Genomic DNA, 70642 nt, shown 5'->3' with positions numbered 1-70642 from the left:
CACAGATTGACTTTGTGTTTCTTAAATACCTTGAATTTTATCACTGTAGGTAGGAAGCAATTGGGAGTGTATTTTTGCAGTCAGGTTCTATGATACCAGAGGATGGTGAGTTGTGAATTCCAGAGATGGAGATTGTTTTACAAATAAGAGCACTTTGTTTCACAGGAAAATGACTTGCCCTGGGTCATATGTTCTGCCATTGGTGCCACCACAAATAGAGTGTGGATCTCTAGTTCTTGTTCTCATTGTTCTTCATTCCATGCCTTGTTGTCCTGGCATGACTGGGTTTTGCCCTAGAAGCCGCTTATTTATGTCATTCAGCCTTGGTGTGTCCATTAGTGAAAGGAGGAAGATTTATCATAACAATAAAGGTTGACATTAATTTAGTGTTTTCTATGTGTGGAGCATGGTGCTTAGTGTTTACCAGCCAGGTTCTCAAGGAGACTTTACAGATGAAGGACTTGAGGCTTAAAGAGGTCAAGTGTCTGGTCCAAGGTCGTATTGCTAGTAAGTATAACACATGTTTGCCAGAGAGCAAGACCACTGGGTGTTCTCTTTCGTTTATTTCCTCTTGGTAATCTTTTTGGATCTATTTGTTTTGTTTGACCTTGGGAATCGATATCCTGTGTACATCAGCTCTACATCAGCTCGTGTAGTATGTAATTTGGCCTCAGGAAATTATGGGAAACAGCCAAACTCACCTACTATATTTGTACATACCCCAATTAAATCAGGAATTGTAATATAATATATATATATATTTGTTTTGCTTTGTTTTTTGGTACTGGGGTTTGAACTCAGGGCTTCATGTTTGCCAGGCCGGCACTCTACCACTTGAATCACTCCATCAGCCCTTGGGTATTTTCAAGGTAGGATCTCTTGAACTATTTGTTTGGACTGGCTCCAAACCATGATCCTCCTGATCTCTGCCTCCTGAGCAGGTTGATAACAGGTGTGAGCCACTGGCGACTGGCTGAATAGAACTTAAAACATTTCGTTTTAATGTATAATATGGTTAATCCCTAATATTATTGGAAATTGCTCAAATTGAAATTAGCAACAAGTTATAATGTGTTAAGAACACATTTCTCCATTGTAGTTCCAAATCTGCTGCTACTTAAAGCCAAGTGGGCCATTTACACATGAAGGTATCTAGCACCTTTGATCACTGTCATCACATTTAAACAGAGCTATGGTTTACATCCCTATCTGACTTTGCAAAGTCCCGGGGAAAACTGAGTTATCTGGTGCCAGTTGCCAGCTGCTTTTCCAGATACTATAACCTTGATTAGATGAGTTTTGAACTTTTTATATTTAGATGTTCTTTTAATTGAAAGTTTTTCTAAAATGTCTTCCCTAAAGTTCATCTAAAGGAAGCCCACTCTAAAGGCCTGTGAAGCTTTCTGCTTTTCTTAACTCTAAGTACATTTATTTCCTTCCTTCCTTCCTTCCTTCCTTCCTTCCTTCCTTCCTTCCTTCCTTCCTTCCTTCCTTCTTTCCCTCTTTCCCTCCTTCCCTGCCTCCCTCTCCCCTCTCTCTCCGAAGACCTCCAGAGCCAGCCTAGATGGGTTTGAATCCCGGTTCCACCTAGGAGGCTCTGGACACGTTACTTAAACTTTGCTTCCTTGTCTATAAAGTGGAGATAATAAACTATACCTTGTAGGGCAGGTATGAAGACTAAATGAGTTAATTCATCTAAATATTTTAGCACAGCCTGGATCAATAGAGTTAAGCTGTGACTGTTAAACCAAGTTTCAGAAAAAGTAGGGACCCCACAGACTATCTGGTTGACAACTTTTTTTTCTTTACTTACAGATGGCCCCAAGGCCCTGGAAAGAAGTCACTTACCAGAGTGTGTAGGCCCTTTATCCAGATCTCAAGTCTTCTAGCCCTTGGGGTAGGTGCTGCATTCTAAGAATAGAATTCTGGGCATACAGTGTCCTAGAATCAGCCCTGCACTTCAGCTGAGTCACTGCCTTGTCGCTTCCAGCCTCACCTTCACTATTTAGAGGGAATTTTATATATGAATTGCTTTCTTAGGACATTTTCTCATATAATTTATTCTCTTCCCTCTAGATAATGTTTTTTAAACTAAGATGAGTTTAGTGAACACTCAGAGGACCTGAGAAACAGAAAGACACTTGTTCCTAAACCAGCTCATGTTCAGGGCAGGAGTTGGGTGGAGGGGCATCTTTTGGGAGTGGGCTCTTAGGTGCATAGACAAATGAAATGAGAGCATATGTTCCTCAGGAGCAGCACTGCCACCTCTGCTGGGGGCTGCAGAGAGCTGCCAAGGAGAGCTTTCTGCTCAGCAAGAACCAGGTCTGTCTCAGCCCTCTTCCAGCTTTTGTGCTTCCACCAGTCCCAGGGTCACTTTGTACAGGACAGTTAACCCACACTACAGAGCTTGCTCTCTCTGTTCACATGCCCAGTCTCCATCAAAGACATGTCTTCCTAAGGTGGTCTGCCCTGAAACTCCAAATTGACCTGTTTCTTTTCTCCCTCTGTCCCCAGATCAGAACTTCCAGTTTCCTGGACCTGTCCTTTCAGCTTCTGCTCAAGCCTTGTTTTGGGGGCTACACTAATCAGGAGTGAACTCACAGTTGGCCCACTATGAACTGGAAGGTGAGAATGGTTTTAAACATTTATGGCTTGGGTTTTTTTCTTTTCTCCTTTTATTAGTCAGCTTTCTGTCACTATAATGAAATACCTCTGATACTTAACTTACAGGGGACAAGGTATATTTAGCTCACAGTTCTGGAGATTCCAGTCCAAGATCAGTTGGACTCCTCCTTGCTTTGGGCCTGTGGTGGTGTGCCAGACGGAAATGCTGGGAGCCATGGTAGAACAAACTACTCACCTCAGGAGCCAGAAAGCAAAAGAGGAAGAGGAAGATACAGGTGTCCCATAATCCTCTTTGCAGGCACACCCCCAGTGACCTACGACCTCCAATAAGGCCCCTCTTTCTAAAGGTCTACAATACCTCCCAAGAGCACCACCCAGAGGACCTCTCAAACCCTTTTTCTGCCAGGTGAGATTGCAAGAAGTCTGCAGTCTGCAATCTGGAATGGACCTTTGAGGGACATTACCCATATTCAAACCATAGCACCCCTGAATGTAAAAATTGAGCATAATAGTTCTGCAGAAGTAAACTGATTAAAAAGAAAAAAAGAATACACAGAGCATAATCTTATTTAATACTTTAAGTTAAAACATGTAAGTTTACATTTATTCACTAGGCTTCTAGAGAAAGTCTTTCTTTGAATGTGCATACACTCACTACAGATCTACCTCACTTCCCTTGCAAAAGCCATGCCTTTAAATCTTCTACTATTTCACACTTTGATTTCTTTAAAGTAGATGCAATGGGTTGAATGCAAATTCACCACCCCAAATTCATATCCTAGTGTGATGGTATTTGGAGGTGATCAGGTCATGAGGGCCCCACCCTCATTGGATTAGTGCCCTTTTAAAAGGGACTCCAAAGACCTCTCAAACGCTTTTTCTGCCAGGTGAGATTGCAAGAAGTCTGCAGTCTGCAATCTGGAAGGGGACCCTCACTAGACTATGACCATGCTGTAGCCTGATCTTAGACTTCCATCTTCCAGAACTGTGAGAAGTCTGTTTATAATTTTGTTATAAAAGCCTAAATTAGGGTTGGAGGGGTGGTTCAAGCGGTGGAGCACATGCTTATAGCAAGCACGAGGCCCTGAGTTCAACCCCCCATTGAAAAAAAAGCTCAAGTTGACTAAGACAATGGATTAAGATCTTAAGAGAGACTATCTACACAAAATCTTCCCAGATTGTTATGATCCCCTCTCCTAATGTTTTATAGTTGTTCTGCACTATTACTGTTCGAACTTGAGTCTCTCAAAGCACTCACTTCAGTTTCCTTTTCTTTATGAGTCATAAGTTACCTTTTGAAGCATCAAGGTCAACTTGAACTGCACGGGGAGTACACAACTGACCCGTAGAGTGTTAGGTCTGCTGATGGGAGCACGAGTCCAAGAGCAACCAGAGAGCAGCTGGCTGCCTCTCCGCATTCGGAAGGCTGTGGGAAGCAGCAGCTCTGCAGAGGGATAGAGATCATCAGTTTAAATCCCTCAAGCTAAGAGATCAGTCACTAAAATAATACTTTATCATAGCACTTTGAAAAACATAAAATTATGTATCAAGTCACAATCCAAATATAGCTACTGTTAACAATTTTGGTCTATTCTAGTATTTTTTCCATATATATGTTATGGTATGTGCATTTTCAAATATAGGATCTTATTGTATTTTTTTCAATTGTTTATAAGCATTTTCTTATTTAGAGCATCCTATGGCCTTTTTCTTTATTCCCTCCAAGTTCTGGGGATCAAACCTAAGGCCTTACACTTGGCTAGGCAGGTGCTGTATCCCTGAACCACATCTTCAGCCCAATCTGCAGGCTTTCTATTGCAAGGAGAACTAGAAAAGTTCTCCCCTCAGCTCTGTGGTACAAGGGCACCAGGGACCTCTGCAGAAAGGCTGAGAGACTCTTCTCTAGGAAGAGCCTACTTGAGTTAAGTTGTTCTAGAAGTTTGCTTAGCATGCATTGGGAGCCAGAGCTCACAGTAGGAAGGTCAAGAAAGAAAGTGGAGGCAGTGAGCAGATGTAAGGAGGAAGAAGCTGACTGTAGTGTGGGGTGAGATTTAGGGAGGACTTTTACCTCCCGCAGTGGTAGGTCAGTAGGATTATAAGGCAGTGCTAATGGCCATGTCAGCAGGGTTGAAACATGCTTACTGCTCCAAGACAGTGCACCTCACACTTCACAGGTGACTCAGGGCATGGAGGACTAGTTACCGCAGGATTGCAGGCCCTATCCCCTCAGCTTCTGATGTAGCAGGTCTGGATGGGATGCCTAAAATTTGCATTTTTACAAGTTCCCATGTCTAAGGCAACACATAGAAAAAAAAATTGTCTCTAATTGTGGAAATCCACTTGGCAACCAGGTCAATCCTGCTTGCAACAAGAGTCCTTTCCTGTGGCAGGAACAAAATCTGCCCAGAGCTTCCCAACGGCAGGCAGACACAGCACTGTGGCCTCTAGGGAGCAGCGTCATGTTTAAAACTGACTCCTTCTTGCACTGTTAGCAAGGAGTGGCCTCAACTTGAGGAAGCTGGAGGGATTTGTAGCCCTCAGTGCGTCTTGTAGCTTCCCTTTCCAGCCCCATGGACCGTGACTGGTGGACAGTCAACGCTACCTGTGTAATAGCTAGTGTGGCCACATTATTTAAAAAGTTAACCATTCTCATTTCACAGGTATTGAAGTTTTGGTTCTAAAATGAATGTTGATCTAGTTTACCCCATAAACAGTCATTTTCCTCGCTGAAGATCTGCATGTTTTGTGAGATGAAAGGGGTTTGTTAGAAGGAAATTGGAGGAGGAAACTGGAACACAAGTGAAGCCTAGTACCCTGGAAAGGGGCAGGAAAGGGCCCCTCCCCTCCATGTTAGCCATTTAGTGCCCTTGACCTCTGCTGCCTCACTCTGCCTTCCTCTCAGTCCTGAAATCTGCGTCTTTCCCCCTCCTCTACACTATAAAAAAAAAAGTAAATACCGAAACCACTTACCTGTGTCCGTTTGTTGATGTTTCCTTTTCTCAATGAGTTTTCTAACTTCTTATTGAAATACATGTTTCTGTAACTGCCAGTTAAGTTTCGGGTTTAGTCTGCAGAGAACCACAGGCTATAATGTGTGCTCATCCACAAAGATAGGAAACCTGCAAGAGAGTGACTTGTCTGAATAGAACCCAGCGCTTCAGCCAGTCTAGAACAGCCTCATAAACATAAGGGAGGTGAGAGGCTTATGGGGCCCAGGGACGTTAGCTGTAGGTCTGCAGGAGGAGGCATGTGGCAGCCAAATCTGCTGTCTAAGTTGTTGCTGTCACCATGGTAAACTTCTGTTACAGTCCTCACTGTTGTCAGAGTGATCTTTCAAATGCATATGTTGTGTGTGGTCTTTACTGTTAAAATGATTTAGTGGTTGAAAATTAGTTATCAAGTGTTCATATTATTTTAATGAATTGCCTGTCACCCATAATATTCATTATATAATTATTATATCACAGGGCAACCTTCCTCAGATAGCCATACAAAAATGGTTAAATAATCTCTGAAGTATGGAGCCCAGTTGCCTTTGGTAAATTCAGTAGCCAGGCCATCACTGATTTGTATAATTTAATTGAGAAACTGATAGGTGGGGGAGAGCGTGATAGGTATTACCAGGTAGCATAGTGATGGAGAATCAGGCATTTGAGCAGTTGGAGCTGGGTCAAACCCTTCCACACTGACTACTGACTTTCTGCACTTAAATTTTCTTAGCTATTCAGTCAGGACTATTTGTCTACTTCTGGTGCTGCAGTGAGGAGGAAAGGGGAAAATCTATGTAAGGCTTTTAGTGCGCAGAGCATTTGTAGTACATGGCAACTGGTACTCTGTCTTGAAAAGTGAAATCTTTGTCTTAAGTCTGAATTATAAAGAATTTAGATAAAATTACAGGAGCCTATCTTTGTATAAATTCATTAATTCCATTTCATTATAAATCAGGGAGACTGGCCAAGGGGTAGAACGTCCCCTTCCAACTGTGGCCTCCCCGTTAATGAGCTGTGCGACATTGTGGGCCTCTCAACCTCAGTGAGCTTTACTTGCCTTGTCTGAAAAATGAGGTTATTTTTAAAATCCTTTCCAGCCCTCCAGTTCTGTGAGCATATTGTTCCCAGCTACAGTTTTCATAACTAGTTTCAGATCAAACTATTAGAGGGAGGTTCAAATGTGCTCTCTGTAGTAGAATCTCATTTTATTGGTATTATATATAATAAATGATGTTTGGCAATTTAACCTAGTGATTTCACTGGGATAAGTCCTACCTTATCCTCTAATAAAATGATTACTCTATAAAAGCAAATCTCTTACTTTATTTGGAAAGGAATTTTAATCACATAAAAATCCATAATTTTTCAGGCTGTACTAACCATGTTTATGAATCTAGTCTAGTATTTGCTTTGAGATACTGTTGTGATGTATAGAATTTCATAATAAAACCTACTGGTGCGGAGAGTGTTATTCCCCAGACTTCCTTTTAGCCAATAGGTTAAAACTTCTTCTAGTAGGAAATTACAGAACAATTAATAAGGAGTTAAGTTTTAATGTTTTAAATTTTACCGTGTGTTATTTTACTTTCAAGGGCTAGTGCTAATAAGTCTCTGGGAGCAAGAGGAAATCATAGTGAACTAAAGCCAGAAGCTCTAGAAGAAAGCTCTGGTCCAGCCTCACTTTCTAGGCAAAGAGGTAAAAGTTCAAACAGGTTCAGTGCTTGGCCCAGGTCACTAAGTCAATGAGTGGCAGAGCAGAGGTTTAAACCAGGCCTTCCACCAGGCTGCATTTCCTTTCACTGGCATGCTGCTGCCTCAGAAGCAGATGTCTGGGAGGCTCAGCAACTCACATGGAGTTGGTAGCTGTTCCTCTCCACGAGGTCAGGAGCAAAGGAATGATGAAAGAGCTGTCAGTGACATGGGACAGGGGCCTTCGGCCTTGTCTAAGTGTAGCTCTAGCATCTAGTCTTATGCTTGTAACATAGTACGTACTCAGTAAATATTTGTCCAATGAAGGAACATAAAAGAGCATGCCATATCACTGGTAAAATAATTAAAATATCTCTTTCTTCCTCAAGGTTCTCGAACATGTGCCTGTGCTGCTATATATCTTAGCAGCAAAAACACTGATTCTCTGCCTAGCATTTGCAGGAGTAAAAATATACCAGAGGAAGAGATTGGAAGCAAAACAGCAAAAATTGGAAGTTGAAAAGACAACACAATCAGAGAAGAAAGATAACTGAAGGGAACTTGAAGGTACTTGGGGTTTGCAGATGCAAAATACCCAGTGGGTTAGGGCAGGCCAGTCAGCGGGTGTGATCATTCAGAGAACTCCACGTGCCTTGGGCCTGACCGTGCTCTAATGTGGAGTTGCTCCCTCGAGGGCCCAGAGTGCAGAGACCGACCCTGACTGTCTGCTGCTGGGGGTCACAGAGGACTCGTTCTCTGCTCTTCGCCCGCAGTGGTCCTTGGTAGGGTGGGGTCTTAAGACCCTGGATAATGTAAGGACAGCTTTGGACCTCCCCAGAGCCCTCGTACTAAAACACCAGCCCAGTAATTGTGCATAATTGTGCTCATGTACATGGGGAAGAAGGAGGTGGGGACCAACAGGTCAGTGGAAACCCCAAGATTAAGGGGCCCTGTTATCTTCAGGGTAATGTCATACCAAAGACTCCATAATTCCTTCCCAATCTGTCCTTAACCCAACTGAACATCATGTTCCCTTCTCCTGCCTACTTGCCATGCTTCTTCAGGCTGTTCTTGGATTGTTATGTCCTGGCCTATGGGACCTTTCCCAATAACCTCCTCCCCAGGCCCAGGGGCTTGCTCATTGCTGTAGCCAGTACCTCTCATGGTACACACAGGCGGGTATGGCACGTGCTTGTGGGGTCCAAGACTTCGAGGAAATAATTGAGACCTGGTCACAGACTTTACACATAACCATCGGCAGTTCCGTGGACTCTCATCTTGATCCGGTTTCTTCACTTATTACATTGAGGGCTGTACCTCTCTAAAAGTCAGAGGATTCAAATATGGTAGGCAGGGACTCTAGATCAATGGTTCTGAAACCCAGCTAAGGATCACAATTGCCTGGAGTGCTTGTTAGAAACTGCTGCCTCCCAAGCTCCAGCCTCAGGAGAGTGGGTCACCTAGTCCTCTCAGCGGCAGGTTGCTGTGCGAACCACAGGGTAGGTGGCTGTAATGCTCTGCCCACCTGAGAGCCCATGCTTCTGAAAGGAGGTGCTCCACAGTGTTCAAGCTTGGGGAGGTTAAAGGCTCACTTATTGGTAACTGCAGCAACACAGTAGCATTGATGATGTAGCAGGGAGGAGGACCGACACAGAAACAGACAGGCTGTGTTCTGATAATGAGGCAGGAGAGGGATGGCATAGCACAGAGATAAAACTTAAAGAATTAAAACATGAAGGTCACACAGCACTGGGGGAATGAAATAGCCAATGAAGTCACATGCAGCCATATGAGGATTGAGCTTTGCTTTTTGCTTCTGTAACCTGCTTGCAAGGGTATATAAGGTGAGACCTCTTTGATCTTGGGGCTCAGCCTTTGGACACAAGTCCTCTGAGTCTGTGCTGGCCCAATAAAACGTTGCTTCCTGCTAAACTGCCTCAGTGTCCCATATCTCAGCTTAAGATTCCTGCAACAATGATTCTGTGCTGAGCATTTCATGCACAGCTGTGTCATTTAGTCCTTCTGATGATTCTGAAGGATGTCATATTGAAAGAGTGCAACACAGCACACGGTGAGGAACAGAACTAGGGACTGAATCCAGGTGAAGCACATTCAATCACTGTGCCCAAGCTGCATCACCTTCCAGAATGCATGAAAGGGAGCTTGTAGGAGAGTGCACTTCGTGTTGTCCCTCCTCCCCATCCCCCATCCTGCCACCACTCTCTGGTCTCTATAGGCTTTTGCCGGGCAAAAGAAGTTACCATCATGGAATCTTGCCTTTAAAAAGAATGTTTTATGACTAAAACTCAGGAGTAACCAGACCTAGAAATATGGGGGAGTGGTTGGTCTCATGGCTGATGGCTGCCACATGCATGTTTATTGACTGAAGTTGGGTGGAGGAAGAGGGAGCACTTACTAGTTGAGGAGGGGGGGAGGAGGAGGGAAGGCACTTTTAACTGAAATGTTGGTTGAATTTATATTCCATAGAGAGTCAGCATTGTGTGTTAAGCTGAGAAGAGGATGGAGAGATTAGGTGTGAGATTTCCTCCCACAGAAGTCACCAGAGACACAAGTCAGTGATGTAAGGATGGCTGTGTGCACAGATGAGCTTAGAACTGACTCAGGGAGCTTACCTTCCTCCTAGGCTGACAGCGTGTGAAAGATGGGAGTCTTGCTTTAAATAACAAGCATTTCAGACAGAAGGAAAACTGTGGTGTCAAAAATACATTTATTAGTAGATAAACTTCAGTGCCTTCCATTTGTTAAGACTGAATGCTAGAACATTGGGTTAACGCTGAGCAAGTAGAGCATTGGCTACTGTTTTATCAAACCTTTCCTACTTATCCCTTTGCTCTTCTTTTCTAGATTTTGCTATTTAAATGTCAGCTTGTGTGGACTCCAGCTGAGAAGAAAGACAGTAATTATTGAATGATGCATCATAGGATAAACTCCCAATTTACATGGTTAAGTTAATGTGAATTTTTGTATATTTTTAAAAGAACCAGTATTTTTGTTTATTGAAATAAAATACCTTTGTAAAAGAGGTTGTCTCTGATCTTTGGACTAAGTTTCTCTCCCCTCACCCCATCTTTCTTTGTGTTTCTCTGCTCTCTCTCTCTTGCACACACACATGCCTATGTTGTGGGAGGGGGAGTTTACAATCCCATGGTCTCCCAGCACTTCCCAGTGGTGTGGGGGGCAGGTCTTGGTGCAGTGTGCAGAGGCCTGAGCCACAGAAGTAGCAACTCTGTGGGGGATGGGACCCCAGGGAACAGAAGCCCGAGCAGCTGGCCCTCATCCCCTGCTGCCCTCTGCACACTCCTATGTGTGCAGTTTGTGTCCTTCCTGTGTTTTCACTGTTAAGGCTGTGTGACTGTCTAGGGTGCTGTCCAGGAGAATTGGCCCCTGCGCTGACCTGGGAGGGTGCTTGTGAAGAGGAACTGCAGGTGGAGAGCTGTGGGCTATAATGGACACTGAGTAGGAAGAACTACTTCATGAGTCCTATTGGGGAAAGAACAAGGAGGCACTGGGCCATGCTTTGTCCCCTCCCCCCACCTAGTTTGCTTATTGGGATGAAGGAGGGGCATCACTAGGGGAGACTTCAATTTGGGAGCTTTTTTAACTTAGCCCCTAGCACATGGAGGTCTTCATTAAAAGGTTCAAGTTCTCTCACCTCTCCTCTCCAGATAGCAGAGTGAATGGGGTGAGGAGGAAAGTTTGGTAGAAGATGACCTAAGGGTTGGACTGAACTGCTCACTGCACCCATGGCTTCTCTGTGAACAGCTTTGGAGTTTTTGTTTTCTGTTACCTTTCCTATGCACTCTTCTATCACTAGGGGGAGATAATTAGCCACTCATTGGAGTTAGTGGTGTCACTGACTGCATTTCTAAGTCGGATGCAATGGCTGGAGGTCGGTGGATAGACACGTTTCCAAAGACCACAGCCAGGACCCCATCACGATCACCGCCATCCAGTGGTTCTCCAGACTACAATGAACATGCATGTAGAAAACAGCCTAATCTGAACCCCACCCTCTCTACCCACAGGAGGTGCTCAGATCCTAGTTAATCTTATTACACACATGCCGAAAATACCCATTTGAGCTGGTGGAGTGGCTCAAGTGGTAAGAGTACTTGCCTAGCATGAGGCACTGAGTGCCACAAAAAAAAAAAACAAGAATAGCACACACTTAACGTATCTATTTTGATTTTCAAGCTTGCAACACATTAGAAGCAGAAAGGAAGAAAGGCACTGTTGGCAGCAGAGATACCTTCAAGCAAGAGAGCCAAGCAGACCAGGCCTACGAGTTCACGCAGTGTGCTGGCCAGCAACCTCAATCCGGGACACTTACATGGTAACATTAAGTCTGTAATGATGGCCTTACATAGAAGATGTTAAACTTTTATATACTCTGTTTAACGAGGCAGAGAGACATATATTATGTGTTTCAGAAACCAAATAACCTGGCCAGCCACTGTTGACTCATTCCTGTAATCCCAACTACTCATGAGGCAGAGATTGGGAGAATCTCAGTTTGTGATTGGCCTGTGCAAAAAGTTAGTGAGACCCCAACTCAACTAACAAGTCAAGTATGGTGGTAAATGACTGAAATCTCAGTTACGAGGGAGGCATCGGTAAGAGGATTGCAGTCTAAGGTCAGTCCTGGGCAAAACAAAACAAAACAAAGACCCTATCCAAAAAATAACTACAGCAAAAAATGCTAGGGATGTGACCCAAATGGTAGAGTGCTTGCCTGGCAATTGCGAGGCCCAGAGTTCAAATCCCAGTACTGCCAAAATAAATAACCTGGGGTTCTTTAGAAGGGGTTATTTCCCCAATCCCCAAGCTATCTACACGTTCTTATGTTTAGGAAACACAGGTGTCTCAAAGTCCCGAAGGTTTCCAAGTGCCTTGGCCTTCACAGCACTGAGTCTCAAGGTCACTTGATTACACCCTCACTTGTTTTTGAGCTTTGCTCAGCACACCACTCTGTGCCCGGCCCCAGGGCATAGAGACTGGAGGTGACCAGACCTGACCTTGGGAAGCCGTGCTCTGCTGCCAGAAAACACGGGAATGACTGAGGTGGGACAGGCTTTCCCCGCAGCAACAGAGACGTGCACCTCCGTGTGGTCTCTGTGTCAGAGCAAAACTGGAGCAGTGGCACTGGGACAAAATGTAGTAGAGGGGAAGGCAGGAGGTGCCTCTGGGGTGGTCCCCACCCAATGCTTCAGGGGATCTGTGGTTTCAATGTTCCCTTCTGAGATGCATCCTTCAAGTAATGGGCAGAGGGAGATGAGGCTCAGCTGAGCTGGAATGGTCTGAATGTTCTCCACAGGCTCATGTGCTGAAGGCTTGGACTCCAGCTGGTGGCACTATTGGAAGGTGGTCCAACCTTTAGGACTGAGGCCTAGTTTGAGGAAGTAGGTCATTGAGCGTGTGCCCTTGAGGGGTATCTTGGAAGCCTGGCCCTTTCCTTTTTCTCTCTTTGCTTCTGGCTGCCCTGAGGTGAGCAGCATTGCTTCCTGCCATGATATCCTGCCTTGCCACAGGCCCAGAAACAATGGAGTCATGTGACCTTGGACAAACCTCTAAAACTATGAGCCAAAATGAATCTTTCCTCCTGCACGATGATGTTCTCAGGTATTTTGTCACAGTGATGGAAAGCTGACTGACACACTGGGGAGGAGCCACCTCCCAGGGTCTGGTGAGCCCTGGCAGTGTTGGGAGCAGAGAGCCCTGCTCAGGCTCCACTCTCCCATGATTTTATCTATACCTGTCATCTCAACGTCAGCCTTATCCCCTTTATGCAAATCAGGAAACTGAGGCACAGAGAGGTTCACTGTCTTGTCTAAGGTCCCCAGCTCGTGGGAGGCAGCAATAAGCTAAGTCCTGGGAGTCTGGTTCTAGCTTGTGTGTTTCTCTGCTGTGCTATGGGGTCTGAGCCAAGTGAAAGGATGGGTAGGAGTTATTTGAAGTCTGGTTATAAAATCTTCAGCCCACCGCCTTGGTGACACTGTGTGGACCGAGGCAAGGTTGTGATGAGCTGAGGAACTGATGGGATGTGAGAAAGATACAGTGTCGACTTAGTGCAAGTTGTGAGTGTGTCTGTGTGTGCTCACACTCTCACACATCACTGTCACTGGACAATGGCAGAGCTGTGGTTGTGTTCGGAGGGTGTGGGCACAAAGAAACAGCAACAGGGAAAAAGCTGGTTGGTTAACACCAGGTAACTTCTGTGTGGGTAGTGGTGTGTGTGTGGTGGAGGCGGGGGCAAGGGGCAGCTAGACTGGTTTCCTCTTTTCAGGAGGAACTGATCAGTTTTGGTAACTTCTTGCTTCCTTAAGCTTTCAGTTTGTTAAATGTAGTATTTAGTGTAAGTGACCTGATTTTTAATTTGGTCTGCTCTGTGATGACCCAGGCCTGTAGCTGAGGCCAAAACAATGGCCTTCCATCTTTTTGATACTAAGAAAACAGTAGACTTGGTATACTTTGAATGCCTCTGCTTAACTGGCCTTCCTCTTTCCTCCTCTTCTCCCTGTGATGAAATCTCATCTTGCCCTGTCCTTGGCTCTGGCCAGGTTTACCTCTTCTGGGATCTCTGCCCAAGAAACAGGCCCTGGACTCTGAGTCCTCACGGCCCAGATATGTCACATCTCACTGACTTAGAGCAGCGTCCCCACCACAGGACTGTGGTTACCTGGGGGGTCCAGGCTTATTTCCCTTGGTACCCCTGACCGTGGCACACACTTCCAGGTATATAGAAGGTTCTGGAATGCTTGATGAATGCATAACTGGTACCACCAAAAGAAGGGGAGCAGGGAGCTCCCTGCTGAGACCACTAACTGCCTACCTCAATATGACTTCTCCCTAAGAATAATGCTGGTTTTTACCTAGCCATATTACCAGCTTCCTGTGTGACTAAGTTTGGCCAATCAGATTTAAGTGTAAGTATGTTGGGACTTCCTGAAAGGCTCCTTAAAGTGGATGTGATAAGCCCCTTTTCCTCCTATTCTCTTTCTTTTCTTTCTGGAATAGAAATGCAGTGGCTTGTTCAGTAGCCACTCTGGACTTTGAAGTAACTTGTGGCCTGAACCATGTCTAGGATAATTGAGTACAGAGATGGCACCCTGGGTCTTGATGACTAGGAGTGCATCATGTTACCTGTGAACTTTCACCTTAGCACCTCTTATTTTGGGTGCTTGAGAGGAGGTACCTTCCATTTTACTGATATCTCTGTAGACTACTCCTGGTCCAACCTAATCCTGTCATGCAGGCAAGTCTTCCTGATAGCAAAATTTAGATTCTGGTCCCTACCCTCCTATCACTAGCTGCATATGTGTCTAGGTGAGTTGGTTATGGCTCCAGTCTTCTCTTTGTAAAGTGAGCTTTTAATGTTCACTTCCCTGCCTACAGTACAGTGTGGTTGTCTGAACTAAATAAGGTCAGTTGGTATGTGGGAAAACAATCACTCATGGATGGAATGTGTGCCACCTGAGTGAGCAACTCAGCTCCAATTGGCCAGACAGAGCTCCACCCATCCAGTTGGATTTAGCCAATGGGAAGCAGGCTCCATTTGCTTAGGCTAGTCCATTTTCTAATGTACCTCCTCCTTGGGTGTCACTATGGTCCTTGGGAAGGGAGTAGGGGTGTGGTTGTTGGTGATGCAGAGGCCACAGAGGCTAGGATGATCCATCAGCCACCACTCAGGAGAACAGCACCACCAACATCATGAACTCTGTTACAGAGGACTTGTCTACAGATGTGTAGCCAACCCTGGATTGCTATGTGTCATTACCCACTGTTAATTTCAACAGTGCACTAAACTCGACTGTTCCCAAAGAGATTCTGGGCTGGACTCACCAGCCCACATGTCCTACCTCCACCAGGAGAAATCTCTTATTATTGTTAATTCCCTAATTTATTGCAGATGGTCCTAAAAGAAATGCCAGAGAACAAAGTTTCCTTTGATCAAAGTATCTTGAGATGTGTCTAGTCTTACTTCCCATTGATAAAAAGAAGCAAAAATTTTCCTCCAAGAGTAAAAAGGAAATGAGCTCAGTGACATTAGGTCTAATTGGGGACACATTTGCTTTGACTTTAGTCTGGACTGTGATGATATGGTCTTCAGCTTTTTGAGCATCATAGGTACCAGACACAATGTAGTGTCCTGGTGTGTGTGACACCATCTTAATGCCCTCAACCTATTTTGCTAATAAGTTAATTGAGCCTCAGGGAAGAAAAGCAACTTAGCCAAAGTCTCATAGCTAATAAGTTGCAAACTTGAGATTGCAAGATGTCCGTTCAAATCCCAAAGTGTACTTTCTGCTACAAGTTTCCATGCTTTGTATAAAACATTTCTTAATTACGAACAATCTTATGTAACTAAATTACATACACTAAAGGTGGCCTTTTCGATCTCTCTGGTAATATTGATGTTCTCTTTCCTCTACTTGCTTCTCTAATGACTAAACAAGATCTCAAAGGAAGAGAACTCTAAACCCATTTTATTAAATTGTTTTGGTTTTCAAAAAAAAAATAGATCCTGTTGGTTTATCTTGTTTATCTGATAACCTAAAAAACATTCAGTTATATTTTCTCACTGCAAAATAATGTACTTTAAAAAAGTAGCCTGCCTCCTCCTCAATTTTGCATTGAAGTCTGTTTTTGTTGTGGTGTCCAGCTAGAGATGGACACCTGGTGGACGCCTGATGTCTCTTCTGATTTTCTTATGCCATATAAAGAAGAAAAGGCTGGTGTTTCAATAACCAAGCTAAGCAGGGTGGCTGGGAGCATGGGCTTTGGATTCTGACAGCCCTAATGACATCCCTACTTCTGCTTCCTCATCTTTAATGCCTGCTATGGCTGCATGAGGATTGAATGAGCTGCTTATTGGTGGACAGCCATTGGGAATATTGGCTCTAATATGACCTTTGGATTTGAATCCTAGCTCCTCTGCATAGGAAGTTACATCATTTCTCTGCACCCAGGTTTCTACATCTGTGTAATATAGATAATAATGAATCCTCCATTACAGCAGTTGTGAGGACTAAATGAGTCCTCAGTTCGATGGGTAACTGACTCATAGACACACACAACTAGTGACAGGAGAGTCAGGGCCAGAATCCAAACCTTCTACCAGGAAGTCCTTGCATCCATCTCTGACTACTCCATGCACAGCTGTGGGTGTTCATTACCCCAGGACTCTGGGTAGGTGTGTACTAAGTATGACATGAGGCAAACCCACTCATATCCCAAACTCAGGCCCTCTGCACTTGGGCCTGCACAGTGGTGGTACATTGAAGAGACTAAGGAAATTTGAATGCTGTTTACTTGCTCTTAAGGAAATTAAATCCTAAAAATATGGGATGTAGAGAAAATGACCACATGAATGGAGTTGGTTCACCAGGTTAATTGCCAAGGGTTAATGCAGTATTTCAATTAGCAGAATAAGATATTCATTAGCAGCTATGACTGTTATCAGTGCCCCAACTCCTGACACAGAATGTTCTCTTGTATGGAAAAAGTCTGTATAGATGATCTGGTTAAGGACTTAGATGATTCTGGATTACCCAGGTGGGCCCTAAATACAAAGTCAAGAGTAAGAGAAAGGCAGAAGGAGATTCGACACAGATTAGGGCAGGAAGTGGTGAGGCCACAAGCCAAGGAATGCCACCAGAAGCTGGAGAAGCCAGTAAGACTCTCCCTGAGATCCTCCATCTGGAGTGCTGCCCTACCAACACCTTGGTTTTAGCTCAGTGGAATTGATTTCTGACTTATGGCCTGCTTAACTGGCAGAGAAACATTTCTGCTGTTTTCAGCTCTCAGTTTATGGTAATTTGTTACAGTAGCCACAGGAAAATGATACAGTGCCTTTGGCTGTAAAGGAGAATCTGTGAAAACTGAAACTGCTATTCTGAGTAGCTGGCTTGGGGTATCACTCATCTCCAGATAAAAGGCAGACTAGGTTTCTTGTTTTTTAATGACTACAAAAGATTGTAGGAGTCTACTACTTAGTGCTGAGAAGCACCGAATGCCTATTTTAATCTGACTAAGTCTTTCTGAATAATGCAAGGAGACTCTGGAGGAAAACAAGCAGAGAACTTGATGATCCCTGCATTTGCCTCATGACCTTCTTATGTACTTGGGTCTATTGGGAATTGGGTAGAAATTTTCATGTTATCTTTTGGATCTACTTTATTTTTTCAGAGCTGTTTTTTAGGTTTGTAGCTAAATTGAGCAAAAAGTACCAAGTTCCCATATGCTACCTTCCCGTACCCTACAGCCTTCTTCACTACCCCACATAAATTACTTTTGACAGTACTTGGGTTTGAACTCCAGGCCTTTCTCACGTGCTCTATCACTTGAACCAGACCCCAACCCTCCTTATTGCTTTAGTTATCTTTTAGATAGAATCTTGAGGGATTTTTTTGCCCAGGGTTGGCCTCAGACTGCAAACCTACCTATGCCTCCCTTGTAGCTGGGATTACAGGAGTAAGCCACCATCCTCAGTATAAAATTTTTTACACATATAAGAGTGATTACTTCGATCATAAAATTACTGTCTGGGTATACATAAACAAGAGTGAATTTTATGATCTGTTGAATAGGAATCTGTTTTTTTTCTATAAATGGTAAAAATACAACCACAAATCTTTACACCCTATATCAGCAGCAGCCCCAAACTTGAGTAGGGTGTTGTACCAGCTGCAGGGGGCTCAGCTACAGGGTCCCCAGATGAAATTCCATGGCAAAGTCATGTGACTTCTGATTGGGATTCTTGTAGTTGGATGAGAGATTTGTTGAGTACATGGATTTCACAGACCCCCCACCAATGCCACCTGTTCACCCTAGCTCCCTGTTCAATTGAACCATCAGAGCCATGGATCCCCAGATCCCTTACTGGGACTTCCAATTTGCCTCGGGTAGTCTGCTGAGGATTCACTGCTCTGATGCCTTTCACCACCCCCGACCACCTTGCTGAGGAAGAAGGACAATAGGAAGGGAAGGTCTTGCTGGGCGATGTTTCTTACTGATGACAATTGGCTTTCCTGTGGATAATTAGATGGGCTGGAACTGGTTGGCAGTTCATTTTAATCATGTGGGTGACTACACACTTGGTTTTTGGGTTTTTTTTTCTCTTTTCCTCAGACCTAAATTTTAACCACATCGCCTTTAATCCTGTTTACCCTTACTCAAACACCTCCCTCCTTTGGGCTAGGTTGGCCCTAGTCCTCCCATTGACATGGCCCTCAAAGTGACCTTTGCAAGATGAAAATCAAGACCCCTAATTTACCAACAAGCTTTAATGAAGCCTCCAGTAAACTCAGGATATTAACAACATCCTTAGGACCCTCTCAGTCCTCACAGCACTCCTATGAGGTCACAACTGGAGTATCCATGGTGACAGTGTTCCAGGATGAAGCTCAACGGAGTTGGTGGTAGAGCCCATAGGTGTGGCAGAGCCTTACTGCTTGTTGGAGGAATCGCTTGTAGAAAACGTCCCAAGATAATAATTTTCCCACCTCCGTACTTTGTTAGTTAGTGTTTTCCACTTGCTTAGGTTTATCCTTTCAATGCCTTTGTTAATTAAATCACTGAAAAGTATGTATTGATAAGAATAGACACTATCAATGGACTGCAGACAAAACTCTTTCCTGTTGTTGATGATAAACCACTTCACAGAAGACCAGGCTGAGTCTAAGGGATTTAGGTAATTATAAGGGGAAGGCAGTGACAGTAGCTCATGGCCATAGGACTTGGCCACGTCTGAACAGCACGTGATGCTTGTTAAATTAATGCTTGCTGGGACAGGAGACTGAGCCTCAGCCTCTTTGTCTTCCTTTGGCTTCATCTCATCCTGCTGCCTTCTCTCTTTGACCACGATGGCACACTTTCCATAGGCCTTCTTTGTCACATCACAGAACTCAAAGAAGAGGCCACTGTCTTGTTTGATGCATAGCTCATCTCTTAGGAACATCCGGTATTTCCAAGGCACCCATCCCTGACTGCCACCAGCATGCACAATACACCAACTTGGAGTCTGCATGAAATATCCATTACTAAAATCTGCCCCTGTTGCTAGACTTTCTGGGATATCAGTTTCCCCCAAATACACAGTCTTAAATCCATCATATTGCAGTGCTCTCAGGGCTTTCAGATATTGTAGGCATTGCTTCCTCTTGATGCTATCAAATTGACTTCTGATGATGACATTTTTTAAAAGAGGGTTTGCAAAGTGAGACATGGTGGTTTCTCAAGTGTTTTATATGTCTCCATCAGGGGAGACCTGGCAAGTGTGGGGTGATGACCTCATAAAGGGCTTTCTTACAGCTGTGCTAGTCCCATAGCTTTGCTTCAGACTCAAAGCATCATGGGACATGTACTCAAAATAGCTCCCCTTCTGGCCTATCTGCTATGGGAATGGAAAAGGCAATTTTGATATCACTACTGTAATGGGTCTAGGACAGAGATTGATGGTCTTTTTATAGTGATGGATCAACTTTCTCACTCCTATACATTTCATTAGGATGGAAAGAAATACCTACATTATTCATCCACTCCATTGCACTTACTAATGAAGCAGGCATTGTGCCATGAACCAGGAGGTAGTAATGGCAGGTTCAGGGAGGCCTGGAATGTGAGTGGGATGTGTCTGTGTATGCACAAAGCTTGTGTCAGCTGCCTGCTTGCACAATCAAGTGGCTTTTCCAAGTGGCATAAAGGATGTGTGATAAACAGCAAAAGAAACTCAGCCTGCATACCTGTCTTTTTGGGCCTGCCCATTCTTGAGCTAATTCAACACATTACCTGAAAAGCACTTTTAAATTGATATACTCAGGAAAAATGATAGTTTGCTTCCACCTCTAGTAGCCTCTTCAATTTTCTTTGTATTTTCTAGTCTCTTAAAGCTAAAGACATTTCATAAACGTGCCCAAGGGATTCCCTCAAATGAAGATATGGGCAAAATGCTTTATCCAGTCCTTTGCTCCAGATTGAATGGTGAGGATTTCCTCTTCCTGTCCCTCTACCACCAGGGTTTTCTTGGGACTCCAGTGAGACCACCATCATGGCAAAGCTGGCATGAAGCACACAGTCCCTAAATATCCTCACAGAGGCCAGGGTAGCAGGTTTGGGCTGGTAATTAGCTTCTGGTCATTTTCTCTTTGGATTTTTCTTTTAGTAGTGGAAAACACTTTGACACCAATTTGATGTAGATGTCAACTGTGTTAAAGCAGAAGTGTGGCTTCTCTGGTTGATGTGGTAATGGTGCTCCCAGAGTCCCTGCTCAGTCATCCCATATATCCTCTCCCCTATCCCAAGGGACCCTATGGCCTGGAATGTCAGTGTGGAACACTATGTAGTACAATGAAGTCATTTCTAACAACTCTTCACTTCTCATCTAATTTTCAGTTATGGATATGGGAAACTTGCTCAGAAGTATGAGAGAATATAATGTGTTGACTTTTATGTGTGTATGCATACACATATTTGCTTATATTTTCACATAGAAACAACAGAGAAATGAAGTAGACACTAATGAATGAAGTAGACACCTGTAAAGAGGAGAGAGAGAACAGGAGGGAAGAAAAAATCAAGAACTTTGGAAAATGGACACATTTTTATATTTAAGTTACAATTTAAAAACAAAAGCAAGTCACAAAAACTAAAATGAAATGGTCACTTTTTAACAAAAATAAAATAAGCATAAATAGCAAGAGAAATTACAGAAAACATATGAATGCATGAAGATTGAATAATGTACGATCAGTGGGTCATCAAAGGAATCACAGGAAACTAAAAATTCCTAGAACCAAATGAAAGTGAAAACACAATACACGGGAATCTGTAGATACAGTAAAAGTGGTTCTAAGATGGAAGTTTATACCTATAAATGCCTACATTAAAAAAATGAGAGAGCTCAAATGACCCATTGATGTACATCAAGGTCTTAGAAAAATGAAAATAAGTCAATTCTCAAATTAGTAGAAGGAAAGAAATGATAAAGATTAGAGCTGAAATTAATGAATGAAAACGAAAAGAACACTACAAGGATCAACAAAATAGAGTTAGTTCTTTAAAAAATTAACAAGATTAATAAACTCTTAGCCAAACTAACAGAGGGAAAAGGTACAAATTAATAATATTAGAGATAATTTACAACAGACACCACTGAAATCTAGAGGACAATAAGAGAATATTTTGAAAAGTTATATTCCAAGAAGTTAGAAAATCTAGATGAAATAACTTTCTAGATACATATGATCTACTGAAATTAAACCAAGAAAACTGACACAGGTTAATAAGTAATGAGACTGAAGCAGTAATAAAAAGTCTACCAACCAAAAAAAAAAGGAGAAATTCACTGAATTCTAAAGAAAAACATCAATGATTCCTAAATAATTCCACAAAATAGAAAGGGAGCAGACACTTTAAAACTTATTCTAAAAAGTCAATATGCCCTGATGCCTAAACCAGATAAGGACACACACACAAAAGAAATGCAAATTATAGTCAATTTGCTTGATGAACATAGGCACAAAAATCATCAATGAAATGCTTACAAACTGAATTCAACAGCACATTAAAAAGATCAGACATCATGATAAAGTTGGATTCATTCCAGGAATGAAGGATGTTTCAATTTATGCAAATAAATAAATGGGATACAGCACATAAAGTCAAGAACAAGCCTCTCAATAGATGCAGAAAAGGCCTTTGACAAAATTCAACATCCCTTCACAATAAAAGCTGGAGTAACTAAGAATAAAGGATCATAACTAAACATAATAAAGACTATATCTGAGACCTATAGCCAACATTAAATTAAAAGGGAAAAAACTGAAAGCGTTTCCCCTGAAATCAGAAATGAAACAAGGCTTTCTGCTATAGCAACTCTTATTCAGTATAGTGCTTGAAAATTTAGCCAGAGTAATAAGGCGAGAAAAAGAAATAAAAGGGATTTGAGTAGGACTAGAAGAAGTCAAATTCTCCCTATTTACAGATGATATGGTACTATACATAAAAGACCTGAAAGACTACTAGGAGACTCTTAGATCTGATAAATACTCTGAGCAAAGTAGAAGGAAATCAAATCAACATATAAAAATCAATAGTTTTTCAAAAACAATCATTAGATTTTCTGTACTACAACAAACAAAAAATTTGCTGAGAAAGAAATCAGGAAAACAATCCTATTCACAATAATCCAAAAAATACCTAGGAATAAACCTAACCAAAGAAGTGAAAGGCATCTTTAATGAAAATCATAAAACACTGAAGAAACTGACAAAGACATCAAAAGGTAGAGAGACAGCCCATGACCGTGGGTCAACAGAAATAATATTGTGAAAATGGCCATATTACCAAAAGCCAAATACAGATTCAATGCAATCCCTATCAAAATTACAGTGACATTCTTCAAAGAAACAGAAAAAAAAATTCCTAAAATTTACATGAAAGTACAAAAGACCCTGAATATCCAAAGTAATCCTGTGGGAGGAAAAAAAGAGGTATCACAATACTTAACTTTAAATTATACTATAGAGCTACTAACTAAAACAGCATGGTATTGGCACAAAACAGACATGTAGATCAATGCAATAGAGTAGAGGAGCCAAAAATAAACCCACACAGCTACAGCCATCCAATTTTTGACAAAGTTGCCAAAAATGTCTATTGAAAAAGACAGACTCTTTAGCAAGTAGTGTTGAGAAAACTGGTAGCTACATGCAGAAGACTGAAACTTTATTTCTACGTCTAACCCTTATCAAAATCAACTCAAAATAGATCAAAGACCTTAATCTGAAACTGCTAGGGGAAACACATCAAGATGTATAGACAATGACTTTCTGAATAGGACTCTAACAGTTCAGGAAATAAGAACAAGAATTGAGAAATGGAATCATATCAAATTAAAAAGCTTCTGAATAGCAGAGGACACAAACACCAGAGTGACAAGACAGCCTATAGAATGGGATAAAGTCTTTGCCAGTTATTCATCCAACAGGGATTAATATCCAGAAAATATAAAGAACAAAAAAATTAAACAAGAAAAGAATAAATAATCTGATCAACAAATTGCAAGTGAACTGAACAAACAGTTCTCAAAAGATGAAATACAAATGGCCAATAAATACATGAAAAAATGTCCAACATCTTAACTATCAGGGAAGTACAAATCAAAACTGTGGTCAGATTCCATCTCACCCCAGTCAGAATGGCAATCATCAGAAAACAAAAACACAACAAATGCAGGTGAGGGAAAAAGGAAATTTTATACATTGTGGTTGGGAATCAGTACCAGAGGGACCTGGACTCAAAAAAACACTGCACCCTGAGTGTCCAGATATACTCAGAGAGCCTCCCTGCCCCAACTTCCCTCTCCCTTCCCCTGCAGCCTCTGCTAAGACAGGTGGCCAGTACCTTGGGCCCCCTCCCTCCACCTGAGGCCTCCCCTTCCTCCAGCCTCTCCACGCTGAGCCTCCTTTTCCGGGATTCTTCTTTGTCACTGTAGCTGCAGGGCTGCTGAGGGCCTGAGAGAGAGAACAGAACTTCATGGGTCACCCCTGGTTTATTATCAGATTGGACCACCAGGGGAGCAGTATGGTGCGCCTCTGTAATGACCTGTGAGGGGAACACCTTGGCAGCCACCTCCCTGGCAGGGGGCAAACCTTGCTGGCACCAGAAGCCTCCCGGCTTACCATACCCAGCCTTCCCCTGGGCCCTGGAGTCACTATATCTGTCTTTCTAGATACAACTTCTTCTCCACTGCCCAGGTAATCAACATTCTGAGGTAGAACACTGTAATATTTTTAATTCACTTGAATTAATTTCATGCAATGAGCAGAACAAATTTGTTCAAAGATGGAAAAGCTTCACTTGATCTCATAGGATAGGGTGAGGGGGCTAAAATCATGTGTGAGTATTGCTGTGTTCTGTTGGACTGGTTGTCACCTGGTATAGATCATGATCTTTTCCAAAGAAAAGAGACTACTTAGTAACTATCAGTACAAAAAATGAAAACAAAAACCTCACCAACAAAAATTTCAAAGCAGTTGGTGCTATAAGTAGATGTGTATGTACCTGTGGCTGGGGTGAGTGCATTCCACAAACACACTCACATTTCTTTATTTACATGGAAACACTGGGTATTGTGCTTGGGTCTTCTTACCCCAGCTCCCAAGGCCAGAGCAGAGCAGGGGACTGAAGTCACTTCATCGTGGGCACCCTGGTCACTGTGAGCCTCTGGGGAGCTGCTCAGATCCAAGCCCTTGTGGTCCTGTCACCTAGGCACTAGAGTCTTCACTGGGAATTCAGCCCATCCAGGTCCCAAAGCCATACCTCTAAGAGGCACAGTCACCTTCAGGAGGACCAAGAATGATGAGCCAAGAACTTCTCAGGTTCCCCAACCCAAGAGGCACTGTCTGATCCTAGGCTGGGAGACAGCTGTCCTCCATTTCTCTCCCCTCAGTGACATTGTCCTTTCTCCTTCCCTCACTGGAATGAGTGGAAGGACCTCTAACTTACACAGGGGCAGGGTCTGGCCTCAAGTGTCCAGCCTGGCCTCACAACCTCCTTTAAGGTCCCAGAGGGCCTGGTGCCCACCTATGAAAGGCAAATCAGGAAGGAGGACATGCTGAGGACAAACTTAGTAGATGACCCTCTCACTCTGTGTGTGTGTGTGAACTCATATGTTGGAACTGTCTGGACTCCCAGCGATGCTTCTGGGGTGATACTTCCAGTGAAGCAGGTCTGTAAGTCATTTGAGATCATAAAGCCCCTGCTCTGTTGGTGACAGGGGAAAATCATTGTTTTTAAGCACTGAGAGCTGGGAGAGTTCCTGGGCACCTTTTCACCACCATGGCCCATAGAGTTGGCACATTCCTTACCCCATTTACCAAAGAAGGCCAGGGAGGGAGGCCTAGGGCCCCTTCCTCTCTTGCCTACCAAGAGACAAACCCTCAACTTGCCTCTTTCTCTATAGAAGTGATTTTTTAAAAGATCTTTAAAAAAAAAATTCTGAATGTACCCGATCTCATCTGATCTTGGAAGCTAAGCAGGGTTGGGCTTGGATGGGAGAAAAAACATTCTTAGGGCTGGAAGCATGGTTCAAGGTAGAGTGCCAGCCTAGCAAGTATGAAGCATTGAGTTCAACCCCGCCAGTACCTCAAAACAAAAAGAAAATTCTTTTTAAAAAGTCCTTTCTAGGACTGAGGAACAGATCACGACCAAGGGGCTCCTTACATTCTAGACTTTCCATGGAAAATGAGAAAATCAGACTTATCTGCCCTAATATTTGATGGTTCTCTTTCTTATAAGCCCATAAATGTGTGCTGGTTGACAAAAGAGAGAGAGAGAAAGAGAGGGAGAGAATAGATTGTGTATAGGTGTGTGGAAGTGTGTATGTGTGAATATGAACACATTGGAGTGTATTTGCATGTGTGTGTGCACGTGGGGATGGTGTGTGCATATATCTGTGAATGTATTTACATAGGTGTGTGTACGAGTGGGGTGTTGCATGTGTGAACGGATATACACAAGAGTGTATTTACACGTGTGAGTACATATACTTACGTGTGTGTGTACTTGGGAGTGTATTTGCACGTGTGAATGTGTGCATATGCAGGGAATGCTGTGTGTGAGTGTGGATGTGGGGAGTATATTTACACATGCATGTGTGTATTGCAAGGCTGTGTGTGAATTTGAGCTTGTGTGTTGATGGGGGTGTGTGCACAAACATGAGAAAGCATGTCTATATACATGTCTGCATGTGTGTAATAATAACATGTGGCCTATGTTATTAGTTAATGAGCGAGTGTGCACGCAGCTGTGTACTGTGAACACCTGCACCTGTCAGTGCACACCCAACTCCGGATGTGCTTCCTGTTTTCAGAAGGGAGAATGTGGTGCTGGGCCTGGCAGCCTCCCACAGCCCTCTCCCACGGTGTCCCCAGATACCAAGCTGGGATGGAACTGGCATCATTAGGACAGTGACCAAATCCTTTCCAACCTCCTCAGCTCCTCCCTTGGTTGAAGCAAAGCCGCCAACTCTGCCTTCTCCTGAGCTCTCACATGAGAGAGAAGGCAGCCAAGAGCTCAGGCTCATGCCTGTAATCCTATCTACTTGGGAGGTTGAGAGATCAGGAGGATTGTGGTTCAAGACCAACCCTAATAGTTCTCAAGACCCCATCTCCAAAATAACCCAAGCAAAATGGGCTGGAGGTGTGGCTCAAGCAATAGGGGGAACCGAGGCTCTTGGGGCCTCCCATCTAATAAAGTGACTGCCTGGTTGGATCCATTACCTAGAAAAAAAAAGAGGTGTTGGCTTAACACACCTTGATCATGAGCCCAAGCACTGGGTCTGGACTGATACCTTGGCCACCCTTTCATGTGGCCAAACAGATAGGAAGTAGCAGGGCTGAGACAAACATTGTTTTTCTGATCCCCAGTCCAGCACTGAGCTGCAGGCCTGACCCAAACTAGTAGTCTTATCACTCCTCACCCGAAAATAATTCTTTGGACAAAAACTTAACAGAAACATCACAGGGCTTTGAAAGCTGATAATCTCAGATTTAAACCTCTTACTAAGTTTCAATGTGTGACAATATTTCTTAACTTCTCTCAGCCTCAGTTGCCTAATACTAGCCCTTTATAGAGTTTATAAGAGGGTCACCAGCGCTGGCATAAATGCACCTGTAATTTGACAGCGTTCTTTAGATTAGTTTTCTTCTCTTCCTTTTGCACCTTTCATGGACAGATGGTTGCCTACGTGGGTTCCATCTCCCCTGTCCCCTTCACAGTGATAGATACCCAGAGTTTGGTTCAGGTGTTCCTCATCTCCTGTGATGCTCAGGTTCTTTGGGAGGAAACCACACCAACTCCTGCTCCAGGCTTAGGCGTATCAGCACATTCCACTCCCTGACCCATTGCCATGGTTAAGGGTGACCTAGACACCACCAGATAAACCTCAGGCTTCTTGCTTGGACTTCTGGGCACTCAGGCTTGGAGACAGGCCAGACTCACTTCCCTGCAGTCCTCTTCCTCTGGGAGGAGACCTGTCTTTCATCCTTCAGGTAGAATACCTTAGCAGCTCTGTTCAAACACAACACATCCCTACTGCTTGTGCTCACGCTGGGACCCCACTTTATTTTCTGCTAATTAAACATGCAGAGTGTTTGCAAGGCAAGGTGTGGGATGAAGGGCCCCAACTGGCTTGGAGATGAGGCAGCTCCCTGTTGCCTATGTAGTAATAAAAGGACCCAGATGAGTCAGTTCCTGTCTGGACCTTGGTGGTTTCTTAGGGCAGAGGGCTGGTGATAACTGAAGTTTTACAATCCAGAAGGAACCCGGAAAGCTCTGCGTCTTCCTGGCAAATAAAAATTACAATAATAAAACTCTTGGAGAACTCTAGGATTTATGTGCACAGGAAGGAATCCACACCACAGAAATCATGTGACTTCACTTGACACTCATGACTTTTATGGGAGGCTCAATAACATACTCCCACTGGTTGGTTCCACTTTGAGTTTTGTAGAGTGTCTGGAAATTATATTGCTAATGCTGACTGTGGATGACATACATCTTATGTCCTGTCCTGTCCTGTCCTGTGGTGTAGCGATGAATTTTTCAGTTCTGTTGTAATATATTGTCTAACAACTTATGCATGCCTTCCTTACAAAGAGTTCATAGCCAGTGGAAGAGTCTCTGTGTGTCACACACTGACATCGCCCCTGCCAGGCCTGGGAGGAGGAGTCTGATTTGTGGGGGTGTCCATATGCTGTAGATGACAGAAACTGAGAGGTCATGGCCCTTTCTAAAAGTGATCTGCCCTGACCCCCTCACTCTGTAGGAGGCATTTATTAGATACGAGGTCCCTGACAGGCTCAGGGAGGGGCAGTCCTCCCGAAACCCTCCTTTATGTCATCCGACAACATCTGGCTATGGTTACCCACTCCTGTAAGACCCTGGCTCACTCCAGCTTTGCTCCTACTGCCCTGCCCTGTAGGGCACTGTCTGTTGCACTCTATCTGCTCCAGAGACCATATTTTCCTGCTTCCCCCATCGCAGCACAGAGCTGAGCTTTTATGAAGTGTTTGGTCATCTCATGATGTCAAGACAGCAGTATTTTCCCACCTTCATGTAATGTGTAGAGCGTTACTTTTACAGGGCTGCTGGAAATGAAGTGACAATTGTGAAACAAGTGCAGTGTGCACCAGGATCAGCCCCAGGGCAGGGTCCTAAACACCTTGCCAATGCCATGTGTTTGTATCAATCCTCTTGCAGGAGTCTGGTGAGACAAAATAGTCACACAAAAGTGAGGCGAGCAACTTTACTACTCAGTGAGAAGCAACAGAAACCTGGGATCCACAGCATGCCAGGCCCCCAAGGCTTGGGAAAGCTGCCTGGGATGAATGCAGTCTTGTCTGGACATGACTCACATTGCACCAGGCAAGGATCCCTGAAATCACGCTTCTTCCTGGGTTTTATAGCTGATAGTTACTAGACTCACTGGGCTAAAGTGTTCAGGGTGAGCTGTTCTAGGATGGATGGGGACAGAGCGTGGGCTGTTGTGGTCAGTTCTTCGTTATCCCCGGATATTGCATCCCTGGAACATTCTACAGTTATCTTGAGAACTACATGTGAGAAGGGGGTGAAGAGAAGAACTGGGTCACAGAACAGAAAATACCGTGGACTGGGTAGCTTTTTAAAAACAAAGACATGTATTTTCTCTTAATTCTGGAGGCCAGAAGTCCAAGATAAGGGGCTAGTCTACATGTTTTCTGGTGAGGGTCCTCTTCCTGGCTTGCAGATGGTCACCTTCTTTCTGTGTGTTCATGTGGTGGAGATGGTGGGCAGGGGCAAAGAGAGAGCCCTCTGATGTCTTAAATGACATCAATTGTATTAGATCAGGGCTCCATCCTTGTGACCTCACTTGACTTTACTTATCAGCCCTTTCTCCAAATATAGCCACATTGGGAGTGAGGGCTTCATGATAAGAATTTGGGGTGACACAAACATTTAGCCCATAGTAGGAGGGACATAGAAAGTGGTTATAAGTCATTGCTTAGAAAGCATAGGCTCCCTCAACCTAACCAAATCCATCCAGATCTCTGGCACTCATCATCCACCTGTTTTATGACTAATTACATGTTGCCCGTGGTATCTCTTGCCTAGTACTTGCGGTTGTACTTCACAGTAACATTGATATCATCCAGACTGTAAACTAAAGGTGTCTTATTTTTTTGACCACCTGTGGTCCATAGCACAGCATCACGCACAAACAAGGTGTTGAAGACACATTAGTTTATTGCTTAAATCTATCAATCAAAAAAAAAATAAGCAAAGAGCTCACAAATATCCCAGCTCTGTCTCTTGGTGTCTATAGCTAATGTTTGTTGTGGTTGAGTGTGTGTCAGGTGAGTACTGGTCCTTTGTGGTGCTCTGTGGAAAAAGTGTCCGTAGACATGTTGGCATGATTAATGCCGAAAGGGATAGCACCCCAGGAACCTCTTGGGCTAGAAGCCTGTTGAACTTTGTTTTGCCTATGCTGTCCACCGTGGCTTGGATCAGTCTGGGTGAAATCAGGAAATAGTAACCACAGGGTAAGCAGCCCAATTTCAGTGGAGAGAATGATCAAACTATGGTAAGGAAGACACTGTAAAGATGCAAAGAGAGCTCTGTGAGTACCCAAGCACTGAAGAGAATGCCCAGGGAAGGACAAAGCTGGGAGGGGTCCCCTCGCCAAGGCTAAGTGGTAGATCTCACTGGAGCAGATGTGGTTGCAACCCCTGGAGGGGGAAGTCTGTGGGGTGTCCTGGGCCAGAGCTGGTCACAGTCACCAGGCTCAGGAAGCACTCCAGCACCACAGTTGGTGGGAAGAAACAGTCAACACCACTGTCCACTACTGTGGAGCCTGGAGCATTGTACCTTTGTGATGTGGATCCCAGGCACCCCAGGCCTCACACTGCCCTGCCTTAACTTCCCCATATGACTGCCTGGCCTGGACACTGACTGCCCAGGCCAAGTCCTGCTCTGACAGTGAGCCTATTGGAGAACTGAGATCCTAAGAGACCAAACTTTAACCTGGTTTCCTCCTGCACTCAGCTGTGTCCCAAGGGTGACCCCAGCCTCATGATGAGTCTGGGCTCAAGAAGACATAATGCTGCCTGCTGCCTGCTAAACACTCCATGTTTCTCTGCTCACCCCTGTAATCCTCCATCTCTAAGAACCTTTGTGTTCCTTCTGTCCTCCCCTTAAAATCCTCAGTCATCTTTGTTGTAGTTGGATTTGAGCTCAGTCTACACTCATGTCTCTGTCTTCTACTGCAGGAGACTGAAAAGAAATCACTCTTGTCACTTTTAACAAGTGTCCTAAGCTGTTTTTTCTTCAACACTATCTTAGCCAGTTTGGTCTGTTATAACAAAATACTATAAGCCAGGCACTGGTGGCTCACACTTGTAATCCAGGAACCCTGTAAACTTCTTCACCCAGTGGCTGCAAGCATGTCTTCTCTAATGAAGTCTGAAGCCTAGCCTTGAGGAGGGCACTTGGGAAGTGAGTCCTTTCCTGAGCACTCAGCCTTCGTTACCCTTTAGTGTTCTCTTAGCATCTCTGTAGTGAGTAATTCTTTCTATGCAACATCCTCTGTTCAAATGACATGTGGTGTCTGCCTCCAGCTTTGTTTGTGTTATACCAGAGAAAAGCACAGGACTTGGGAGAGGGGGAATGAAAGACAGGCAACGGGCAAATGAGGTAATACATGGAAAGGACTTAGTGCCTAGCACATCCCAAGTCCTTTTATCTTAGCTTTTATTATTTTTAAGTGAGTATTGCTATTTTAAAGCATATTTGCAAATATTTATTGTGTATTTTGCAAAGAGTGGGTAACACCACTATCAATACAATGTTGTCCTTAATCTTAAAATAATATTCCCATAATTCAGGGAAAAACAGATCTCGGACCAATATTTACCATGCTGTGGGATTAGAGGGATCTAGTTTTCAGATGTCTCCTGTAAGCACCCATTGCCAGCTCTCCCTCCTCTCTGCACTCATCCTACAAATTGATTAAATCTGGTCCTGGCTTTAGTTTTACAGCCTCCCTGTGATTTTGTTACTTCCTGATGGTTTGCCTTCAATTAAACTAAACTGGGTTGCCCTAAATGAAAGCACTCTATCGCACATCTGCCTGTGCTGCTACCTCTAGACGTCTCTCTGGATGTGTCACTGGGTCCCTTCTGGTGGTTTCCAACCCACTCACTCCAAGCTTAGAGGATCAGGGCTGGTGGTCATAGTGGTGGGAGAGTCATAGGAAAGTCATTTCTTAATGCATTCTGTAATCCTGCTGAGCCCTTGCCCACTCCTCCCTCTTGCTTCTTCCCTCCTTTCCCTTTTAGAGTATCAAATTCTTTAGTCTCCTGCAGACAGTTCCACTTACATTCATGGGCCCTTCTGGCCTTACTTCCTGTCTCCAACACTTCTTAAACAAATGCAGTTCCCGTCCTTGGAAAAGTTCTGTTGAAGAAGTTTTCTCTTCGATCCATCCAACTGTTTACAAAGAGCTCTAACAACCCAAAGACCAGCTCACCAGAAAGTGGGTAAATTTGTGAGGTGGCTTGGGAAAATGGCCTTAGATCTCATAGAACTGTGTTGAGTGTCAACAGGAAGATAGTGGCCCTTGCTCCTTGGGAAATAATTGCAGCCAGTCTCTGGTCACAGGTCTACCATGACAGGCCGTCCTTGTCAATACATTGACAGACCCAGGGAGTAAGGGTTAAGTGGGACAGAATCTCAGTGAGTGTTCTCTGAGAGGTCAAGCAATGAGAACTGTTACAAATGATCATTGAGCTGACACAAGAAGCAGCCTGAATATCTACTTTTCCTCCCAAATACAAAAGGCCTTTGAATACAAAAATCTTGGTTATACCATTTCTTTTTTTTTTTTTTAAATCATTTCTTTTAGGAATGATTCCAGACTCCCACATACCAAATCACACACCTTCTCTTTCAAATTCCCCTCCAAGTGCCACTTCCTGCAGGAAACTATCATCCAAAGGTATCATGTATTTGGGTTGTGAGGAACAAAAAAACGTGCCTCCAATGGACTTAATAAAGAGAATGCATCAGTTCATAAACTGAAAAATTCCAGAGGTAGATTAAAGCTTTGAGCACAGTTGAATAGGTCTCTAGTGTCTATAATTTTGTCCTCTATGTGTTGATTTGGTCCTCAGGCTGGCATTCCTCACATCAAACTGGATCCAGCAATGCCAGGCTCAGATCTGCATTTAACCCCATGCAGAGCAAGATGAGAGGTTTTGCCTCCTCCCACTAAATTCCTTCTGGTCACCTCATTCTGATTGAGATAGCTTGCGTAGATCCGTGGGTCCATTCTGGATCCCATCAGTGAAGCCAAGAGATAGAATGTGCAGATTGAATTAACCAATATTTGAATAGGGGGCAGTTTTAGCTTCTCTAGAGCCGTATGGGTCCCCAAATGCAAAGGGTAAGCAACAGAGTTAAGGAAGGGGAAACACACTACAGAGCAACCAACAGGTGAAGATTGTACCAATGAACTCTTCCTGTCCTCAAATTCACTTACACCCCAACTATGTACACCCATTTTAATGCATTCTGCATTCTGCTCACTGTGGATGGCATTATGTCCACCCTTGTGTCTTCTGTTTTGTCCTGTAGGCATATCATACATATGCATTCAGCCCAGCCTTCACTGTATTGACAAACTAACACCAGTGTTTCCAGCCTATGGGATCCTGCTGATGATGAAGAAGAAAACATGAAGAGAGAAAAAATACTTAGAAGTATATTTCGTCCCCCCAAGACAAAAGCCTGGAATTTATTTGTGACATTTATAAGACCATAGGGCTGATTGCAGACCAGAGTCTACAAAACAGGAAAAATATATCTCTAATTCAGGAGATAGCTCCAAAAGCCTAACTGGATGAACTTCACAGGAATTGGGACAAAATATAATTTTTTCTCCTTGCCTGCTGAAAGTCACTTACAGAAATTCAGCTAATCACATTTCCTTAAATTGTCATCTGAGTAATATCTTATTTCATGGATGTGTGTATTAGTGAGAGATGTTTGCAAAATAATTGAGTGAATCCCATGTTGTTTAAGTAATGAAATGCAATGGTGTCTGTTCTGTCTCTTTGTAAGCCTGGATTTCACAGACCAATCCACAGCATGGGTCATGAAATGATATGCTGTCCTGTGAAGCCAAGCAGCACGGCCATGGCTTAAAGACTGATTGTCAAGGGACTAGTCATTTCCTGTTCCACAACAGCATCACTTCCCCCCGACCATCAACATCAACCACCGCCATTAACATCACCCACCACCACTGTCAAACAGTCACCACTGCCACCAACATCCACAACCACTGCCATCAAATCCACCACCACCGCCATCATCCATCACCACACCAACATCATTCACAACCACCATCAACACCAACCATGACCACCAACCACCATCAACAACAAACATGACCACCATCAACATTATCCACTACCGCAGTCAGTATCAACCATCACTATGAACACCACCAGTTACCATCACCACCACACCAAGGCTTATGCAGTATTTATATATTTATTTTGCTTTTCAAAACGCATCTCCTTAGGTCTTATCCATTTGGTAAGGCTGGCAGGTCTGACATAATTGACCTCATGTTATCTGTAGACTGAGTTTCAGAGAAGTGAAGTGTTTTGTGCACAGATAATCAAGCCCAGACTAGAGCATGGTTCTGAGTTCAAAATGAATTCTGTTTTCAATGCATCCCACACTTTCAGTGAAAATAAAGAATTCCTAACTTCTGATCTGAATAACTTAGACTCAAAATTCAATGGAGTCAGAGTCTTTAAAATGAAACAGCCCTTTGGGACCATCTAGCTCAATTCCCACATGCTCCAGGTGAGAAACTAGCCACTCAAAATTTATGTGACCCCCCTTAGAAGTTGAATTTTAACCCACAATGTTTGACTCCAAATTCAGCCTCCTTTCCATGACAAGAAGCCACCTCCTGCATTTCTCTGCAAGCACTGGATGTCCCATACCCTTCCCTGAGCACAGACAGGCTTTGCTAATGAGGGCCAGTATGTCTTTTGCTGCCCACCTATCTCTTCTCAAAGCACCAGAAAGCCTGAGAAGGATGTAGGCTGCTGGCTTTCGGTCACACCCTATCAGCCAGAAGAACCCACTGCTCACCTATGCTCCCCCAGCCCCATGCAGGGGCTCAACTGATCTCTCAAGGTTCCAGGTAAGCTCAAAGCTGCTCCTCCTGCAAAAAATGTTGGGGCTTCCTGTGGACATTTTCTGGCCTAGACTTTAAGGGATCCCCTGAGTCGTGTTTTCACTCTCTGGCTCTAGGCTGGCCTGGCTGGACTGCAGGACAGCAGGGTTGCTAATGGTCAGTGAAGACCATTTGTCCACCTTGCTCTGGAGCCCTTTCCTTTTGAGTTCAGAGGTCAAAGTTGACAAATAAACATCTTCCAGGGCCTTATCATTCTTCCCGAGGATATTGCTGGCCAACCGGAAAAGGAAAATCACTCCATAGATGCCAATGATGGTGAGGATGTACCAGGCATCACTTGTCCCGTCCGGCAGTCGTAGGGCCCTGGTGGAGTTGGTGCCATTCAGCCCATCCATGGGGCCACTCAAAACACAGCTGACCTGGATCTGGTTGGAGGCTCCCTGGGGTGTCCACGTGATCACTGAAAACAGAGAAATCCAGGTGAAATGAAGTATCATGGGCTAAGGACTGCTTGGCTATGCCAAAGAATGTGGGCTCCAAATGAAAAAACAGTGAAAAAGTGAAAACCTGGAATGAACAAAGAGGCTTTATTTATAGAATGAGCAGGGCCCCCAAACACATTCAATATATTTTTACAAACCAAAAATTTGAAACACCTAGTTTTTGATTAGGAGATGCAACATCAATATGTCACCAAAACAATCTATATAACCAACAGTTGCGCTAAACTTACTAGTAAGTTTTTATTGTGAAATAGACAAACTATTCTTTTCTTTTCTTTTTTTTTTATTTTGGCAGCACTGGAGTTCGTACCCAGTGTCTCACACTTACTAGGCAGGCACTCTACCACTTGAGGCACTCCACCAGCCCATTTTTGTGTTGGGCACTTTTGAGATAGGGTCTCAGGAATGATTTGCCTCCCTGGCTTAGTACCGAGATCATTCTGGTCTCTGCCTCCTGAATAAGAATCAGTCACAACACTCCCTTCAAAGTCTCCCTGAAAAACTATGATAGCCATATCAGTGTGATGATGACCAATGGACTGGAGCGAACACACCATCTATGGTTGAGGATTGGTAAATAACAAAAGAATATTTCCAATCAATAGTAAAAAAAAAAAAGAATTATCCACCAAGTGCCACTGCAACAAGAGAGCTTTGGGGCCACGTCTCTCACTGTAGGTCCCCAAACAGTCCATATAATGAAAAGATTTTAACATAAAATGTGAAACAATTCCAAGTATTAGAAAAAAACATGGCTGATATTTCCTTTCCTTTCATCTTCAAAAAGGAGATCCTTTCTAAGCAGAGCACAAAAATCCAGAAGAAAAAATTAATTCGACTACATTAAAAGTTTGTTATTGCATACTATAAAGTCAGCAGACAAATGACAAACTGGAGAAATAGTGCAATTAATGGCCTTCTTCTTAATGGCCTTCAGTTCTGTAAGAAAAATCTAAAGGTCAGTAAGGAACAACTGTGCAAAGTTTAAGGACAAATAGTCCATGGGGGGGAACTTTAATGTGAAAAACAAAACCAAACCTTCGGTATCAGTGTTATAAAGAAAATGGAAATTAAAACGGAGATAGCATTTGTTACCAATCAGGTCTGTAAACTGAATTTGCAAACTTCACTCTGTGGAGACATGTGCAGGTAATGAGGCCTTTCCATCACAGGTCCAGGGTAAATGCAGAGTGACGTGGGAGACACAGGTACAGGATCTGCTGATACTACAAACGCACTTACCTTTGACCTAGTCGCTCCACCCCTAGCAGTTTGTACTAAAGATGCTCAGAACACATCGTTATGCACAAGCATCAGTCCTCTGTATCCATGGATCCTGCATCTGTGGATTCAACCAGCCACACACTGAAAATATTTGGAAAGAAACGCTGAACACGTACAGGCTGGTTTTTTTTTTTTTTGAATCATATCAACTGGAAGGTGGTTAAATACATTTTAGAACTTCCAAGCAGTGGAACATTATTCACTCATTAAAAGGAAAATTTTAGGTCTTAAATATTAATAAGCAAAAAAATAAACAATTATATAGTATGCAATCAAATGTGTAAAAATGGGGAGGTATATTTTATTTGCCTGTTGTTTACATATGCATAGTTTTCCTTTTCTGTAACAAATACCTGAGATCAATCAACTTATAAAGATGAATGGTGTAATTTGGATCTCAGTTTCCGAGGTTTTGATCATGGTTGCTTGGCCCCCCTGCTTTTGGGCCTGTGGCAGGGCACTGCATCCCAGTGGGAGCATGTGGTGGAGGCAGCTGCCCACTTCCTGGTGGCCAGGAAGGCAAGGGGGCCGGCTGGGGTCCCCATATCCCTTCAAGGTCATGCCTCCAACCTGATGTCCTTCCACTAGGCTCCACCTCCTAAAGGTTCTACCACCTTCCAACCGCATCACGGGCTGGCGACCAAGCTTTGAACACACGGCCTGTGGGGGATACTTATCCAAACCATAGCAGAGCAGAATATCCCTGGCAGAACTTCACCCAGGCACTGGCACCTGCGTTGCGCTGGGGAGTTTCTTTTTGAAAATAAGTGTACATGGTACAAAGTGTACAAAAATAAACTAATTTTAAAAGGAAAGAGCACAAATTGGCACTTTTCTGGTGTCCTTGGTGAAGCAGGCGCCCCTGGGCAAAGACACTCAGTGCCCTCGTCAGACCAGGAGATTAAGATCTTAATTGCTGTTTAATTAAAAAACTGTGCTTTCTGCTGGGGGAGCCAGGGAAGACATTGGAACAACGAAAACCAGGGAAATAGAGACTGATCCTCAGAGACTTCTCCCCATGAGCCTTACCACTCAAAGCCCGCTTCTCTCTCTGCGTGACCACAGGTGGATTCAGACATGCCAGAGGTTAGTGTCAGCCTGCTGGGGAGACCAGAGGTGCTGCATAAATGCTTCCTAATTGATATTTGTCTGTCGCTCATTCACTTTTCTAATGCAAGACTCAAGGAGGTTATTATTTTTTATGACAGCTAACTGTCAGATTGAATGAATAAATAATATTATTAGTTTTAGGTCTTAAATATTAAAAAGAATATTAATTAATATTAATACTAATGAAGGGAGAAATTATTTAAAGATAACTCTCTAAACACATGTGAAAAGCCCAGGATAAATGAGCAGATTTAATTACATAAAATTAGTCACCCATAAGAAGTGATCCACAATTATGTATTTTATAACAGTCTGGAATGGTTCAAGACCTTAAACTAAGGAAGGAGAGAAATCCTATACTTGTTTTTTTTTAATATCAAATGAACCCAACAATTTACCTAGAGTACATTTTAATTAGGATGAAAGAACTTATTTAAACTTAGAACACGCATATAAACTCATAGAACTTTTTGGAAATTGTTATGGAATAATATGATATATTTAAACACAGAATAAAATATTCCCAACTAAGAGCTAGAGAACATTTGATTGTTTTTCAATCAGACCCTTTTTCCACATGGGATAAATTATCATACTCATTATTGGGACACAGTGAACTTCACCTTTCTCTTTTAGAGGTCAGTCAGCTACACCGTATCTTCATGGCTGAACACATCCTGTGTTTTGCACTTGTAATTTAATGAGTGAAACAATAGGTAAATTCTAGAGCCGCACACCCTTGCATTATAGCAGAATACTCACATTTGCTGAGCTGGTTGTGTCCTTGACTCTCCGGAGGCAAGTTCAAGCAGCTGCCATGGAAGGGGAGATGACCAGAGAGCTCCTTCTGGCAGCGACCTCAGTGCCTCTGCACTGGGCTGCACACAGGTCCCGAGAGGAGAAACACGACACCCCAGGAACCCCAGGCAGAAGCTCAGCAGACAGCCCCCTGGGTGGATTTGCTCTCTCTTTATTCATCAAATGTTCCCAGTCCAACTGTCTTGTATTGGCTCAGAGCAAAAATCACTTCTTGGCTTCAACTTGTTATAAAGTCTACATCAAAAGAATTTTGTTTTTAAATGCCAGTCCTAGGGAATCTGCAGTCCTCTGGGGGCCTTTGTGGCCTGTAGTGGCAGTAACCTCTCCTGCAACTGGCTCCCCAGCCCGATGTCTGCACGACTCCTGCATCACTCCGCTGTGCACCTGCCGAGGTGTGGCAATGGCCAGGTGTGGCAGAGGCCCATCGCCAGAGGACCAGGAAACTCCATGGCCAAGAGTCACTGATGTTCTCCTGGATGTCCTCTCCTGCATGAGGACACCCAGTGGGAGGGAGCAGACAGTGTGTTGTGGGGGTGGGGAGGACGACCTGGAAGTTCGCCATGTGGTCCGTGGGCTCAGGGGCCAGGCGTGAGGCCTGACTCTCCTCTTCCCAGACCCCAGATTCACAGACCACGTTGGAATCAAGTAGACTTGGCTAGAAAGTAGGAGAAGAGGAGTCTGAAGGAAAAGCTCCCCAGAACAGGGGTGGGGAGGTAAAGACAAAAGACAGGCAGGTGCATAGTGCAGTCTGGGTCCCAGCCCCCTTTTCCCCTGAATCCTCATTTTGGAGTCAAGCCCTACTACAGTTGCGAGGGTTGTTAGTTTTTAAGATGTAATTTGATTAAATTTTTATCAATGGGTCTGATTAAATATATTATAAAATAGGCCACAGATTCAGCAATTCCATTCCTTGGTGTTTATCTAAGAGGAATGAAAACATAAGCCCAGAAACATGAACACAAACTTTAACAGTAGTACTATTTACAATAGCCAAAAATGCAAACAGTACAAATGTCCATCAAATGACTAATGAATGGATAAATAAAATATGGGATACACATACAATGGAATATTATTTTGCAGTGAAAAAGAATGAAGTTCTAACACATGCTACAACCAAGATGAACCTTGAAAACATGCTTAGTTAAAGGAAGCCAGGCACAAAAGACCATGTGATATATAATTCTATGTATGTGAAATATCAGAGCCAGGCAAATCTATAAAGATAGAAAAAAGATTAGTGGTGCCTAGGGTGGGAAGAATGGGGGGTGATTACTAAGGGTATAGGATTTCTTCTGGGGGTAATGAAACATCTAAAATTGTAAAACTCTAATTACATTAAAAGTCATTGAATGTATACTTTAAAAGGGAGAATTTTATGATACGTGAATTATATTTCAATAGAGCTGTTAAAAGTTATATTATATCTCTACAACAGACTATAATGCAGCCATGAGAAAGGATGGGGAAGATTGTTAAATGAAGAAACAAGACTAAAAGGAGAGGACCCATGTAAAGCATGGAGAGAAAATCATATATTCCTGATTTTGTTTGTAGAGACATTGAAAAAGCCATTAGAAAAAGGTTCAAGAAATTAAAGAGGAGAGAACTAGGTGGTTGGAAGGGAGGAACAGGAGAATTCTCACTGTATATTCTTTGTACAGCAAAAAATTTTAACTGTGTGCTCTTCAATACCAGATTCACCCATTAATGACGTGTTAGCTTTTCATTGCTGTGACAAAATACCTGAAAAAAGCAAAGGGGGGGAGATTTATTTTGGCTCATGGTTTCAGAGGCTTCAGTCTGTGGTCATTTGGCCCCATTGCTTTGGGACTGCGATGAAGCTAACACCATGGTGGAGAGCACATGGTGGAGCAGAGCCACTCACCTCATGGCAGCCAGGAAGCAGGGAGAGACGAAAGGAAGGGTCCAGGGACAAGAAGTCACACTGCCAGTGGCTTACCCTCCAAGGAGGCCCCACCTTCTCACAGCCCATTCAGGATGAACGTGTCAGTGGATGAATCCATTGATGAAATTAGCACCCTTGTGATCCAGTCACCTCTCAATAGCACCACCAGCTGGGGACCAGACTTCATGTCCAAACCATACCAAGCAAGATCTGAGTCTTAGCTAAGGTTTAATTTAAGTTCCTGCTGGCTCTAGCTCTGGAATGGACTGTGGCATTTCTGCTTTGCCTAGGTTCAGGGTTTTCTGATGCAACCTGCTTGTGAAATGAAGAGACAGAGGCCTTTGAGCCTGGATGATGAAATGCAGATTCGTGTCGTGTAGTCAGTTGCAGTTTCCTCATCTGCGAGTGAAGGAGGAGGAGACTCAGCAGGAAGGATGCCTGGGGCTGCTGTGTGGAAGGACCAGAAGGACCACTCCATGGAGAGGTGTCTGAATCCATAGATTGCTCCAGGGGAGGGAAAACACATCCGGGCACCTGGCAGGCAAGACATGAAGGTTTGGGGGTGTCTATCACTTGTGAAGTCTTGAGTTTGGGGATTCATTTCAAGAGGATTCGGCATGGGATGGGAGAATAGTAAGTTCCAGAAAAGTGAGGGAGACATCAGGAAAGATGGTCTTTGGTTGAGCGACCATTATGCTCCATGGAAAGTCCAGTGTGGCCTACATGGTAGAGGGGCTGCTAGCATTAAGGAATTGTTCTGTGTCAAGTGCTTTCCTGGCTGTCTGGTTTCCACCTCTAGACTCTTGTGAGGCAGAACTAATACCCCATTTAAAGAGGGGAATACTCAGACCCAAGGCTGTGACAGGCCTAGTGTCATAGAGCCCATTGATTCCAGAGTTGTCTGACACCAGTCATTCTCCTTCTACACCCTGAGTGTCACCTTCGAGCCAGACTTAGTTCTGTATCATGGATTCTCCCAATCACTTGCCCTGCAGGTTAAATCATAAAGTGTGCCTACTGAGGTATGTCTGTGATCTTAAAACTTGCCTGTTGGCCAGGCCAAAATTGACCTATAATCTTAAAAGTCAAGAATACCCTTCAGGGGAGGTGAAAAGGAGAGGGGGACTATGGGTGCCGGTCATGGCTGTACATGGGTTTGTTCAGTTTGGGACAGTTCACAGAACCGTCCACTTATGCTATACGTATTTTTTTTTGTGTGTGTGGGAGTGGGGTTTGAACTCAGGGCTTCCCGCTTGCAAAACAAGCATTCCAAAAGCAGATGCTTAACTACTTGAACCACATCTCCAGCCCATTTTGCTCTGGTTATTTTGGAGATTGGGTCTTGTGAACTATTTGCCTAAACTGGCCTCAAACCAAAACCTCAGACAAACAAATAGCCAGGATTACAGGCGTGAGCCACAGGCACCTGGCTGCTATGTGTATTTTTTATGCATTTATGCTAAACCCCTTGATGGGCAGTGGGGAACAAAGCTTAAGGTATATCTAGAAAAATACAAATGCTATTTTTAAACATGATTCTATGTTCAGTTCTGGCTATGGCCACATGGTACCATCTATGAAGAGCGTCCTGTCCCTGGGGACAGAGAGTAGTCAAGATCACAATCACAGCAGGGACGGTGTGAGTAGCATGGATGATACCAACTATTTCTTGTTCCTGAATGCTTACATAACAGCATGGAGGAACAGCCTGTACCCCCAGGAGGGCAAGAATTTTCTTCTGCTTTGGGTATGCCTCCCAAGGCCTCCGGCTCAGTCTAGACAAACACAGGCCTAAACACAGTCAAGCAAACCACTCACCCTGGAAATACTTGTCTGAGCCACAGTTCTGGGAGAAAGAATCCCCCTAGCCTCTGGTACCTTCCATATTAGAGACCTAATTCTCCCAGAGGGCCAGATATTTTGTTTGTCCGTGGAAGAGCTGGCCTGCACAGAAGTCCAAATTGGAGCAAAGGTGACAACAATATGAACTTGACTCTCAAAAAAAAAAAAAAATTGAAGAGAAGAAAAACAAGTGCATTTGCATTTCCGGATGTCAGAACAGTCATTTAAAAAATGTCAGTGAATAAATGCTCATATCCACACTGGGGGTCCTTCTCAGGAGAATGTTCTGGAGAGTCGGACCCCACCAGCCAGGTTTCACAAAGTGCAATAGGGCTTTGAGGATGGTGATGGGCTAGGTGGGTCACAACTGAGCTTCTTCCCTCCCTGCGTCTCTGGGAAAAGGACTCTAAAAGTGAAGGACTTGGGTTCCAGATGTTTCCATCTCCACTGGGGGCACAACCTTCCAGAGGATCTTAAAAAACGTTTTTTGCATAGTTTGAAGATCTTTAACTTACATGTCACTTTTAACTTCACTGTGTCACACTCCTCTCCAGCAGGGTGTGGAGGGAATCCCAGGGCCTTTAGCACTGGGAGACACACGTGGCAGTCAACACTTAACTGTTGTGGAACTGTGGCTAAGTCACTTTGTCCCTCGATAAATTGGGACAACCTGAATGACCTTACAAAGTCACAGGGGAGGAGGAGTAAATGTGGTCACACTTCACTTCTTCACCCCCTTAAAACTACTTCCGTTACCTACTTTCCTGGACCTTCTATGTATTTCTCCCTGTTAAGGGTTTGCCAGTTGACCATGACTCCCAGGGGTTTTGTGCAGCATGGGCAGGGCGGGTGATCTAGCTTCCTTGGCCTGGCTGCCACCTGGGGCCTCTGATGAGCACTGGCTTTGCTCAGTGGGCAGGGGATGCTGGGCAGGTCTTCAGAGACTTGAGGGCTGTGAGGACACAGCCTGCAGAGAAGGGCTGAGCGCTCACTACTCACCTGCTACAGAACACACCACAGGATGGTCACACAGGCTGTTCTGTTTTTTCCTTGGCCTCAGCCCAGGGGAGGAGCAGAGGGAGGACAGCTGTTCAAGCAAACACTGTACATGAATGTTCACAGGCAAGAACTGGCTCGAGGGTCCATTAGTATATAAAAAGATAAATAAAATGTGTTAAATCTATAGAATGGAAGGTTATTTAGCCATGAAAAGGAATGAAGTACCGATATATGCTAGAACATTAATGGACCTTGAAAACACACTAAGTGACCTAAGCCAGCCACTGAAGGCCACACATGATACAATTCCATGTATGTGAGAGCCAAGAATAGGTAAATCCACAGAAACAGAAAAGCAGACTAGTGTTTGCCAGGGAAAGAGGCGTGCACAGTAAGTACATAGCAGGTGTGGAGTTGAGTGTCCTGTGAGCATGAGAAAAATGTTTTGGAACTAGACAGAGATGATGGCTGTGCAATACTGTCTGGCACTATCTGCCTCTGAACTGCGCACTTTGCAAATGCTAATCTTATGCCATGTGACTTTTAGCTCAATACAAGAAACACTCAAAGACATGGATTGTCAGAAGGAGTAAACATGCAAGAAAAAGAGAAAAAATTAAAACAAAAGTATGTTATAAAACCAGATGATAAAAAGACTAAGTATATCTGTCCTTTCCATATATTGTAAATGAGGGAAAACCAATCACAGACAAAAGCCAAGTATACTCTGTATACAAGAGATACAAAAGGGCTTTATTAATCTTTTTATTTTTAGCAAACATTCCATTGCCATATGCCAGGCAGATTCTAAGTCATTTTTCAATTACTAACTAATGTAAATCAGTTAATCATCATTGATATTGAAATGAAAAGAAGGGGCAGAGATACATAAAACGAACTCAAATATAAAGAAGGCAGAGTCTCCATGCCCCGACCATTTGTATTGGATTCAGTGCAGGAAGCATCACATAAGATAAAAGGAGGGACTTCTAAAATGCCTTGATCATTTCACAGCATGACGATCTGCGCATCAGATAACCGAGGATCAGAACTCATAAAGCAGCATAACAGGAAATAAGAGAACCATTTGGAACCACTTCGAAGCAGGTAATGTTAATTTGCCACTCAGTGCACGATAGAATAAATACACGAAATTTGTAAATGAAGGTATGGAAACCAAAATGGAAATTGATGTAGTTAATAAGGTGGATTCTGTTTAATATATATTGAATTCTATCCTCTCAAAATATAAACTATGCTTTACTTTTAAAAGCCATAGAATGTTCACACAGAGTATCGTACAATTGACTGTAAATGACACCTCAGACCATTTTTAAAAAGAAGAAATATTTGGACTGGGTCATGGCTCAAGTGGTAGAGCATCTGCCTAGTAAGTGCAAGGCTCTGAGGTCAGTCCAAAAGCAGCCATATCCTCCATTCCCACTTAAAAATAAAATTTCATTTTCAACATTTAAAATTTTAAACTTGCTGTCTGGAAATTAGAACTTAAAAAGTTATTGGCTCAAAATAAAATTAAATGTAAAATGTTATCTAGAAAATAGTAATTAAATTAAACATTAATAATTAATTTAAACAATACATAACTGAGCCTATGTAAAGAAGCTAACATTAATAAATAAGAAAAATGTTAACAATAGATAAAATAATTTTTCTGTAAGGAAAATCAGGAAAGGAGTCTTTTCAACAAATATTGCTAAAAAATTGGCTATTTATATGCAAAAAAGAAAGAAAGAAAGAGGGAAGGAGGGAGGGAGGGGAAAGGGAAGGAAGGAAAGAAGCTCCACAAATGAACTTGACTTATACAAAGAAAGAAGGGAAGCAAAGAAAGAAGGAAGGAAGGGAGGGAGAGAGGAAGAAAGGAAGGAAGGAAGGAAGGAAAGAAAAGGAGGGAGGAGGGAGGAGGAAGAAACAAAAGAGGGAGGGGAGGGAAGGGAAGGAAGGAAGAAAGAGGGAGGAAGGAAAAGAAAATTGAGTGTCTACCTCACACCATATATTGTTCCAGATGGATCATTGGTCTAAATGTAAAAGCTAAAACTAGTAATGTTCTAATTGTATGCCAATAAAGCTCCTTTAAAATTGTAAATTAAGCATAAACTCCAGATGTTTAGGAAAAGAATAACAAAGCTAAATCTAAAAAAAAGTTGTTTAAAAAATAATTGCAAATTGTAAGAATAGAATTTAGAAACCAGGAAACTAATAAAGAAAGAAAGGAGAAAGAACAAACATACAAAATTAAGAAATGTGAGTGGAACAGCCACAGAAATGATGAGAGTCAAATTCATGATTTGATTCCTCACGTCCTCTGCTCAATGCAATGGAGAGTCCAGTGTCTTGACCCCATGAATGGTTTTCTAGGAAAATGTAAATGACTAAAAGTCATCCCCCAATAGATTTTAAAAATCAGAAAATGTTGTTTAAAAAATTCGCCCACCTGGAGAATCACCTGGATCTGACAGTTTCAGAAGTGAGTTCTACTGGACTTCTGGGTTGGGGAACACTAGGGTTTTGAACACTAGGAAGCATACAGAAAGAAAAAGACCTTCCAAGTTACTCTCTGATGACAATGGATACAGTCACAACAACACAAGGAAACCACAGGTCAGCAGCGTCTCTTATGGATACTTATGGCTACTAGTAGCCTGTAGATCCTACAGTGCATTTAGAATTACAGCATTCAGAAATCCACTCCTGTCTTGTGATTTACTGCAGAAGTGTATGTCAGTAACATATGTGTCTCTTCATTGATGATAAATAGATATTAGTTAACTTACAATTCCACATTGATTTTAAAAAATTTTGATAAACATGAACATAGATACTTCCCTAACATGTTAAGTTAAATTTATCACCAGTCAGAAACCAAGCTTATGTTTCATAGGGAACATCACAGCACCCCAAAATAGCCCAGAACAAGACACCATTGTCCACTGTCACCTAATGTTGACTGAGGAATTATCTGATCCAGCTAGACAAGAATAAGGGAAGACTTTATAATTGAAACGTTGAAAGCATCAGTTACAAAAATGTGATCCACAGTAGGATAACTCAGTAAGCTCAAACAAACTGAATTTTTTTTTAAAAAAATGAATATCAAGAATCTAAATTAACAGCAATAACTCTCTAAATATAATGGAGATAAGATTCTATTTATAATGGGAACACAAAAGATAAAACACCCAAGAGCTCCACAAATGGACTTCACTCATACAAAGAAAATCCAAAACACACAGGGACAGAAAGGAAGATTTAACTAAATACAAATCTGTTTCCTATTCTTGGACAGAGAGACTCATTTGCATAAGATGACAGTTCTCCCCAAACTAATCTATAAGTTGAGTATGATCCCAATGAAAACTCCAACACAGGCTTTATTTATTTTGTTGAGGATTTTTTTTTTATGGTACTGGGGTTTGAACTCAGGACCTCATGCTTGCTAGGCAAGGTGCTCTATGTTGTTGTGTTGTTCTGATTTCTGAATGCCAAACACTCTGAACCCAAGTTCCATTTGTTAATGACCTTACTTTTCTTTTTTCTTTCCGGTGATATATTTCCCTCTTCTCAGGCTCACTTCTCTCTGTCTGTCTGTCTGTCTGTCTCTCTCTCTCTCTCTCTCTCTCTCTCTGTCTCTCTCTCTCTCTCTCTCAGTGCCCGCAAACAGGGTTCGAGCTCTTAGGCTTGAAAAATCACAGCAAAACTGCAGCAAAATCAAAAGGAGAAAATATCCCTTCTCCGCCTGCAGCTACAGAGAAGAACAGATAGCCCCGTGTCATGAGCACCTGTCCCTGCCATTGTCCTTCTGACTGAGGAGTTAGTTTATCACCTGGATCTCAGAGGTAGCTGCTTGGCCTGGGAAAGGTATAACTTCCCCGGGCTGCAGTCCAGACCAGCGGGCCTGGCAGAAATATTTAAATAAATTCCTCTTCCTGAACTTGGTTTAGTTTCCTTCTTTTCCTCAAGGGAGGCACAGGTACACAAATTGTTAGAGTTCTTATTTAAATGAAGAGTTTGAGAGCCTTACCTCATTCAAATTAGGATAGATAAGTGGATGCTAAGTTTTATAGGGGAAATTGAACATACAAGAATAGCCAAGGAAATTCCAGGCAAGTGGTAATGAAAGAAAATATTGCTGCATATTGTAAAACCACAGTAATTAAAGTACCTGATCATGGCATATAATGGACAGACAGATCAATGGTACAGAATAAGGTCCAGAAATTGACTCAAAAACATTTAGGAAGGCTGGTGAAGAGGCTCAAGTGGTAGAAAGCCTGCCTGGCAAGAGTGAGGCCCTGAGTTCAAACCCTTGTACCACCAGAAGAAAAGAAAAGATTTAGGAAAATCATATAAAATAAAGGGTGTTTCAAATCAGTGAAGAAAAGATGGATAGGACAAACAAGTAGATGTCTGGGAAAGAGTAAAATTGGATCTCCACTGACACCAAAATAAATTCCAGGTGGAAATACAGACGTGATAGAACAAACATGCATATATAATAAAAGCCACGAAAGAACTAGAACAAATATGGAGGGTTTATTTTTATCGTCCTAGATTGTGGTTACCTTTGCAAGTCTAACTTACAAAAATCAGAAAACAAAACAAAAAAAAATTGAAAAATTCAACTATCTAAAAAATTTGCTTTATGGAAAACCAAAATACTATTAATAGAGTCAAAAGAACAATGATAAGCTGAAAGGACGTACTGATAACATACTTGATGAACTGTCAAATTTCTTACTACCCAAAAGGCTGTTAACATTAGGAAATAGACCACAACTCAACAGGAAGATAGTTGAAGGACATGAAGACCTCGTCACAGAAAAGAAAATACAAATGTCATTTAAGCAGACAAAATGTACTCATCCTCCCTCATGATACTATAAATGCAAATTAAAATCATAGAGAAATTTTGCTTTACTGCTAGTAGATGAGAAAGATAGTCTGTAAGATGGGTCTATCCACAGTGCACGCTGTACAGGTTATTACAGTCAAAATATTGTCTGACTCACCACCACAGCTCATAGAAGTCAATTATTATCATTATTAAGGATAATTAACATCATTTAAATTCAGAGCACACATACCTTCTAACCCGCCATTCATCTTCTAGGAATTTGGGGACTTTGGCGTGGGTGTGTTTACAGGACATGTGTAGATCTGGTCATCGACTCATTACTTGTTTGTAACAGACAAAGATGAGAAACCACCTAAATGACCATCGAGAGAGGACTGGTTAAAGGCAGGATGGAAGTGCATATTCTTGGTTCCTTTGCTGGCATTAAAAACATGAGGCAGCCATCTGTCTGTACAGTGATGGAGAACAATCTTCAAATATTGCTAAGTAGAAAAAAAATAAGCGTATCTCAGAATATATACTTGTATATAAAAGCTGGATATGTATAAACTATTTCTGAAAGGAGACATAAGAGTCCTTTTATTGCCTCTCGGTGGTATCCTTCTAAATGATTTATTTATTTTTACCATATGTCTATTATCTATTAAAAAGTAAATCCACTTTTTTAAGAGAAGAGAGTTTGCACGGTGTGAGGTTGCTCACATCTGTCATCTTAGCTACTCAAGAAGCAAAGATCAGGAGGGTCAGAGCTCAAGGTCAAGGTCAGCACAGGCAAAATGTCAGTGAGACCTCAACCAGTAGCTGGGTGTGGTGGCACATGACTGTCATCTCAGCTACATGAGAGGCATAAATAGCAGGATTGTGGTTCGAGGCTAGCCTGGACACGAACGTGAGACCCTATCTCAGAAATAACCAAAGCAAAAAGGGCTGGAGGTGTGGCTCAAGTAGTAAAGCGCCTGCCTGGCAAGGGGAGGCCCTGAGTTCAAACCCCAGTACTGAAAAAGCTTGCAATGAACGTATTAACTCTGCCAGGAATCATTTTCTATACAACGATGTTTGAAATTCTTGTTTGCAAACATTTAAACTCTGATCCTCTAGTCTTCACCTCTATATGCTCGATTTGCATTTTCGTGTAGGAATATTCCCTTGTGTAAGGAAATTATGATAGATGGTAAAGTTAACTGCACCTGCAGGTTGCTTCAACTTGAACCAAAAAGGCCTTTTGAAAGTCAACAATTCGCGCTGCCCACACCGCCGGTGTAGACTTGGGTGATGCTAACCCGATCTGCGGTTTCTGGACGCGCTCTCCGTGGGGCAACTCGAGTCACACTGGTTCTTGGATTCGTGCACGCATTGACACCCATTGATGGTACCCATTGATGCTCTGCCCCCCTGTGGCGAGAATCTGCCATAGCAACCAGGCCAGGACCGCAGAGTCGCCGGACTCTTTCCTGGGTGTACAGCCCAAGGGTTTTCAATAGAGGGCGCTGTTGAGACAGCCATGCTGTGGTACCACCATTTTTTTTCCTGGTTAGATAAGTGCTTTCATAAAAGCACATACCAAAGCAATTATACACAAAAGCAATAAAACAATAAAGGTGCATAATTCTAGACATGATAGTTATCAGCGGACGAAATTTCTGGTAAGAACTGTGGGGCAATGTGCAGCCAGGTCCCCCCTATGTCTGCCTACCACAATTACCAGTGGACCCGTTGCCCTGAAGTGTGTGTGCATCCGCATGGGGCCAAACTTGCCACGTTTGCCCACAGAATCAAAACCTCCACGGTGGCTCAGGAACAGGGGTTAGCACATTTTTTTTTTTAAACGAAGGGCCAGATAGCAAATTAAAAAAAATTTTTTTGGTCCATACGATACCCGTTTTAAGGATTCAGCTTTACCTTTTGTAGTGTGAATGCAGCCTTAGTGTGTGAATGAATGGATGTGTCTGTGTCTCAATAAAACTTCACTTGCAAAAACACGTGGCAGGGTGCGCACCTATCAGAATGGCCAAAATCCAAAATGCTGACAGCACCAAATGCCAGCAAGGAAATGGAGCAACAGGAACTCTCATTCATTTCCGTGGGAATACAAGATGGCACAGCCACGTTAGAAGACAGTTTGCTGATCTCAAAAAATACTTTGCTCTATGATCCAGCAATTGCACTCCTTGGTATTTAACCAACGGAGACGATGTTCACTTAAAAACCTGCACATGGATGTTTAAGCAATGCTGTTCATGATTGCAGAAACTTGAAAGTAACCAAGGTGTTCTTCTAAGTTAGTGAGTGGATAAGTAAATGGTGATACATTCAGGCAAGTGAATATTTTTCAGATCTTAAACAAACAAAAATGTTATTTTTTTTCTCTTTTACAAAATTGGAGAGCAGGAGGGCAGAACAGGTCCTGTCTGGGGGGTTACCAGTGGGAGAGGGGAAGATGTATGAAAAAGGTGTAAGAGAGTGAACATGGTGCAAATATTGGGTACACATGTATGAAAGTGGAAAAAATGAGCCCTGTTGGAACTATTCCAGGAATGGGAGGAGGGGGGTATAAAGGAGAATGATGGAGGAGGTGAATTCAAGTATGATATATTTGATATATTGTAAGAACATTTGTAACTGCCACAGTGCACCCCCATCCATCATAATAATAAAAAAATTTTTAACTAAAAAAAAAATGAAATGAGCATTCAAGCTATGAAAAGACCTGGAAGAACCTTAAATGTATATTGCTAGGTGAAAGAAGTCAACCCAGAAAAGGCCATGTGACTGCATGTGTCTGCAGATCCACAAGCAGAAATCCTAACTCCCAAGGAGATGGTATGAGGGGGTTGCCTTTGGTGATGGAGTCTTGAAGATAGAGCCTCCTGAAGAGGGTCAGTGCCCTTTCTGAAGAGACTCCGGGGAGCTCCCTTGCCCTTCCGCCATGTGAGGGTGGGGGGTGAGATGTTCCATGATCCAGGAAGCAGGTCCTCACCAGACACTGAGTCTTCACAGCGGTATCCATCGTGTGCTGTTATGCTAAACCGTTAGGCTGTACAGTTCGATGTTGCAGCCTGAGCCATGGCACCTTTCTTTCCCCCTTTTCTCTTAATTCGGGGTGCATGACGTCACCTCTTCCATCTATTCATAAATGGATGGGTCCTGCCAGGTCTTGGGAGCTTCTTTAATAGCTAAAACTTTAGAGTTTTTCTTTCCTTTTTTTGTTTCTCTTCATATATTAGAAAGGCTACATTTTAAAGTAAAACAGGGAGAAAGTTTTGATATAGTTTATGTTCAGGGCAGCCTTGGAAGGCAGCCTCTATTTTCTAAGGAAAACCCACATGACTGGGCTTTCCACTTTAGCTCCTGTCCTTGCTTCAGGCAGCTGTGTAAGGATTTCTAGGGCCGGCAGGGTGACAAGACCCCACCTTTTCTTTCTATTCTGGTGGCAGATGACGTCTTGCAGTCAGCAGGTCCTTTGCGAGGTTCTCCCGTTCTCTTCCTGTTCAGCAGAGTCTTCTACTCATTTCTTTGTGACAATGAAGAGTGAAGCTCAGTGGTAGCTCACATGCCTGCATTCACAAGGCCCTGGTCTCATCCCCAGCACTGAATTTAAAAAGTGGGGTTTCAGTTTCCTGATTTGACCCTGGCTGACCGACTGATAGGGCATGTTTGTGTCAGAGATGAGATACTCAGTGACAACATCACTTGAGAAAAACCACAATTGGGTTTACAGTAGCAACTTTCATTGGATAAGAACAAATAACTCTGACCATGTATTTAATACTTATGTGTCAGCCACTGTCCTAAGCTCTTGCCATATAATCACTGCAGTTATTGCAGGGTTATGGTGTTACCTTGTCCCCAAATTCATATCAACTAGAACCCCAGAAGGTGGCCTTCTTTGGAAATGGGTTCATTGCAGATATAGTGTGGGTAAGGATCAAGATGAGATGATCCTGGATCACAGTTGATCTTAAGTCAAATGACAAGTATTTTACAAGAGACAGAAAAGGACACCTGGAGATGGAGTGGAAGTTAGAATGATAGAACCACAAGCCAAGGAATGTTAGGAACCACCAGCAGTTGGAAGAGGCAGGAAAGATCTACCCTTGGAGCCTCTAGAGGGAGCAGGACCTGGACAACACCTTGATTTTGGACTTCTGGCTGAGATAATAAACTTCTGTGGTTTCAAACTACTGGTTTGGTTTATTCACTGTGGCAGTCCTGGGAAATGAATGTAACATCTCACTTCATTCTCCTAGAAATACCATGTTTAAGAGGTAGTCTGGAAGCTTTGGCTCTTCTCTCCGGGTCTCCCACATTACCCAGAGTGTGTGCCTTCTCCATTCTTCCTGCTACCTTAGGCTGTTCATTGCCAAGTTACCCCAGACCCCATCTCTGGTGTCCGGGAGCTTCCTGACTTCCAGATGTGCACTTAGCCCCAGTTTGCCTCCTGGCTGTCACATCCATTGCATCTTATCTCTCAAACTCTCTGAGAGGAACCCGTTCCTGAGAATTGTCTAGTATAAGAGAAGAGAAGCCCTGTGGAGGAGGTGAGTGTGCAGGTGGAGGGTGCAGAGTAGGGTGAGGTGGGGAGAGTAAATAGGAGCCTCAGGCAGGCAGCAAACTCTCTCATTCCTCCTCTCTATAAGAACATCTGAACTGGACCTCCTCAAAAAAGAATATTATTACCCAACTTACTGTCTTAGTGCACTTTCTGTTACTGTAAGTGAGTACCACAGATTGGGTCATTTATAAAGAATAGATGTTTATTTGGGTCATGGTTCTGGAGGCTGTGAAGTCCAGTGTCAAGGTGCAGGTGTTGGTGAGGGTCTTCCTGCTGTATCATAACATGAGAAAGACCTCATATGGTGAGACAGAGCAGCTGTGCTGGCTCACTTCCTCTTATGATAAGCCATTATTGCCATCACAGGACCCCGTGCTCAGAACCTCATCCATTCCTAGTCATCTCCCAAAGGTCTTACATCCAAATGTCACTATGGAGATTATGGTTTAGTATGAGTTTTGGAGGAATGAGGACAGACTTGCTGAGCCTCTGCAGGAAGCTCACGCATGATGAAGACCCTCCTGCTGCTTTCTTCTCTCCCCCTTTCAGGCTTCAGCATGGCCATCAGAAGACATGGAGTTGCTCCATTAGGTCGTCTCATGCAACCCCTTTCTCCTCACTTCTGGGGAGGTGCCAGTCCTGTTTGTAGGCTGGGTCACTGAACTTCTGACCCACTTGAGCAGGTATGGGAGGAACAAAGGGAAAGAAAATCAATGTAGGTTCAGAGCTTTGCAAGCCCATATGGTGGCCTGAGCCAAATAGAGAAGGGTCCCCTCTGCTCCTGCCACCCCTGCTGTTCATTCTGCTCCTGAGGACAGCCCTGTATGGTGCCATGTGGGGTGCTGTGTCCCCCTATTCTGGGCTGTGACTAACAAATCACTGTGGACCTCACCCAGTGTTGGATGTTGTATACTTGGCCATCCCCAGAATCCTAGGGTGGGAATCTCCCCTTCACTCATGGGTAAATGAGATGTGAGAAAGGAAAACAACTTGCCATGTCTTCCAGAGTTGTACAAGTGTGAAATCCTTTCTCTGTACAGAGCGCCAGTGGTCACAGGCCTGGAACTGAAAGGAACTTAGGTCTAGATGGGAGATTATTTTCCAAGGACCAGAAAGAATGATAAAGAAAGGGAAGAAGGCTGAGAAGGTTCTGGCACAAAAGAAGGAAGATGGGGATCCTAGCAGCTTTCCAAGAATTCTGAGCTGTGACTCCAGGGTCTCTGCTCAGAAGAGGTGCTTCGCTGAGAGAGGTCGTCTTTCTCGCTAAGCTTTCCTCCCCCCATCATAGTAGTGTGCACGGTGGGTCCTGTCTCCCCTAACTTGATGGCTGAACAGAAGTTGAACCTCCTGAGAGTTTGTGTGCGTGCATTGGGCATATTCTCAAAGTGACCACTAGGGGGAAGCTGCACTCAGAAGTCCTTGTAAATCCTACACATATGTAGAAGAGACAAAATCCATTGTTTTTTGGAAATATCTGTGATACTTGGCTACTGTCTTACTGACCTCAGGTAGACACATGAACCCATGCATGTGAGGGGCTAATTTTTCTAAATACATCTCCTTTTGGAGTTGTTTTATGTACTACTCAATGACTGCACACTTAAAAGAATTTGCCAGTCCTTCTCAGTGCACGTTGCTTTGGTCCTCAGGCTCTACAAGACTTTGCTTTGCCCCTCTAATCTGATTTTATAGTTATGTCTCACTTGTGCCCATAGAGAAGTCACCTGTCAACGTGGAGTTAAGATAGTGCATTATTCTTCACTCACAGGACTTCGGGGATTTCTTGGCCTGTCAGCTCATTTCTAACTTTTGTTGTGGTTACTATTGAATTACCATAGTGTCCTGAGGGGACCTAAATTCATAGGCAAGTGCAAAGGCAGCATCTCAAGTCGTATCTTGTCATTTGAATCTTGGCTTCTTTGTGGTTTAATTGGCTTCTGTTTGTTTTAACGACCTAGTTCCAGCTCTGAATCACTTTTTATCTCTCCAAGCAGACACCTGAATATATAGTGTAGAAGAATTTAGGGTCATTTTTGAGAATAAATTGTCTGGTATTACTGGAACGTTATCAACTTAAGACAGCATATAGCCTAGACCAAAAGCAAATCCACAGTTTCCTTCGCCCACAATGGTTGCTAAGTCTTGGCTCTTCTGGTCAATGGAAATTGCCTCTCCAAGCATGGCCTTGTTGCTGCTTCCCACTCCCAGGGCTCTTGGCATGATGAGGCAGCTGGAGGAGGGCAAGGAATGGAACTGGGAGGCAGAGGACCTGCCCACTTCCTCCAGTGACCTTGAGCATGTCCTTGAACCCCACAGAGCATCAGAGACTTGCACTTGTTAGGCAGGTGCTCTACCATTCGAACCATGCCCCCAGCCCTTTTTGCTTTAGGTATTTTCTGACGAGGGTCTTGTGTTTACACCCAGGTTGGCCGGAATCTCAGTCCTCTTATTTATGCTTCCCATGTAGCTGGGATCACAGGAACACTCCCCCATGCCCAGCCTTTTTTGTTTGAGATGGGAGTCCGATGAACAGCTTGCCCAGGTTGTCCTGGACCCGCAATTCTCCCATCTCCACCTCCCAAGTAGCTAGGATTATAGGTGTTGCCACTGTGCCCAGCTTCCATGGAGCTCTTCAAAACTAACTGTCTAGAGTGTTTCTCACAGCATGTCTGTTCTGGAGAAGTTTAAAGCCATTCACCCAGTCAGGCCAGGGCACCCTGGACAGGTGAGGGGACAGTGGCATTGCTCTTGTTGCCTAATTCATGCCCGTCCACATCAGTGCTGGGCCAATCGGAAGGCTCAGAAGCCTAACTCAATTGCTTAGAGGGTGGATTCACCTTTCCAGGGCAGACTTCCAATAAGTAGTCACAATGGTGGAAAAAGAAAAATCGGAGCTGTAATGTTCATACCAACATTGACAGACAGTGGCAGTCATTGAATAGGCTGATCTCCTGACCAGGTAAGCATAGCCTAATATAGCATTTCATCTCGGGGCCGGGACCTGAGGGTTCCCTGGTCCCACACTGAGGGAAGTGCTTGTTCCTGCCACCATATCTAGGAAGGGTTCTCATTCCAAGCCTGGTTATTCTTCCTATTAGTCTATTTTCTTTTTTATTGTTGTTTTTGTTGAAGCCTTTTAAAATTATATTATTGTTGTGCTGAGGGTACACTGTGACATTTACAAACGTACTTACAATATTGTTAGTCTGTTTTCTGTTGCTATAAGATAATACCAGAGGTTGAGTAATGTATATGGAAAAGAAGCAGTCCAAGATTGGGTAGCCTCTGGTGAGGGCCCCCTTGGCTGTGTCACTGGTGGATGCATCATGGCAGAAGTACACAAAGGAGGAAGAGATCATTTGACAAAACAGAGAGCCAGATAGTAGGGAGGGGCCAGCCTGCTCTTTGATAACAACCCCCGTTGTGAGAACTGACTGGGGTTCCAGGAGAACTATATTAATCTGAGGGCAGTGCCCCTTGGTAGGTCTTTTCCCCTTCTACCAGGCCTCACCTCTTGAAGGTCCCACCACGACAATGAGGATGAGGATGTCACCACATGAACCCATGGAGGACAAACCACACCCAAGCCATAACACTATCTATCAGGCGTGACCTGGGGATGGCAGAGAGCTATTCTTTTCTTTTAAAGCAGAGGATGTTAATCAGTGGTTTTTAGGCAAAATCCAGCTCAAGGTCATATATTGTTTGGCTCACATAATTGAAAAAAGATTAAGTTAGATGTCAATATCCAAAAGTCAGATTTCACAGCTTCCTTGACAAAACCCAGAAGTCTATCAAGGTTTTGCGTGCATTCCCTGCTTGCTGCAAAAGCCAAGAGTTGAGCAGCAACCCAATGCTCACACTTACAAGGGAGGAGGGCTCCACAGTTTCCCACACCCTCTTCTGTGGTCTCACTCCCTTGGTTTTGATCTGCAGGCATCGAATGTACCCTGTTCCTCATTCTGACATTTTGTGTGTTGATGGCAGTCTTAACTATCCATAAAGCAGTAACATTTTCTTTATTCCCAAGCCCCTGGGGCTGCCCATCAGAGCCCCTAAAAACTATCATCCATCTTCTAAAAGTATCACATTGGCATAAAAAGAAGAGATAGCAGATCATGATAAAAGGCTTTAGTTTAAGATAAATCTGATTAGTGTAGCAAAAAGTATTGCCATTCCATCCAATGAACACATGAAATATTTCCTGGAAAATATTAATCAAGATTCTGTTTGTAAAGACCTGAGAATAGTATCTGGCATACAGCAAGCATTCTGTGTATGTGAAGTCAGATTTTAAAATAAGGTCATGAGCATTTGAAAATCTGTGGCTCAATTCATCTCCCCCTCACTTTTCTCCCTCTCACTTTAAAACTAGGGAGGAGAAAAGGAGGACAAGATAAGAGCTTTGCAGTGAGGGAAAGTGAGTGCAAGTCCCCATCCTTCAAGGGCAGGAAGCACTAGAGCTGCTGGGACCTCCTCTGCCTTAAAAGGCACAGGAATGTCAGCGGGAGAAAGTGAATTGGTGATAAGGCCCTGCCAGGATGTCTGGAATATCAAGGTCAGTATACCACCACAGAGCACACTGATAGTCACAAGGGCTCTGGGTCCCTCTCCAAACCTCGTTTCCTTCAGTCTGGGCAGCATGTGCTGTCTAAAGCAGGCTCTGGATCACTCAGAGGCCATGAGATGCCAGCAGCCAAAGCTGGGCTCCAGGCCCATGAATCCCCCACAGACCATAGGCAAAATAGTGTGCTCGTGTGGATTTGGGGGTGGTGAGGATCAGAGATTTCATTGGATTCTCAAAGGATTCTGGGACCCAAAGAATCACCCACCAAGGACTGTAGTAACTCAAAGGCCAGGGTTCTGCCCCAGAGATGCCTCTAGCACAGGCAGACGAGTCATAGCTTATTACATGAAACAGGGACTGGAATTGGGGTGGGTTGAACTTGTCCATTTGAGGATGGACTTGCTGATTTTCTTTTATATTATGTGCAGGTTTTAAAATTTATGTTTTATTTAAATGCTCCATGCTCTACAGGAATACCCAGGCAGGTGAGCTTTCATGATGTCACAGTACAGAGGGCCCTGAAGTATAGGTGGCAGCTAGAGGAGGCAAGTCCCCAGAGTGCTGGCCCTCTGTGACTTTCTCAAGGCAGAGGAGAGCACCTTCAGTACCACTCTCCTCTACTGTCAACTCCTGTCTGCGAGGGGCGGAATGTTGACTAGGAGCCGTTCTGTCCCTGGAGAAGGGTGACATATCCTGCATTAGTTGGTGAGTATCCTGAGTTGGGTGCTTGACCATCAGACAGGCATCATCTTACAGCTCTAGAAGCCAGAAGTCTGAAGTTGAGGTCTGGGCAGGGCCTCATTTCCTCTGAAACCTACACAGGAAACCCTTTCCTGGTCTCTCCCCAGTTCTTATTGGTGGCCATCAATCCTTGGTTGCCCTTGGCTTTTATCTGAACCACGCCAACCTCTGCCTCTGTCATCCCATGGCATCCCGTTTCCCTGTGTCTGTGACCAAGTTTCTCTCTTCTTAGAAGGACACCAGTCAAATTGGATCAGAGCCCACTCCAATGACCTCAACTATACTTGATCATCCAAAAGGATCCCGTTTCCAAGTAAGGTCACATTCACTGGTACCAGGAGTTAAGATCTCAACATTTCTTTCTGGGGGCACAGTTCAACCCCCCCCAAAAATGGGAGATTCACCTCAAAAATCCTGCCACCTCAGTCCCATGTGTTGCCACTGTCCACACCCACTCCTTTCCCTGAGCTCCTTAGAATGGTGGGGGCACCTCTCTTCTTCCAGGAGTAACTGAACACCTTACCTTGGTGTATATTCTGAAGGCGACATTTTTCTCCTCCATCTCAGTCCTACAGGAAGTAAGTTCCTTCTAGACTGAGATGTGCACGTTGGTGTGTGTTTGGGTGAGGGATGCATCAAAGGTGGGTAGGCTTATGGGAGGACATAGAAAGATAGAACCACAGTTGTATATAGAAGTGTTACTGTGCTTATGATAAATTTGGGAATGTCACCCCTTTGGGGCCAGTTCTGTAAGGTAGGGGTGTTAGTAAGGATATAGAATCTGCCACTTTTACAGAGGCCAAAATGGCTTAAGGATGAGTGGAGTTGCATTCTCTTTCCTATGAACTCTGACCAGGTGGGTAGTCCAGAAAGGTCCCAGATTCTTGCTCTGCCATCCGAGAGTCACTGTTCTTTCCCGGTCAAAGCTGCACGACAACTATCCATGTCTCAGCCACTGGGAAAGGGGACATGGAAAGTGGAGGATATGCTTTTCCTTTTCAAAGATTACTTGGAAGTTGGAGTCATCACTTGCACCTCTACTGGGCAGAACTTAATCATAAGAACTGCTAGCTTCAAGGGAGTGTGGGAAGTGCATGTCAGAGGCCACGACCAGGATTCTGCTAGATTTAACAATGCAGAGACAGACATTGGAGGACAAATCGATAGTGTATTATAGAAAGAAAATTATTTCAGAAAAATCGTGCCATTAATTCACCCCTCACCCTTACAATAGCAGTAAGGAATACGAGAGGCAAGCGATTAGAAAGATCTGATTGTGACCTGGGCCTCATCCAGTTTCCACTCGCCATGGGGTTCACGAGGAAGGCTTCAGCTCGGGCAGGTGTGTGTTGGGTTGTTCTGCAGCCACCTGGTTTTCGATGACACAGCAAGCTCTGAAGCTCTCCAGAACCCGGGACTGGAAGAACGCCCTGTCTTTCTCCTGCCAGGCGTCTGACTCGATGTACACATTGTACGGGTCGTGTGAGTGCTCCAGTTTCTTGGAGCGGATATAACTTAGCATGATGCCCAGGGTGAAGAAACCGAAGAACCCCAGCACCATGAGGATGTAGAGTGCCTCTAGCTGGCCGTCATTCCGGAGGGGGGACCTGCGGGCCAGGCCAGACACATTACCGCCCTCTTCTGCTGTCTCCTGCCACAGCGTGGTGAGAAAGGGAGTCACAGCTGTGGAATTAGACAGGCTCATCCTGGGCTTTGAGATTCCACCACTGGAAAGTGAACTTCCCAAGCAAACGTCCTAAAAGAATATGCAACCTGAAGTCAAAAAATCTATATTGGCCAAACCTACACACGTGCACACACACAAATCTTTAAAATCTCAGTGAGAGACAGAAGGTGTTGTGTGTGCACAACACCCTCTCTTGACTGATCAATAGATAGGTTGGTTCTCTTTTATTTCCATTCATCACTCCCATACAAACTCACCCAGGGGCCATTGGAATGAGTTCCATTAAGGCACGTTGTTGTGTATCGTTGTGTTGTGTTTTATGTGTGCCTTTTAGTTGACATAAGTGGTATCAGGTATGTATTTCACTGAATTGCTTTCCTTTTCTCCTCACCACTGTGGTTGTATGGCCCACTCATGATGCTGTGTGACTGTTGCACAGAACCAGTGAAGAAAACCCTTCTTTGGTACTGTGGTAGCCACTAACTCCATTAAAAAAAAAAAAGAGAGACAAACACCCTCATCCTTGTTTTCCTATGGTCCTGAAAAAACAAAACAAAACCATCCTTCATACAATAGCTCTTGGTGTTTTTTTAGTAGTCAGACTGAGGGACTGTCAGGTTACCCTTGGAAGTAGTGTGTAATGGGTAGTTGTTCTGGTTTCAGTGTGCCCTCCCAAAAGTTCAGCTGTTGGAAACTTGCTCCCCAGTGCAACAGTGTTGAGAGATAGAACTGTCGGGAAGTGACTGCACCCTGAGGGCTCTGACCTTCTAAATGGATGAATCCATGCCTAAATTAGTGGCTTATTGAGGGAGTGTTTGTTATCCATGAATCCATTGATGGATATAAGAGTTATCTATAGTTATCTTGCTCTGCCTCACTGTGTGATGCCTTGTACCGTGGTGGGGTTTTTTTGTTGTTGTTTGTTTGCTTTTGTTTTTATCATATTATTGTTGTACTGAGGGTACATTGTGACATTTACAAAAATGTTTAGCACACATCTTAGTTATATTCACCTCATCCATCGTTCTCCTTTATCCTTCCCCTCCCATTCTTAGAATACTCTCAACAGGTCTCATTTTCCATTTTTATGCATGAGTACACAATATTTCCACCATATTCATCCTCCTACACTCTTTCCTTATATGCTGCCCCCTCCAACTGGTGACAAATCCCAGACAGGACCTGTTTTACCTTCCTGTTCTTTATTTTTGAAATAAAGACATTTTTGTTTAAGATAGCTATACAGAGAGTTTCATTATGACATTCCCATATATATACCTATTGTAACCCAAATTGGCTCATCCCTCTATTTTTCTCCTTTTTTACCTCAGTCCTCCTCTGATGGACTTGAGCCGTGTTGTGACACAGCAAGAAGGCTGGCAAGCATGTGCCAGTCCCTAGTTGTCAGAGCCATGAGCTAATAAACCTCTCCTCTTCATAAACGACCCCGTCTTTGATATTCACTTTTAGCAGGAAGAAACAGACTAAGAAGGTCTGTTTTACCATGGACATCTTTCTGGGGGAAGCTGTGTTCATTGAATGAAAAACCCACCCTGTCACACAGCAGCCTAGAATGACTGGCAAGAGTTCACCAGAACTCTGCTCTGAGAGGCCTGTGTTACTGTGTGTGCTATACTTGTCCCCTTCTCCAACCCTCCACTGAATGGCGAGCAGGGCCACATAGAAAGTGACATGATCCTATCTATCACCCATTTCTTTCATCTTGATGTCATTGTCCTTGACCACCCATAACAGGCCTGGGAATTGTGAAAGTTGTCTCCTCCAAGGAGCTGTGGAATTCTGTCGGGAATTTCGTGTGCTCTAAAAATTCCATCTAGATGGCCTTGGCATCCCTGGTAAGCTAAAAGAGTTTTGTGTTGTTTTTTTTTTTTCTTCTTTTTGTTTTTTTTTTTGGTCCACCTTCTTCTGTGAAACAAAAGCCAGGAGGCGACAAAGTTGAAGGCTTGTTCCAAACTCAACCCTAATTGGCCACTAGGAGCTTATCCCACTGAAGTGGCCCAACTCAGTTCTTAGGAGCTTCCAAGCAGCTGAGTGGCACATACCTTTAAGGCACCCTCCACACCCTAAGTTACTTTTGTAACTAGAGGTGAAAGCGGTTGGGACACAATTTCTGACCAGAATCCCCATGGGGAGAGAAAGTCCAGCCTGTACCTGGGTGGCTCAGCCTTTCCTCACTAGGATGGGGACAGTGGCACTGGACATGCACATACATCACCCTGGCTGGGATGACTGTCAACCTCAGAAGCCTAGCTACTCTCCAGATTAGGCCTAGAGCTACTCATTCATAGAATGGGCTGAGTATTAAACACCGAGCCCAGCACCAGGTGAAGACGATTCACACCTTCCTGAGGCCCCCTTTCCTCTACCCACCTCTGAAACACTGATGTACTTTCAAATTCTTTCCTTGGCTCTCTTCTCTTTTCACTCCACTCTCCCTGGTGATCATACCCACTCCTCTGGTCACCTACATGGTCATGACCAGACCTGCCTTCTAAGCACCAGAGCTGTGTGCCAATGACCCACCAAGGAGATTTCCCTTTGGCTATCCCAGCCCACTCAAACCCAATTCCCCAGCCCATTCTGTCAGAGTCCAGCCATCCCTCAGTGAGCTAAATACAATATTGTCCAACTCAAAATCTAAGTCACCCTCATGGCAAATCTCATCTTGTCTGTCTCCAGGTTCAAGGCCTTCTTTGGCTCCTCTCATATTCAGCATGTCTATGGGTCCTAAATTTAAGAGGGCCCTGCCTTGCTCCCCAGCTCCATGGCTGCCACTGTGCCTAGACCCTCTGTGCTAGACCCTTGGGAAGGCCTGCACACATCCTTACATCTTTGCGGATCTCCAGCTCGGACTGCCCCTCCTAAATGGACCCATGCTTGATCTGTGAAACTCTGAGCAGTGCCTTCTCATGCTTTCAAATTCAACTCAGCTCCCACCTCTTTTCTGAAGCCTCCTCTGATGGGTACAGTTGCGTTAGCTCCACCCACCATGCTTCCTACAAACTTCATATGGTCAGGATCTCTAGACCTTACACCCTATCCCCCACCTCAGGCTACTTAGTTCAGTGCCTGACACGCAGCAACAAGAGCTGTGAACATTTATGGAACAGATGCCCCCAGGACTAAGTAGTACCTTTCATGAGTGGGGCCTGCCTCTTTAAAACCTGCTTACTCTAGTGAACAGATGCTGATGAGCTGGTTGCAAAGCTTTGGATAACTTCTTTTTCCAGAAGAGAAATGGACTCCCATCCCAAAGCACCATCTCAGAGAACACACAGAAAGTGCTCAGATTTGGAGTGGCTCCCACTATCAGGTTTGGATTCTGGCCCTGCTAATTTGTGGCCACATCATCCAGAAAGCTTCCTCAGCCTTGCTTAGCTGTGTCTTTCCCCTTTTGTAAACAGGAAGGTACATCACTGGTGTTTCTGAGCTGTTGGATCACTTAGTGATCAGGTGTGTACAATGCAAGGCATATAACATGTAACACTTAGTGGTCCCAAGTATAAGTGTGATGTTTAATCTTGATTGTCAACCTGATTGGAATGAAAGAAGCCTATGAGATTAGTAAAGCTCACTTCTGGTTGTCTCTATGATTGCATTTCTAGATACAATTAGGTCATGAAGGTTCTGACCTAATCAATGGTTTAATCCATTGATGGATTCAAAATTTGAATGACTATTAGGAGATGGTGGAAATATGGTAGGTTGGGTCCTAGATGGAAGAAGTAGGTTTCTGGAAGAGTGCCTTTGAAAGGTATATCTTGGCCCTGACCCCTTCTTGTTACTTCTCTCTGCTTCCTAGCCACCAGGAGGTGATCATCTCTGTTCTATCCACGCCCTCTCCACTATGATGGTCTGCCTCACCACAAACTCGGAAGCAATGGAACCAAGTGATCATGGACTGAAATCATGAGCCAAAATAAATCCTTCCTCTCTTAAGTTATTTTCTCAAGTGTTTGTCACGTGGATGGAAACTTACTAACAATGAGTTTATTGGGTTTTCCACCTCGTTAAGAAATTGCAGCCCAAAGACTTGGGCCTCTGGGGTTTTAGGTTTGCTTTGCCACAGTTGAGCACTGTGATTCTCTTCCTCACCTCATGGAGAGATCGTTCATCAGTGAGAAGTGAAGCTTGTTTGTGGCCTTCCTGATTGCCGGGCTTTTGAGTGTATGCAGAATTCTGTTAGGGATAGGAAGGCTGTGTGAGCTTAAGAGACACCCAACTACTGATTGTTATACAAAGCCATTGTGGAGCCATTAGCTCCATTCTAACCACAGGGGTAGGCATGACTCCCTTGGCAACAGACCCAAACTTGAAGCTCAACAATTTCTTCTTAAATGACTTGAAGCCACTCAGGAATGCATAGAACCCTGCCCCAGAAAAGAACAGGCCTTGAACTGATGATATAATTTTATTTCCAAAACCTCAGAGCAACCACAATTGGCAAATAGTCCTGCTACCAATTACTAGTAGGGAGTTCTTATAGATTAATGACCATGTGAGACTAGAATTATGGCAGGCAACATTTGGAGGTCCAAATGTTAATTGGATCTCCATACAGTAAACTAATTTAACAGTAACTTCTGTATTTAATTCATACTGGTGTGTTTACTGAGAAAACCTGTCACTTAAAACCAGATGGAAATTTCTACGGCCAGAGGAAACAACCAGAAACATCTGTTTTGAAAACCTCCAGGCCCAAGCTATCCTCATCCTATTCCAAGATGGTGGTTCAAATTTCAGCATGCTTTAGCAGCACCTGATTAAAATACAGGTTGCTGAGCTCCACTCCCAGGGTTTCTGATCCAGTAGGTTTGGGTAAAAGCCTGAGAATTTGCATTTAAAACACATTCAAGGGTGGTGCTGATGCTACTGGTCTGGAGATTATGCTTGGTATCCTATTTGAATCCCCCATGGAGCGCTCAAAATATAGTAATACCTGTATCCCAGCTCCAGAGATTTTAATATTGTTGATCTGGGTTCCTGCCTGGCATTGAAACTTTTAAAAAGTTTCCTGCTGTGGTTTGAATGCCTCACAGAAGTTCATGTGTTGTAAACTTAATCCTCAATGCAATGGTGTTGCGAGGTGGGACTGTTAAAAAGTGATTAGAATGGATTAATGCTATTACCTTAGAAGTAGGTTCTGATAACCTAACTCCCTTCCTTCCTTCCTTCCTTCCTTCCTTCCTTCCTCTCTCTCTCTCTTTTTCTCATATGCCCTGCTGTCTGTCCTTCTGTCTTCCACTGTGGAATGACACAGTGCCAGAGGTGAACCTCTTGACTTTGGACTTCCCAGCTTCCAAAACTGTATGAAATAAATCTCTGTTCTTTATAAATTACTCAGATTCAGGCATTGTATTGTAACAGCACAAAATGACTAACATATCTCCCAAATGATCCTAATTTGCAGCCAAGATTGAGGATTTCTGGACTGTGGTATGGGACCTTAGAAAATTGAGCCCTGTCTTCTGTGCAGCAGAGCACCCGGAAGAATTTCCTAACAACAAAAAACGGAATTTCATGGCTTAATTTTCCCATCTCATTGATTTCCCAGCTCTTTCTTGGTCTTGCCCACCTCTGACACAGTCTGAAGAGAAGTCTTCAGGAAGAAATTCTTATCTTCACTGTAACCTCATCTGTCCCCATCCTAACTCATGCTGGTATCTTAAATTACCATTAGCCTGTCAGAGTTTTATGCCAGGCCAGAAAAGCCAAGTTAATTAACTGCCTTTCAAATAACAACTCTGCATTTTTAAAGAAATGCTTTTCTTACTTTACATTTAATTTATAGGGTTGCTTTTGCCAAACGCCCTCTGTACCCCCAAGCCTGCAGTCTGGGTCACCATGGTATTTTGTATAATGGCTCCAAATGAGTTAGGGAATGTCCTCTTAATAGTCAGCATGGTGTAAGTGACACAGAGTCCAATCTGCATGCCATCTGGAAATTTATGTCAGGTTCTCTAAGTTCACCCCCATGATAATGCCAAAGTGCCCACATGTAGCTGCCCAGGTATCACACTGTTGGATCAAATGGATTTGGAGTGCAACAGAACCAACAATTGTAATTTACCAAAACCTGGGCTCCACAGAGGTGAGATGACTGGCCAAAGGTCGTCTCTCCTATCAAAAATTCATATGAAAATCTTTTAGCTATCAATTCACATTTTATTAATATAGAAAAGGGAGTTCCCAGGACCCTGTGGAGAGGAGACAGACTATGTAGGTTCAAAGGGACAAGGAATCCATCATTTCTGTCAGGCACAGCTGGACCTTGAAAATGAGGACTGGCTTACCTAAACACGCCTATTCCTACCCTGCACACTCCTGCCCCAGTCCCCAGAGAGAACCATAGCTTGTATAGCTTGCGCAGTGAGTCAGGGCGCTGGGGGAGGCAGTAGCAGTAGGAACCAGGGAAGCCCACCTAGCTCCAGACAAAACCCATCTGTGTTGAACATTCTTAAACTGGGTCTTATTGGACACAGAAAGAGGAGATTTCTAAAAGTTTCTGCATTTGTCTGGGTTGGAGGCATGGACCTAGCCCCCAATCTAGATAGTGCAATTTTTAAAAAAAATTTTCTTGAAAGCTTAGAGTTAGAGCTGCTGACCTGATGGAAACCACTCAGAACACAGGCCTCTGGGCAGCTGTGCTGAACTAAACCCCTGCAAAAAGAACCCAAGTAGGCCCCCACTGCAGCCAGAGGAGAAGGGGGTGGTGGCACATGCCTTGCTGTCTGTAGTATAGTCACCTTTCTGCATCTCCCCCACATGTTCCAGCTGAGTCGACTAGCAGCACTGATAACAACCTGGAAGGTTCTAGAACAGAGGTTTTCCCAGGATTGACAAATTTCTCTCCTTCTTAACGACTTAATGATTTACTGGCTGAGTGAGGCTTTTGTGGCTGACTCCTAGCTTTCTTCTTGGATGGCTGGATTCTGGGGGCAGAGTCAGAGGTCAAGGATTTGATTTCCAGCCCTTCTTAGTCCTAGACAAACCAGAATCCTATCTAAGTTTCTTCCTATCTTGGTGGAATGGGGTGCATTCCTGCCATCATTAGCTGCATTCCTGAAGCATTTCCTAGAAAGAGCATTCTTTAAGTAAGACTCAAAGCCAGTCTTAAAATCATTTGGTCTTATTTGTTTTAGGAAGTAGAGTTAAGGTAAAAGCAATTATGGGTAAGCTTAACTTGGGTGAATACCATCTTAATTGAGTCAAGAATTTGGAGTCCATTTTCTTTGGAAGCAATTGTCTAGTGCATTCCTTTTTATCTCAACCCTATGTCCAAATTCTGAAAATATATTGTATTTATCTCCCAGCAGGGAAGAAGCTACCTGAGGGACACCATGTCCTTCCAGGCAGCAAGCTGGCTTTGTCTTGGTTTTTCCATACTTCCCTTCTTCCCAGAGTTATCAAGTCACTAAGGTGGTCAGGATCTCTCAAGGAACTAGGACAAAACTTGCAGAGGCACAAAATTCGACTGTCTAGATCAGAAAAGTATTTCCTGCCACTTCCTGGCATAACCAGGCTGTGGCTTTGAGTCCAGTCCTATTATCAGGAGTTTGTCAGCTCTTTCTATGGTTATAGACAGGGGCTTGGGGAAATGTAAAAACTGAACATTCAGGGAGTCCAGCCAGTGATAGGGATCTAGTCAAACTCAATATGGAAAAAGGGTGAGTATTAGATGACAGCTGGACTCACTTACAAGAAAAGCAAACAGGAACTGCACCTTCAGCAAGTGAAATCAATCCAGGGAACCTCAGTTTACCTGTCTGAGAGCTGGGAATAATTAAATCTACTCTGATTACATGCATAGGGTTTGCAGCAGCAGGAAATAACCCCACTGTGATCTTACCTCTTCTTTTTGCCATTTTTGTTTTCTGTAAGAGAGCAGGCCCACCACATTTGGATGGTAAAAATTCTATGGATCCTTCAAAACCTGGCTGATTTTGCAAACCCCCACCTAGGCCTCCCCTCCCCCCTTTACCCTTGCCTCTACCTCTTCTCCAATATTGATCATATCTGAAGGTATACTGAAATAATTTGTGTCTGAGCATCCTTCCAGGAATTTCTAAAGGTCAGAGACTATCTTCCCATTCACCTGGGTCCACACTCCAGCACTCAGACTATTGCAGTAAAGGTTAGCTGAGTTAAGTAGTGAGTTAAGACACAATACCACCTAAATGGGAATGTGAGGGTGAATAACTGATAAATTCCACTACACTTTGGATGACGTGTGTTGCATCATCACATGAAAACATCTTGCAATGCAGTAGGTTTTTGTATGTTAAACTTATATGGTTTCTTTTTTATTTCTTTATATTACTTATTTTCATCTTAACATCTGTATTATCCATATAGTTATACATGGATCTGTAACCTACTTTACTCCCAATAAGATTTAAGGCAGTCAGTAATTGTTAAGAAAGGAGCATAATTTTCTCCCAGTTCCTGCACTTTTTCATAGTATTTATCACATGCTGGTATAACATAGTTTTTTTTTTTTTTAATTTGTTGTGTTCATTGAGTAATGTTTGACTTCTCCACCAAAATGGAAGCTTTTGAGGGCGGGATCTTTGCATGTGTTGTTTCTCATTCTACCCCCAGTAACTGGAACGGTGTGGGCCTGTGTGAGAGTGCAATGATTCATCAAATGCAGGCATGCATGAATGCCTAAGTGTTCCCTTGACTCCCAGGAGAAGAACCCGAAACCACACAGGAACTATCTCATGCTCAGACACCGAAGGTGACATCACTGAGCCCCTCTGATGTCCTTGAAGTGTACCTTACTTTCAGAACCATTCACTTTCCAATCACCCATTCTAGGCAGCCCTTACCAGGCCATTTCAAGACTGTTTCCAGGGGAAACGGAGATGCTTTCCCAAGACAGAACTCAGTTCCCCTGATGGGAAGCACCAAACAGGACAGAGAAGGTGGAAAAGTTCTTGCTGGCAGTCACCACTGCCAGAAACTCATTCATCACATTTGAATTCAAGCACCAAGTGGGAACTGGGCAAAGTCCCCACCACCCTGGCCTTAAATGACAACTATAGTTACACACACCGCCTATAGCTATATACCTGGAATCCCCTCGACCCAAGGGAGCTATCAGCTCATTTACAGCAATCTCAACAGTGTGGAGGGGTGTATGTTATGTAACGGATTAGGCTGCTACTTGGTCAGCCTCTTCTAAAAGTTCCCTGTTTTGCCCATTAGTACAATCAAGATCAGATAGCAATAATGTTCTCCGTGTCCCATGCCCTTTCCACAGAGAGATGCCAAGATCCAAGAGCCTTCCTGGTCAGGATAAACAAGCTCACGATATAATAAAATAAAACAAAATCCGTCTCTCCCTTTGAGGCTGATGTGTGCTGAAGTATTGGCAAACGGGAGGACTCTCCTCGAAACAAAGTCAGGACGGGGAGGGTGGTTTTAATTTTCTTTTGATGCTTTTAGGTATTTTCCAAATTTTCTACAAGAATGCCTATAACTTAATAATAATGGGAAAATGTTTTCGTTGCTCTGCGGTGGCCAGATGTTTTCTTAGGCCTTTGTTTTATAAGTGAAGACAGACAGAGACAGGGAGAGAGAAGGAGCGAGGCCAGAAGCTGAACCACCACGCATCATGTCTCCCACTGCAGGGGCGCGCGCTTCCCGCCTGCAGCGCCCGCGCAGGGGCTGAGACCGGGACCTCTGGGGTCCCTCGGGGCCCCCACCCGGCGAGGTGCCGGGACGCAGGAGCTCCTGACTTACCGCAGTCCGGGGCGCCGAGAGAGCCGGGCGTGGAGCGGGGTCCGCACGGCCGATCGCTGGGGCCGCGGACTGGCGAGCCCGGAGGCGGCACCGGGCACCGGGCACCGGCCGGCGCGGCGTGGGGCGGCGGGCGGGGCCTCCCGGAGCCCGCGGGCGTCCAGCCCCGCTCCGCCCGCGCCCCCGCGGAGTCGCGATCACCCGGGCGACCCCCGCCCAGCCCCAGCCACCGTGTGCGCTGCGCCTCAGGCCAACGCCGCTGAGCGCGCAGGGAAGCGCTTTGATTCCAGTCGGGTAGGCTGGGGCAGGTAGAAAGTCCGCAGGAGAACCGGAGACAGCAGACAGACAGACAGACAGACACACACACACACACACACACACACACACTCACTCACTCACTCAGACAGATCTCCCTTCCTGTGGGAGTTTAGGGCTGGCAGTAAAGAAGGTGTGACCAAGAGAAAGGCCCTTTGGGAGACCCCCCACCCGTACACATTGGGCCGTGGCACGACGAACATGCGTTTAAGTATCACCAAACAGCACTTTAAAGATGGCTCAAAACCCCATCATACACCATTTAGCCTAACCCTGCACCCAGCTGTGGACTTTCACCTATTCAGCATACATGAATTGAGCACCTACTTACAGAGTACGAGACCCTGAGCTCAGGGTGCTGCTGTGACCTGGGAGGGTCCCAGCGCACAGCAGTCAGTGGCTGCAGACACCCACGTCCTTGGGAGCAGTGTGTCAGCCTCCCTGTCAGCGCAAGGGCAAGCCATGCAGTGGTTCAGGTGACTTCCTGGCTAATTTCATGGCATGGCCCACCAACGTTGACAGGCGGGAGTGCAAAGGGGCAGTCACCAAATGACAGCCAGAATAGCGCCAGGGAATCACCAGCCAAGCTGGCCGTTTTCAGATGGGTAGCAGAAGCAAGTTTGTGACCCAGACCTAAAAGACAGTGGAGGGTCACTGCTCCCAGTGTCTTCCTCAGTAGTTCACTGGTCTGGAAGCCTCATCTGGTGTTCCCTGGGGAGGAGGCAATTGGAGGCGTTGTAGGACACCACTCCTAGTGACAAAGGCAGAACTGGCATTCTTCCTAGTGAATGGGATATGACTCCACAAGTCCACCGCCTTTGACATTGAATTTACACTCTGCAAATCTGTTCTTTGGAAAGGTTCTGAAGGTAGAAAGCCTTATGCACATAAAGGTTCTTTGTAGTTTTACTTACAATAACTGGAATCTAAAAGTAGAAAAATGGTTAGCTATATCAGGGTATATATGACACAATGTCATTCCACATAGTGAAATAGTATATGCAGTCATTAACATAATGTTCACAAATATTTTGTGACTACATGGTGTATCTTTATGTTATGTCACATGAAAAATACAAGGCTCTAAATTTTACATGC

General features: G+C 43.9%; 4 protein-coding genes and 1 long non-coding RNA gene across 11 annotated transcripts in view; 2 read left to right on the top strand and 3 right to left on the bottom strand.

Annotated features, from left to right (window-relative positions):
* Positions 1 to 10347, top strand: part of Smim11 (small integral membrane protein 11) — an 11790-nt gene extending 1443 nt beyond the window's left edge. For all 4 annotated transcript variants that reach the window (XM_074072736.1, XM_020162806.2, XM_074072738.1 and 1 more), the window contains exons 2-5: positions 1816 to 1897; positions 2515 to 2625; positions 7694 to 7871; positions 10170 to 10347. In XM_074072736.1, coding sequence (XP_073928837.1) covers positions 2614 to 2625; positions 7694 to 7858 — 177 coding nt within the window. In that variant the 5' untranslated portion in view covers positions 1816 to 1897; positions 2515 to 2613 and the 3' untranslated portion in view covers positions 7859 to 7871; positions 10170 to 10347. The remainder of the gene's footprint in view (positions 1 to 1815; positions 1898 to 2514; positions 2626 to 7693; positions 7872 to 10169) is intronic.
* An 8421-nt stretch (positions 10348 to 18768) lies between these two features.
* C5H21orf140 (chromosome 5 C21orf140 homolog) lies at positions 18769 to 19548 on the bottom strand. The gene has a single exon (XM_020162689.2). The coding sequence runs from the start codon at positions 19546 to 19548 to the stop codon at positions 18769 to 18771; it is 780 nt and encodes a 259-aa protein (XP_020018278.2).
* A 14360-nt stretch (positions 19549 to 33908) lies between these two features.
* Positions 33909 to 58904, bottom strand: Smim34 (small integral membrane protein 34). Of its 2 annotated transcripts, XM_074072732.1 has the most exons (5): positions 58301 to 58904; positions 48147 to 48399; positions 43045 to 43132; positions 38238 to 40737; positions 33909 to 35038 (listed from the first exon to the last, which is right to left on the bottom strand). In XM_074072732.1, exon 5 carries the CDS (start codon positions 34971 to 34973, stop codon positions 34653 to 34655), a length of 321 nt encoding a protein of 106 aa, XP_073928833.1. In that variant the 5' UTR covers positions 34974 to 35038; positions 38238 to 40737; positions 43045 to 43132; positions 48147 to 48399; positions 58301 to 58904; the 3' UTR covers positions 33909 to 34652. The 2 variants fall into 2 exon arrangements, with proteins under 2 accessions (XP_073928833.1, XP_073928834.1); XM_074072733.1 differs by lacking the exons at positions 38238 to 40737; positions 43045 to 43132; positions 48147 to 48399; positions 58301 to 58904 and adding an exon at positions 37395 to 38164.
* Positions 37306 to 47309, top strand: LOC141423196 (uncharacterized). Its single transcript, XR_012447869.1, has 3 exons — positions 37306 to 37451; positions 44059 to 44151; positions 46628 to 47309. It is a non-coding gene; the product is annotated as an uncharacterized lncRNA (long non-coding RNA).
* Positions 58905 to 58925: 21 nt separating the features above from the next.
* Positions 58926 to 70030, bottom strand: Kcne1 (potassium voltage-gated channel subfamily E regulatory subunit 1). Of its 3 annotated transcripts, XM_074072731.1 has the most exons (3): positions 69233 to 69311; positions 63581 to 63664; positions 58926 to 59533 (listed from the first exon to the last, which is right to left on the bottom strand). In XM_074072731.1, the coding sequence occupies exon 3, from the start codon at positions 59480 to 59482 to the stop codon at positions 59093 to 59095; it is 390 nt and encodes a 129-aa protein (XP_073928832.1). In that variant the 5' UTR covers positions 59483 to 59533; positions 63581 to 63664; positions 69233 to 69311; the 3' UTR covers positions 58926 to 59092. The 3 variants fall into 3 exon arrangements, with proteins under 3 accessions (XP_073928832.1, XP_073928831.1, XP_020018267.2); XM_074072730.1 differs by lacking the exons at positions 63581 to 63664; positions 69233 to 69311 and adding an exon at positions 69876 to 70030; XM_020162678.2 differs by lacking the exon at positions 63581 to 63664 and having other exon boundaries at positions 69233 to 69336.
* Positions 70031 to 70642: the final 612 nt, after the last annotated feature.

This window comes from Castor canadensis, chromosome 5 (genome assembly GCF_047511655.1).
Source record: "Castor canadensis chromosome 5, mCasCan1.hap1v2, whole genome shotgun sequence".
In the NCBI taxonomy this organism is placed as follows: Eukaryota; Metazoa; Chordata; class Mammalia; order Rodentia; family Castoridae; genus Castor; species Castor canadensis.
This window is presented reverse-complemented; position numbering and strand designations above follow the sequence as displayed.

Bases quoted from the DNA above. Each gene is read 5' to 3' on its own strand.
- C5H21orf140 (XM_020162689.2), bottom strand. From the start codon at position 19,548: ATGTCTCACTTTGCAAACCCTCTTTTAAAAAATGTCATCATCAGAAGT.
- Smim34 (XM_074072732.1), bottom strand. From the start codon at position 34,973: ATGGATGGGCTGAATGGCACCAACTCCACCAGGGCCCTACGACTGCCG.
- Kcne1 (XM_074072730.1), bottom strand. From the start codon at position 59,482: ATGAGCCTGTCTAATTCCACAGCTGTGACTCCCTTTCTCACCACGCTG.